This window comes from Camellia sinensis, chromosome 3 (assembly GCF_055761805.1).
Source record: "Camellia sinensis isolate YWXY chromosome 3, ASM5576180v1, whole genome shotgun sequence".
In the NCBI taxonomy this organism is placed as follows: Eukaryota; Viridiplantae; Streptophyta; class Magnoliopsida; order Ericales; family Theaceae; genus Camellia; species Camellia sinensis.
This window is the reverse complement of record NC_138963.1, coordinates 8814334-8886099: the sequence shown is the minus strand read 5'-3', so window position 1 is coordinate 8886099 and position 71766 is coordinate 8814334. Positions and strand designations below refer to the sequence as shown.

Below are 71766 nucleotides of genomic sequence, written 5' to 3'. Positions count from 1 at the left end.
ACAAAATCATGAAATATTTAATACCACATGAAGGTAGATATTAATAATTTCATGCATATTTATCCTAATTGAATTGGATACTGAATGATTAATTCCATAAATTATTAATCCTATCACCGTTACTCTAACCAATCATGTAGACCTTAACATCTTGGGTCAACATACTTGCAGTTCCAAAAAAAAAAAAAAAAAAAAAGGGAAAATGAAACAGACCTTCAAGGTAGCTTATGAATTGCAACATTGTGGTCAATGGTCAAAATTTTACATGATAGAACCCCCTCCTAAATTATAGCAGCCAGTCACAACACACCCACATAGCCTCCACCTCTTGCTATCAAGAGGCTGGCCCTAGCTTTTTCAGACTTTAGCTAATTGAATCCACATGTCACAACACTAGGGCCATTAGCTAGCATTGTTATGGATTAGGCAGTGACCCAAAAGTAATTGCACATCATTCAACTCCATTTATATTTATGGGTGAAAGCGAAATTTATTATAAATTGTGAATTATAAATATACCATATCTGAATTCCAAGAGTTTTGAAACAAACTCTCTCCACTATAAATTGAGTCACACTCAGGTCTCATTTAATAATTCACTATTTTAATTTAAAAGTCAAAAAGTTATTAAAAAAATTTAAAAACTAATAATTTATATTTAAAAATTTTTTTAAAAAAAATCTCTCTATTTTTGTTCGTCCTTTTGTAAAAAATAAAAAATTATTCTAAATATATACATTTTTTACTTTATATTTTAATTAAAAATTTAAAAAATTATTAAAAAAATCTATTCATAAACGAGGCTAGTCGTAATATTTTTCCGTCACTTCTGTATGTCTACAAAACTGGATACGATGATCTGACATATGTCGTGTGTGAGAAAATCATATTATGATTTGGGGTCCAAAACCAGAAACCTAGACCAGTGTGGTGCTTGAATCTCATTTTTGATAAAATCACGTGAATGCTTGCCCACTCAGGGTCCCACCCGCACCCATACCATGCTAAACTCTCCATCTTTAAAATGGTCAGTTGGTATGATCGTGACCCTACAATGGTTCAAGTGGATGTGATGCTACCTATCATTAAATGCTATTATATTGTGTCACTACTAGGACTGGGACATAATAAAAAAACAGAAAAACAAAAGCCCAATAACATTGTTCACCAATTAATATAGGCTATAAAAATAGTCTTTTGATTTAGATAGTTGGTTGAACAGTAAAAAAATAAGAATAAAATTTAAAATTTTAAGGCCAAGTGATTGTAAGAGGTTATTGAAAAATTATTCAGTTATTAATTTTAAGGTCTTGACTATAAAAATTCGTACAAATTAATTTGAATATTTAATTTTTTTTTAAAAAAATATGAGAAATTTTTAATTAAATAAGATCTCTAAAAATCTTAATATATGTAGATATTTTTTTCCCCGCAAAGGGCATTGAATAATTTTTCATAACGAGACCAGCATGCGCTTGAATGCTTAGAGAAATTCTTAATTGATGGCTAGCTCTGTGTTGAAGTTTGAAACATGAGATTTCTACCGGTTAGCTTTCAAGACTCTTTGTTTAAGTCATATGTCTAAGATTAGATAGATAGAATAATTTATTTCGAAGAGAGAAAATTTGTAATTTTAACAAATGTTATTATGGGATAAATTATTTTATTCTCTACTTATGAAACAAAAGAATTTTGCATATGCAAAGATAAAAGGTCCATCAATATTAGCTGAGTCAAAAAATTTGAACTAAATGTATGATTATTTTATCTTCAATTTATTTAATCCTTACAAGATGAAAATTAGGTTTCTAACAACAAAGTATTTGTCAATTTGTCTAGTGATAATTTGTGCCCCTTTCACGTAAGTTGTGCAAATTCGATATTTGGAAGCGTATAAGTCTTTGAACAATGCACTATACTCTTGTCGTGAAATTCTACAATATTTATTGGGGACTAAGTCTGGAACCCACAGTTACCTCAATTGAGAGGTCTCTTTTTTTTAAGTTAAGTTAAATCTGACTATCAATTAATTATTTCAAGAGCACAGCCTGCGAAAGTTATGATACTCTCACAGGCACGAGCACTAAATACGAACTTTTTCTCTCAATTGTTATGATAGCCTACCAAATGGGAGTTAACTTTTCTTTTTTGTCTACAAGCTATCAACTTCGAACAAAAATGGAACTCCATTTAACGACTGTTGTTGTGATCAGTGGCGGAGCTAAGAAAATAAATTAGATGGGGCACTTCTTAATTACAATATTGAAAATATTTACAAAAATATTTCACATAAATTTTTATGATTGACTTCGAGAAAGATAAATAATAATAATAATAATCAGTGTGTTTAGTTTGAATTTTTTGAATTAAGTTTTTTGAAAATTAAGTTTTTATTTTATTTTATTTGTTTTTAGTGAATATTTTTAAAATTTTAAACATTTTTTTTAAAAAAAAATTAGATGCATGATGTATCTAAAAAAAATAAAATATTTGTGAAAAAATATTTTAAAAAATTAATAAATACATAAAAATACGAAAAATGTTACAACCCACATTTATGTCTTATTCATGTTCATAAGCATTTGTATGATTATGACTCGTCAAGCTTGCATTTGTATGTTTATGACATGTTTTGCCTAAGTAAGGTCCATGTCTCGTTTTATGCTTATGTGATTTGTCTAAGTGTTGTGTGCATGCTTTGTTTCTTCCTTGATGTTAAGCCTAAGTTATATTAAGCCTAGGTCATGCCGAGCGTAGGTTATGTTAAGCCTAGATCATTCCAAGCCGAGGTCATCATCGATCTAAAAGTATCTTGGAACCCCTTTGTTTGACCTCCACCTTCGCCCTGACATATTGGCCGAGATGTCATTATCTAGGCTGAGGTGTGAATCACCAAGGCCGAGATGTGTATCATCTAGGCCGAGATGTTACCTTTGCACCTGAGTGACCTTGTCCTGGAGTGGTATGACCTAGACCGAGGTGTGACACATCTAGGCCAAGGTGTGGCACAACTTAGTCAAGTGTCGTCCTTCCTAGCCGAAGTCATTGTCACCTTAGTTCCTGAAGTCTTGTTGTTAGCCGATGTCACCACTTGCCGGAGTGCCATACCGAGTAGCTTGTTAGATACACTTTGTCATAGTCTTGTCTTGTCAATCTATCACCTTTTTGAAGAGAACCAACCAGCCGTTGCCACGTGTCCGAGCTGAGAGTTAAGTCAGCCAGCAGAGAGAGAAACCTATCATTTGTTATATCCTTGTTTTGAAGAGGAGAGAGAAGCTCTAGAAGAGGGAGAGAAGTTCTTGAGGGAGAGTAGATTTCCAAGCTTGATTCCTAGAGATCGAACCGTTAGATCCGTGTTCGAAGGTTAGATTCTAAATCTACTCTTGTTGTTCTTTATGTTTATGTTGTTACATTGCATGATTGAATATGATTTGTAAGCTATGCATTGCTTTGAGGTTCGATTTTAGAAAGAGAAAATAGCATTCATGTGTTCTTCAAGAAAAGTCATGTTTTGATCCGAAAGCTTATGCCAAGATTCATGTTTTTGTGTTTGTTTTCACATGATTTTCAAGTATGGGTACCCAGGTCCATGTTTTCGAACTCATAGCATGAAATCCTAGATTTTGTAAATAAAGAAGTTATGATTTTAGCATCCATGTTCTTCATGATCTTAATGTTCATGTTCTGCCTGTTCTTCACGGATGGAAACCCAGATCTCCAGACCTCACTTTCCGAAGTGTAGTCGCCGAGATCACTCTCACCTAGACCTCACACTTAGGCCAAGCATCGTATCTCACCTTGGCCTACCTCGCATGATTACTTAAACCTTTAGTTGTCTTGTGCGCACCTCGGCATGCAGCCGCACGCCGAAGCCTAGGTAGCCACACCTCGGCTAGGAGGTGTGGGACCTCGACGAAGACCTGGTTAGTACCCAACATGTCTCCCTAACATGTAAAACAGTGTTTTGACTTCCAGCATGTTTTCCGAGATCATTTGTATGCATGTGAGACTTGTTTTGAGAAGTGCATTCAGTATGCTTTGCCATGTGTTTGTAGGACATGGACTTTTGCCTTGATCCCGACGTCCCAAGGACTAAAGTGAGTGGTATTTTTAATAAAGTTATATTCTTAAGGTTTTGATGAAGCTTTGCCTTGTTTTGATAAAAGTATTTGTTAAGCATGAATGATATCCCTATTTTATGTATCAAGTATAAGCTTTGTTTTGAATGGCAATGTATCAAGTAAGCTTTGTTTTGACGACATTTTCGGAAAGTCCCTTGTGCTGGAGGACTCTAAACTTGCGCAGCACCCAAGTGTTAAAGGGTTACGGGCTCTTGTAACATAAGTCCCTTGTGCTGGAGGACTTTAAACTTGAGCAGCACCCAAGTGTTAAAGGGCTACGAACTCTTGTAACATAGGTTCCTTGTGTTGGAGGACTCTAAACTTGAGCAGCACCCAAGTGTTAAAGGGCTACGGGCTCTTGTAACATAGGTCCCTTGTGCTGGAGGACTCTAAACTTGCGCAGCACCCAAGTGTTAAAGGGCTACGGGCTCTTGTAACATAAGTCCCTTGTGCTGGAGGACTCTAAACTTGAGCAGCACCCAAGTGTTAAAGGGCTATGGGCTCTTGTAACATAGGTTCCATGTGCTGGAGGACTCTAAACTTGAGCAGCACCCAAGTGTTAAAGGGCTACGGGCTCTTGTAACATAGGTCCCTTGTGCTGGAGGACTCTAAACTTGCGCAGCACCCAAGTGTTAAAGGGCTACGGGCTCTTGTAACATAGGTCCCTTGTGCTGGAGGACTCTAAACTTGCGCAGCACCCAAGTGTTAAAGGGCTACGGGCTCTTGTAACATAGGTTCCTTGTGCTGGAGGACTCTAAACTTGAGCAACACCCAAGTGTTAAAGGGCTACGGGCCTTCTTACTTGGTCTTGTTTTGCCACTGGCGGTTTACCGCGTGGGTCTTGTAAGTAAGTAAATAAGTTTTAAAGGACCAAGGTTATGCCGAGGTTATGTTATAAGATTTGACGCATGTTAAGTATGTAAGTTTTGAAAGACCAAGTTTCGAATGATGTTTTGTTTTAAGCCAAGCCAAGCTAAGCTAGGATATGTATGGTTTTGACAAAGATATACTATGTATTGTTTTGAAAAGACATCGGGAATCATTCATTTAACCTCTTTATTACTTATACCATTCACTGAGTATTCAAGCTCACCCTCCCTATGTATATATGTAGGTAACAAGTAAGAAGTCGGCTACGCCAAGATGTATGTTTTGTATGGATGTTATGTCGGCAGTGAGGATGTCGGCGATCCTGAAGATTATGCTTTTAGTTGTATTACATGTATTTTGTTTATGTCGGCTTGAGAAGCCCTTTCGTTAAGATGTAATATATGTATTTTTGTACTTCATTTCCATTTGTATTCAAGTTGTAAAGCTATGTAAAGATGTATGCCATTTTATTTGACTTATACATTGCTCTTATGAACTACTTGTATTTTAGATTATTGCTTCCGCACTTGTGAGCCCCTATATCTATACTCTGATTGTGTGTGAATTTTGAAAGTTGGCCTTCGGTAATCTCGGATTACTGGCCATCACGGCACCAAACTACTAGGGGCGGTTTGGGGTCGTGACAAAAAATATACTGATTTTTTGTATATTTTTTATATTTTTGGTATTTACTGAATTTTTTAAAGATTTTTTCGCAAAAATTATACTTTTTAAATATATTTATGTTAAGTGTGTCTAAAAATTTTAAAAATTATTTAAAATATTAAAAAAATTCAATAAAAACAAAAAAATACAAAAAACAAAAACATAGAATTTTTTGAAAAGTGTTTTTAGAAAACTCAAACCAAACAAAGTAATTATGTTATTTGTAATTAGTGTATCATGGACAACATTAAAAAAAGTCCTGGATATAAAATTTTAAAATAAATTATATAATGATAAAGTAATTTTTTATACAAAATATGCGTAAAAATTCAATATAATAGTCATATCATGCACTCATTGACATGTGATATTACCAACCAATAATAAAAAAACACATGGAGGATGAACCATGCATATTAAATGTAATTAACAATTCAATAAATTTTATATTTTCATTGAGATTAATTATATTTGCATATCAATAATGATAGAGATCACCATTATATTGAAATTTTCATAGATAATAATATCGTAATCTCTTTATTTTCAATCAAAACAATTATTATTGTTCTTATAATTTTAAAAATATCATTGACATTTCACTCTAAATAATATTTTTATAAATTTCTTTATTTAAAATATTTTCTTTATGTTTGAAAAAAAAAAAATTCCCAAACTCAGGAGGGCACGTGACCCCCCTAGGCCCTCCTTTCCTCCGCCCCCGGTTACAACTATTAAAAACTTGTGACATTTACGCAAATTTTAATTTATGAACTTATATTTTATTAAGTTTCGACCAAGATCTTTTAGACATTCAAGTCTCATTAAAATTTTAATAGTCGAAATTACCCTTTAAACAATAATTGTTCATCATTTATGATTATTCATAAAGGAACATGATAATTTGACATTTATTTTGATTTTCAAAACTTTAAAATATCAACTTTTAAATTGAAAAAACTTTTTAAAAAAAAATTTTATGTGCAAAAAAGAAAAAACTATAACTAAAAATTTTGTTTTTCTTAAAAAAATTATGTGCAAAAAAAAAATTATGTGTTTTTTTGAAAATTTTATGTGCAAAAACAAAATATATATATATATATATATATATTTTGAAAACATTAAAAAAATCAAATTATTTTTTCTGGAAGACTGAAAATTTTGTATCTATAAAGGAGTATGATGATGGAACATTGATGTGCAAAACTAGACAAAAAAAAATTAAAAATTAAAAAAATAAAAAAACTGATTATGTTCTTAATTTTAAAATTGGAAAAAATTGATAATATTCTCAATTTTATTGGATAAATAAATTAAACCAATAAATAGAAAGACAAAAACGTTTAATCTCATACTCTACTTTTTTATCAGTTAGCGAAGCAATTATATGGAACATTACTATGCAAAATTGATAATATTCTTAATTTTAAAAATTGAAAAAAACTGATAATATTTTCAATTTTAATAAATATGACTTATTGGTTTAAAAATTTTTAAATAAGACCTGAGTTACCATTATATTTATAAATAAAACTTTTAAATAATTAACTCTCAAAAGTTTACTATTTGACACTTTTTTCGTCAACAATATATATGTCGTGCCATCTACTTCTCTATTTAGATATTTTGCTTACAATTTAAATATGGAAACAATTTTTATAAATATACAATAAAGAGCGAATGGTTACCAATTCATTCGAAACTCAATATTTATTCAAAAATTTTAAGTTTATTATGTGGCTCTTAAATTTACCACCCAGCCATTTGTGAAATTTTTAGTCAAATTTGTACTTAAATATGAGTTTATCAATTGAAATGGATCATATCAAATAATTTTTTTTTTATTTAAATTTGAGTAGGGTTAGAGATGACTAATACACATAAACCATTTCTTTATTCATTTTCTACATGCATAATATAACTTTTATGCCTTACAAAAATAGAGAGGGCCTTTTTATATTTGGGCGACAAATGTAAAGAAAGTCAAATTTTGTGAGTCAAAACTTGTAATTAGGGTTGTCATTTGCACACATAGATTGAATGTCATCCCTCTAGAATTATTTTATTTTATTTTTTGTCAATAATCAAAATTTATCAGATCAAATTAATTGTCACAAGGTCTACAATAAGAAGAAACCTCCCTCAGTAGCCAAGAGAGGAAGAAGTCCCTCGAATAACTATAATCTGTTGGAACAAATTGTCTTGAACTCTTCAATTGGTGGTCTTTAGGTCTTCAACTTGTTTATGTAGGACAGAAATTTGGTGCTTCAAGTCGCGTTACTAAGCCGCTTTCTTAAAGACAATATTTGTACCCAACAAAAGGTGTGTAGGAGGTTAGAGTAGATTTGTCCGCAGGATACAATGAAGCCTGATCTAAAGATCAAATCTACCAGCGTCTGCACTGACAACAGTAGATCAGAATACTCTTGATATAATTAAGAAAACCAAGACACTGATAATCAAATCAACAAGGGGGGAGAGAGAGAGAGAGAATTGCAGGAATGAATTCTGAATTTTTAGATGGAATGAAATGGCTAATTTCGCAGCCTATTTATAAGCCTTGATGCACCTGATCAAATAGTCATATCCCTTGGTCGCATCCAATTAGATCTGACCGTTGGATCGACGATCTATGGTACAGATAATTCTTACACCGAATAGACGCCTTGACTAATCACACTTGATCACAATCGGATGCCATCTCATCCGTATGATCACGTACATCTCCAATCAACGACTATGATTAATCTGCTCCAGATTGGATACACAACCGTTTGATCGGTTGGTTGACTCATCGCCAACGGATGACACATCACTGCTACGTGGAGCTGACTGTATTCCACGTCACCCATGCCACGTTGGATCCACATCATCGCTCTAACCTGTCCGATGCAAATAAGAAAGCATCAACATCTATGATCAATCCGTTCCATAAGTCCGTGCTAAGTACAAAGTGCACCATCAAACGCCACATAGCCTACAACCCACATCGTGCGCGCGTATGCATGTGCGGATGGTGCAAAGCACCATCCTTGCGTTGTGAATGTATGCACACTAACTTTCACCTCACAATCCCATATTCAAAGAAATATTCTATGTAGCACTTTATTAAGTACTTCATGTTTTCTACTCTTTCCGATGTGGCTTATTTCATGTTTTTCAAAAAAAAAAAAAAAAAAATGAAAGATTTTGAAAACACTCAAAAATAAATTATAAATTTAAAAATTCATTTTGAAAATTCTCCAACATAATCTAAATTGGGTCTGCCTTCTAGTTTCAATATTAGAACACAAGGATATGCTGGTAACTTAACAATAAGCTCTTTTTTATCAAAAAGGCTACTCCCCTATACATAAGAGCCCAGATTTTCTTGGGTAAAGTGTTTGTGTGGCCGAAACTGAATTGGTATAATGTGAGTCTAAATATTAAATAAATTTAAAACACAGATGGATGTTTCCGAATAAATTCGAATAAAGTATTATTGTTGTTTTATAACTCCCACATGAACTTCTATTGACTTCTTCCTTTAACATCATCAAGTGATTTTTTTTAAGAAAAAAAAAAAGAAAGACCCGAGCATAAGTTTAATTTCATTTTTTTTTTTTTGGAGTAATAGTCTTAAATTCTTTTTTTTGTCCTGAAGTTAAAAAGATAAAATACTTTGGAAGATGAATTACCTCCGACAATTTATTTATCTATTCACTTATCTATCCACTTGTCATTTATGTATCTACTTATTTGTTCATGTGTTATTCATTTATCTCTTCATCTAATTTATTTATTTGTTTATATCATCACCACCATTAGTTGCCGTTGACAAATTTTTCCATGCCGGTGGTGATTTGGGTGCAATCTAACGCCCATCTATCGATAGCGGGATAAAAAAATATAAAAAAATTCAAAACAATAATCTATTATTCCTATCATATAATTTCATTAATTATGTCCTTATATCCAAAAAAAATAAAAAATAAAAAGAAGTAAATCTTTGAAACTAATATCATATCTCCATAAAAAATAATTTATCACCAATAAACCCATAAACAAAATATTCACACTCCACTTTTGAAAACGAAGAATTTTAATTAAGTAGGGTTTAATATTAGAATCAGGTACAAGATTTTTATATGGAAATGGGGTCATTGCTGTATCTTTAGTATATACAAGATTTTTATATAGAAATGGGGTCATTGTTGTATCTTTAGTATAGCAGTGACTGTTGTGTCTTAATTTGAGATACATTATGGGCTTATTTTTATGATCTGCACCGTCATGTTGTAGGGTTTGTTGAATACTTCATGCCTACCAAATATGATATTAATCGGATATCAAAAATTATATGATCGAATTGTATATTTTTTATACTATTTCTCAAAAGAAAAACTTATTGTTTATTTTTTTGGTTATCAATCATATAGTCATTGATATCCGATTAATATGATTTTTGATAAGCATGAAGTACTCAACAAACCCTATAAAATAACGGTTCAAATCATAAAAATAAGATCATAATGCATCTCAAATTGAAGCACAACAATCACTGCTCCGCTTTTAACATAGATGTGACTTATAAATTTTGTAAGAGAGCTTACATTTAAGTCTTAACATAATCTATTTATTATGTAATAGGTCCTATGATAATTAATGATATTTTTCATTAAATATTATTAAAAATTATCACTAATTGTTAATTTTCAGTAACAGTTTACAAAAATTGTCATAAAGAAGTCACTATTTTAACTTTTAGTGACTGTTTGAAAATTCGTCATAAGAAAAGTCTTTAATTCTAAGTTTTAATGATAATTTATAAAAAATCATAACAAAAAAAATCAATAATTATCAATTTTTAATGACATCTAAAAAAATCATCATAAAAACATATTCTTAACAATAATTTTAATAAAACTTATTTTTAACAAAACTTAATAAAAATTAAATCTAATTATTAAAACCGACTAGTAGTTAAAGAATAAGGATTCTCTAGAGTTTTTTCTTTTTAAAGTTTTCTAGAGTGATGCATTATATGATTGAGACTTAATGATTAGTCACATCAATTTTTAATATTAAATCTCAATCACACAATACACTCCTTTTAAAAAATTTAAAAAAAAAAAAAAAACTCTAAAAATCCTTGGCGGTAGTTAAATTGTCTCCAATACTGCAACTCAAATAACTCGTAAAGTTTGAAAGGAACTAACCCAACCTTCTCTCTCTTCCATGTATAAATACATCTCTAAAGTGACCAAACTCCATAAACACCACCTCCATCTTAATATCTCTCTCTCTAAAAATAGAATCAAAACTCATCAAAAATGCTTTCGAATCCGCCAAAGTCCTCTCTCCTCCTTCACAGAATAAACACCACCACACCAACCCCTGCTACCACCACCACCACCACCACCACTTGCCACAAACAATCCCAACCCACCATCCTCCCACCACGGCAGTGCCCTCTAACCTCCGCCGCAGCAGCCGCCGCTCCAGACTCCGTAACCCGCTTCCACACCCACTCCGTAGGACCCAACCAGTGCTGCTCCGCTGTGATCCAACAAATCTCCGCCCCAATCTCCACCGTCTGGTCCGTCCTCCGCCGCTTCGACAACCCCCAAGCCTACAAACACTTCGTCAAGAGCTGCCACGTCATCAACGGCGACGGCAGGGTCGGAACTCTCCGGGAAGTGAACGTCGTCTCCGGCCTCCCCGCCGCCAACAGCACCGAGCGCCTCGAGATCCTCGACGACGAGCGCCATGTCATCAGCTTCAGCGTCGTCGGTGGGGACCACCGACTCGCGAATTACAGGTCGGTCACGACCCTCCACCAATCCACCGACGGTCAGGGGACAGTTGTCGTGGAGTCATACGTCGTTGACACACCGCCTGGTAATACTAAGGAAGAGACCTGCGTGTTTGTTGATACGATCGTTGGATGTAATCTCCAATCGCTTGCTCAGATCGCCGAGAATTCGATCAGACCATGATGCTGAATTGAGATTAATCAATCGGATTAATGTCGGATTTGTGGCCATTTTTCGAATCGAAAACATGATTGTTTGTCACGATCCTTATCATCACAGCACAGCCCGTTAATGTTTTTGTTTTTATTTTTCATTTTTTCGTCTCTATATTTGTCAAATAAATAATTTCCTGGATTTGAATTCGATCTGTGTTTTTTTATTTTATTTTTTGTGTGTTGATTAGTTTGATCTTTCTACTTGGTTTTTCACGTACAATCATGGATTGGATTACAATTTTATTTATTTATTTATTTATTTATAAATAAATGACATGAGTGAAATAAGAGAAGAATTGTATGTCACAATAATAAGACACTAGGATTTAATTAAGGTTTGTGTTAGAAAAAAGGCTTTATTTACTATGCAAACTCACTCATATCAAAGTGCTCTTTATCGTGATATTAAAGTATGAGTAGTATTTTTTTTATGAATTCTCAATTCCCTTATGATACGGATTATTTAAGAGAGTAACGCTGGGATTTCAAATAATTTATTAAATATTTTAGTAAATTTTTTATATGGGTGTGAGATTCACATACATGTAGGGGTCCACACTTATGTGAGAGATTTAGTAAAATATTTGATAAATTATTTGCGATTCATAGTATTTTTCTATTTAAAAATAAAATTTAATTGTGTGGAACCAATGATTTAATTAGAATTAAAGTTATTTATATAAAATTTTATAAACTAAATTACATTTTCTCATATTGGGTTTAGGCTGCACATTATGTGATGGTGTGACTCGACATCTCATGAATGTAATTTAATTTCTAAAATTTTATGTATTCGTAACATTATTGATTTAATTACGATACTATTCCATCATTAAGCAATTTGTGCACCAAAATAATTTATGCAAAAAAAAAAAATTTACGTCAGTAATTTCAGTATGCGAATTTTTCGGTAATGGTGTACTTTTCCATGAACATGATCAGGTTGTTTCTTGAGAATAGTAAGTATGCATATTAATGTCGTTTAGAGAGGGAGGGCTGGTGCTGCCCTGCCCAGACTCAATTATAATTATTCATTAATTAACGATCACAACTTTTCCAGTTTTCACGGTAAATGTCTTACTAATAACTGCCATTTCTTGTAACTTAATTATTGTTTTGAGTACTAAGTATCTCAATGAACCACATATTATAGAATAAATAAACTTGTCAAAGTTGATTGATTAGGGACTCATAAACTGATAAACAACATGGAATCTCTGCACCCTCTATAGCAAGCCACTTTGCGATTGCCAAGGTTAATTGTTGTTCTATTTGATTACTTAGTGGATTAATTGATTACAATATTAGCATACAAAATGACCATTTTATGCTTTGTTAACATGGGTATGTTGATTAAAATAATAATTTTTTTTTTGTTATTATATTGTTGAAAAACAACATAGAATTCATCAAATTCGATTAACCTCAAATTAACGATTAGTTTAGTCCGAGGTTTATGGATAAATATAACATAATTATAATGATCACGGCAAGCAACTGTTTAGGGTTGCGATCAAATGCTTTACACACATCTTATGAGCTTTAAAATTGTTCTTGATTCTTTTCTTTTCTCTTCTTTTTTTTCTTTTTTAATGGACCACAGACATTTCTTTTTGTTTTGTTTATTTTCTAGGTTGTTGAGAAGGATATATTTTGTTTAGGGAGAGTTAAAACTCGATTCACTTCCTGCGAAGCCGCCAAACAGATGACACAATTTTGGTTACAAGAGAGTAACATGGGCAACACAAAACTCTCAATACTAAAATAATAAGATATAAAAGAAAATGTAGATTCCAGAACTCAGGTAAATAATCATTAACGCTTCTTATTGAAAATTCGATTTGCATCTACTTACTTAAGTATCAGAATGCCCTGATTGATCACCTCAGCCACAAGTAATTACAAGGTTCGTGCTCATTCACTTCTCTCATTATGTTCAGATTTTCTCTTACACGGTTTTCATAAATTAAACTTGAACCATAATGTTAGAAGCAGACAATACTTATCATTTTTTTAAGCAGTTTGAATGTTACTATTTTGTAATTTTGAATTTTTTTTCTGTATTAACAATTTGTAAAAATTTAATATTTTTAATTATTAAATTATGTAAAAAATTTAAGAATCACATACCGTACAGATTAAATTTTCAAAAGAGGAATAGAAGGGGAGAGGGAGGTTATAAGGCATGTTGCAGTATTAAAAATACGAATAACGTGGTGGGAATCAACAACAGCTGCCTCCCCAAGTTGACGTTTCAAGCTGTTTTATATGTTCAAAAAAGAAAAAGAAAAAAAAAGAGTACTAATTGCAACTTGCAACTTGCAACTTTCTTGTCTTTTTCTTGATTGCCTCTCTCTCTCTCTCTCTCTCTCTCTCTCTCTCTCTCTCTCTCTCTATCTATCTAGTTGTTTAAAAAGAATATACATATATGCAAGTTGCACACTTGGGGTGTTTTGAATACTGGTCTTATTTTATGCAAGTTGGACATGCAAGTGGGCTAAAACAGGACCATAGCTGCTTTTAATGTTCCCCCTAACCCGCTGTTTACTTTTTTTTTTTTTTTTTCTCTCTCTCATATATATGAAATTGATATAAAAAAACACATTCTAAATTTAGTGATGTTTAAAAAAATGATATTGGTTGATGATTTATGAGAAATAATTACTTTAAATATTTTAATAGATCGTTACATTATTGAGTTTCAAACACTCGTGTAGTTTTTGAATTTGAATAATACTATTTATATTTATATTTTTTAGAGATTTTTTCAATTTGCCTTTTGCTTGAATTGATTATATCAGGATTTTCTATTATACTTTGCTTTACAATAATTTTGTTATGATAATTTAACAATTCACGTCTAAAGTTGAAATAAAAAGAATCATTTTAAGATTGGAATGTGTAATTTAAAATAAAATTATTATTTTATTTTCATTTTATACTTTGGACCTTTAAATTATGTACTTGGTTTCTGATATATTTTGCTGTAATTTTTCATAATAAGAATGATCAAAATTCAAATTCCAATTCCACCATCAATGATTTTGCGGGATAATTTTTCTATGGAAGAAAATAATAAGGTTTTAGTTAATTGTTGGTCATATGTATGGTTTTAATGATACCATATCATTTCACATTTGATGGTTACTGTATTTATATTTCAAGTCAAAATAATATTATATATCTAGGAAAATATATTTATGTACCATAATATTATTCAAAGTGAGAGCCACCTTGGAAATCCATTTGTGCCATCAATAAAGATTGAGGTCTCGTTTGGCAAGAGGCTATTTTAGCCAATTAACCAAAAAGTTACTAAATTAGCCAAAAAGCCAACAACCCATACTAAAAAGTCAAAGATTCTCTTTTCTCTCTACTTTTTGCACATCTTTTTGTAATTAGCCAAAAAGTCATCCCAAACATACAAGTTTTTTTTACTTACCTTTTTAGCCAAATAGCCAAAAAGTTACTAAATTAGCCTGTTCCCAAACGAGGCCGAGACTCTAAAAAGAGCTTTAGTAATGTGACAAGAAGTGAGATCCAAATGTAATGTGATGTGTATATCTATATTTTTTTTTCTCTTACTACATTATTAAAACTCTCTTTAAAACTCTAAAATTAGAACTCTCTTCATTTTTGCCAATGGAATGTGCTCCCGTCCTAGGGGCACTTGTAATGGGGCTCAAGCAATAAAAATTGACAACCCTGACCAATATAGCTAAGGGTCTGTTTTGTATAATTTTTAACAAGTTAAAAGTTAAAAATGTATTTCCACCTGCTTTCTAATAATCAAAATTTTATTCTGTGTGTTTGGTTTTAATTTTTCTGAATTCAATTTTTTAAAAATTAAGTTTTTTTATTTTTCATTTTTTTTTATTTTAGTAAATATTTTTTAAATTTTAAGTAATTTTTTTTTCTAGATGCACCTTACATAGATATATCTAAATAGTAAAATATTTGTGAAAAAATATTTTTAAAAATTAATAAATAAACAAAAATACAAAAAATGTACTGAATTTTCATATTTTTTTATATATATTTTTGGTATTTAGTGTATTTTTTAAAGATTTTTTCACAAATATTATACTTTTTAAGTGTATATATGTTAGGTGTGTTTAAAATTTTAAAAAAATTGCTTAAAATATTTAAAAATTTATTGAAAACATTAAAATATAAAAAATAAAAAAATTAAATTTTTTGAAAACTAAAACCAAAACCAAACAAGTTGATTCTAGCTTATTTAAGTTAATTCTATTTCAGAAGCAATACCAAAAGTTTGACTAAACACTTTGACACATTTTTAAAATAAAAAAGTTATAAATAATTTCGTAAATTGCACTAAGCAATCTCAAGAAACTATGGTGTGTTTGATTGAACAGACTGGATAAGGGGGGATTAAAATCCATCGGACTTGAGTCCTGGGATTGTGAATTCCCCGGACTATTTGGTTGAATTGGATATGTATCCTGTGTTTGTTTTTTCATGGGATTAGATGTCTGGAAATGACTATTTTTAGTGAATCCAACGTTTGGTTAGACGGGCTGGATAGGATAAATGAACAAAAAACTATTTTACCCTTTTTCAATTATTTACCAAGTAATAGTAATATTAAACATATCTTTAATATTTTAATTATTTTTAGCTAGATTAAATAAAAATTTATTTTATTTTATTTTTTACACAATTAAATAAATTTATTTTTTTAAAATTAAATAAATAAATAAAAATATCAATAAAAATTTATATTATTTTTTAATTAAAATTTTAAATAAATTTGTTTTTAAAAATAATAATAATTAAACAATGAAATTAAATAAAACATCTATTAACATTTAAATAATGAAATTAAATAAAATATAAACAAAATTTTAAAATAAAACATCAATAAAATATCTATAAAAAATTATTTAAAAATAAATAAATAAAATATCAATAAAAAGTTAAATAAAATTATTTTATTTTTAAATTGAGACATTTAAATTTTATTGAATTTTACTACATATAATATATAATTAAATAGTAGAGGGTCAAAATGATCATTTCACTACTTAATCTGAACAATAAATAATCCCTCCAAAATTGTCCCACACCCCTCCCCCAGGATAGTATAATCCCCCATATGGGAGATAAGGAGTCCGACCAGACTCCATATCCGGCAGACTAAAAAAAAAAACAAACATCGGATTGGATTTACTGTGCAGATTACAATCTGCACAGTAAATAATCCCCCCTTATCCCCCAATCAAACACACGACATGAAAGCTTTCCTCACTATTGGAGTGAGACTTCCTCAAAAATGTTTTTCTTGATCTAAACAAATAAAATAATTTAAACACATTATGTGGTAGTGAGAAAGGACTTGAAGTAGGCACGGCCATTTTTGGGGCCATCCATGTAGGGATAGCGATGGATAACCTACCCTGTGGGTATTCATGGAGATTCAACTCAAATGGTTTGTTTGGTTTGAATTTGGGAGATGAATTTTAAAAAAAAAAATTCCAAAATTTGTTTGGTTTGAGATTTTTCTCAAACAATTTTCAAAATCACTTCTCTCTCTCTTACACATCAATCACTTTTTCTCTCTCATCTCTCCTTCTCAATCACTTTTTCTCTCACACATATCTACTCAATTCTTCCAAAATATTAAATCATCCCAAACACCCACAAAAAAATTTTCTCTCAAAATATACAACCAAACAAATCAAAAAACTTTCTAAAACAACTCTCCCAAATTTTTTTCAAAAATAACTCTCCCAAAACAAACCAAACAATTTTTTCCTTTTTTCTTGTCCGTAAAGTAGGATGAGTGATGTTCTTTAAATCTCCACTAGGGATAGGGTGGGGATGGATACCCACTAATTTTCCTATATATATATATATTTTAGATACATCGAAAAATAATTTCTCCATATATTTTAACTAAGAATGGCAATGAGGGTTAATAAGGTGGATATTAATTCCCGTCCCCATTTTTATATAATTATTTTTTCCCATTTCCCATAGTTACTACCCTCCCCATAATGGGTTTGGGTTTTTCCCAAACTCACTTACCCCTTTTTTTTTTTTTTTAAGATTAACAACCGAAGCTAAATATATATTCAATCTTATTTTATTTTATTTGGCTCAACAACAAAATCAAATACACATTAATTAACATTGTCACATTATTTTTGTCAAATTTTATGTATGCTTAGAATTTTTAAAATTTATTTAGAAAAATTTTATTCCTACAAAAATATTCCATCTTCTTTTTTAATTTTTTTAAATTTTATGTATCTCCTTCTCCTCTCTATTAATTGATCTTCGATAATCTGAAAGTGAGTTGTTGCTCTCGTTTCCATCTTTTTTTAACAAAAAAACAAAATTTATTTGCATTTATAGAATGAATTTTTTTGTTTCAATATCTCCTGCAATTGTTTTATTGGATTTCTCTCTGATTTGATGGTAACCTTAGATTGAATTTCTCAATTTTCATCTTATCTAGTGATCACCTTAATTAAAATTTTATACATTTTTGTCTTCAATTTCCATGTTTTGTTTATGATTAATTGCGCATTTTTTGTCAATAGTCACAATCTTGTCACCGCTAGATTGTCACCATCGGAAATCATCGTTGCTGTAGTTAGAGGATGAGAGAGAGTGAAAATTAGAACTCTAGAGTAGTGAAAACATATGGAGAAATTATTTTCCAATGCACCTAAAAATAAAAATAAAAATAAAAATATGGGAAAATTAGTGGGTACCCATCCCCGGTGGAGATTTAAAGAGCATCACTTACCCTACTCGATAGACAAGAAAAAAGGGAAAAACCCATGTATTTGGGTTGGGTCTCCATAAATACCCATAAGGTAGGTTATCCATTACCATCCCTAGTTTTCACTACTCTGTTTACAATTAGAGTTCTAATTCTCACTCTCTCTCATTCTCTCACTACAACAACGGCGATTTGCGATGGCGACAATGTAGCAGTGACAAGATTGTGACTATCGATCAAAAACACGCAATTAATCATAACCAAAACATAAAAATTGAAGACAAAAATGTACAAAATTTCAATTAAGGTGATCACTAGTTAAGATAAAAATTAGGAATTCAATCTAAGGTTACCATCAAATCAGAGAGAAATCCAATAAAACAATTGTAGGAGATATTGAAATAAGAAAATTCATTCTATAAATGCAAATAAAAATTAAAAAGAAAAAAAGAAGAAGAAGATGGAAACGAGAGTAGCAACTCACTTTCAGATTATTGAAGATCAATTAATAGATAGGAGAAGGAGATACATAAAATTTAAAAAAATTAAAAAAGAAGCTGAAATTTTTTTGTAGGAATAGAATTTTTCTAAATAAATTTAAAAAATTCTAAATATACATAAAACTTGACAAGAATAATGTGACAATGTTAATTAATGTGTATTTGATTTTGTTGTTGAGCCAAATAAAATAAAATAAGATTGAATGTATATTTAGCTTTAGTTGCGAATCTTAAAAAAAAAAAATGGTTGTGAACCTTACACAAAATAAGCGTCAAGTTGGGTTGGGGAAAATCCAAACCCATTAAGAAATGGAGAGGGTAGTACCCATAGGGAATGCGGAATGAGGAAAAATAATTATAGAAGAATGGGGATGGAGGATTAATATCGACCCCATTAACCCCCATTGCCCTCCCTACATCCATGACTATATTTCCTTCTATCTTTTGTGTCTTCTTTCTTTTTCTTTTTCTTTTTTCTTTTTTTTTTGTGGATAAAAAAAGGTGACAAATAATAAATTTTGTGGTCACTTCTATCCACAATTCTCATGTTTAAAACATGTTTTATTTTGGGGGTATTATAGGAATGATTCGGTGAATCTAAAATCAAAATAGAAATTGGATTTTGTGTGCCTCATATGTGGGGCATAGTTATATATTGGTGTCATTTTCTCATCTTATGATTTATCATATTTTTCTTTACCATTCAGTACAATAATTGGATTTCCAAAAGAGAATTAGTATAAAATTGAAAATTCGAAGTCTGATAGCTGTCAAAATTAAATTACGAAGATAAAGATCCAGAGAATGAAGATAGAACAATGTATTTAATTGTCAATTTGTGAATTAAATTTAATCCACAATTAAAAGTGAAATGTGCTCATTCCAAATGGTCAAGGTAGCCCGGTGATTTAGGTGAGGCTTATGATCAACCTTAAACTTCACGAGTAATGTTACAATGAGTATTTTTTTTAAGTTTCATTTATCCTCATCAACTCCTGTCTTATTCAATACACACATTTGCTTATAGAGTGTCTAGCATCTAATGATATATTTGTATATTATTTTTGTGATTTGTTTTTGAAGGCTTCAATTATTGTTAGAAGTGGCTAGTAAGATTCAAATATATACCAAACTCAACTAGTTTCTATGGTTTGTTCTACTTTGGTTATATAGACTCAACAAATTGGTTATAGTTTCAATTTGCTAGAACTATAGAGAGTATCTTGGTTCCTAATTTATTATACAGTCAGACCAATTCAATTATTGAACATCTTTAATACAGACTCTGACCAAGAGGAGTTTCCAATAAATAAATAAATAATTAACTCATTTATTTCTCTTTTGTCTTTAGACGATATTTATATGTGTATCTACTGAAGATTGAAAGGCTGACTAGTGGCACCTCTCGATAAGAGTAAGCAGTAGCAAGAGGGCATAGTGCCCTTTCAAGAGAATAAGCAAGTATCTGATGCATACTTTCATTTTCAAAAAAATAAAAATAAAATAATAATAATAATAATAAATAAATAAATAAATAAACATTAATACAGAGTGATATGATATTTTTTAATATACAAATGCATTTATATAGATAGGCAAAGCATCTGTCATCACAACCTCCATTGTCAAGTGGGTTATCAATATTCACATGCATGATGCTAACTTCTTATATGCAGAATCGTATCACCAAGCTGATAAAGCTATACAGCTACTATGAAGCAGAAAAAACGAACTTCTATATATGCACAAAGCAAGAAAAAGCATGATCTAATATTGACTACTCTATATCTATCTATATATTATATACTTTGAAAAGCACATCATTAAATCATCAAGTATACCCATATTGTCTTTGTTAAGTTCACATGGTTGAACTAAACCATGTGATACTTACAAGTTGAAGATCATATACGGATAAATCTCATAATGTGAGTGTCATTAGTCATGTGAAAAAGTGAGTGTCTGTCAAGCTAATTAACAGCTCATGAGACCATTTGTCAAAGGTTCATCCAGTGTGGACAAGTATTACAATTGCAACGGAATTACAATAATAGTACGTGAGAGTTAATTATATATAGTCATATTGCTCAATCAAATTAAGAATTACGCAAAATATTTAGTCAGATGTCTGATCAAATATTCCGTCAAACATAATATTCGGATTGAAAAAATCCAAGCAAATGGTAGACTAGTAAAGAATAAGTCCACAATAAGAGATAATACTTATCACTTTCAAAAAAGTCGTTAGAAAAGGATATGATTCTGTCTAAGACGAAACAATATTGAAAGAAAGTTACAAAACTCCTAACAATTAAGTGAAAAAGTGTAAAAGGATCACTCAAATTCATTCCAAATATAGACTCCACCACACCACAGTTGAATATCAACTATATATTATTTTTCTAGATATTTTTAATTTTGAATTATACATTTATGTTATAAAAATTCATTGTTGGGCCAAGTTTAAGAAAGGTGAGAATGAAGTAGGCTACATGATCGGATCAACTACGGTTAAGCTTAGAGTTTTGGGTCAAGTCTAAGCCATGTCTGCAAAGCCCAACCTCAGCCCAGGTCCACATGAATGCGGGCCAACATCCTATTAATAGCAACAATGTAAGTGAGAATTCAATGCATTGGTAATGTCGATTAAAAAAAATTAATTGTAATGAAATATGTGAAAAAGATATTAAAAAGTATAAAAATATAAGAAAATATGCAAAATATATATTGAAATTGTATTTTTTTTTTTGGGCATTATATAATTTATAACGAACACCCATTAAATGATTGATAACAAGATATTATTTTATAATAATCACTATTGTATTTAAATCATGAATTTGAATAGAAATTTAAAAATGAAAAAAAAAAGTAGATGAAATGTAATTATATTTTATTCATATTCTACTCAACTTTTTTATTTTTCAGTTTAAATTTTTATTTAAATTCATGATTCAAAAACAATCTAAAATAATTTTTAACGCACTTATAATAGGAACCAATTGTGTATTTTCCTTGGTCTTTCTCTTATCTGTTACATCATTTCCTACTATGTTGGGCCAGGTCAACTGTCTTTAGGCTCAATCTATTTTCTTTTTCCTTTTTTTCTTTTTATTAATTATTTGGGTTAGAAGGCTCAGCCTAATCTAGCTCTGCTTGGAGTCGGATTTTCAACAATTTAAAATAGTGTTGTTCATAATTTTTGATAGGATCAACTCAATATACTTTTTAAATATAAAAAGCTCACTATTCCAATCATAATCTGTGTTTTATTCACATTTAAAATTATGTGAAAAAATTATTTTCCTCCACTTAGTTTGCTCTTTTCTGCTAAATTCAGCCACTCATAAAGTAGTCAAAGTTGAGAGTTTTAATAAGGTAAAAATATCTTAATCAATACCAATTAATCTGTGTTAAGGGTGTGGATAAAATTGAGATCTATATATATCGGAGAAGGGGAACTGCAGCTATTCCTGTTGCGTTCTTTGTGGGAGATTGTCCCGAGTGATTTTTGATGATGTGAACCATTCATATTATAGGATTCGTCAAGAATATTATTTGTGTAAAAAATCAAGTTAATTGGATATTCATAATCCCATGATTATGTCCTAATTGTTTTTAAAAATTTATAAAAGTTATGTTAACTGTTAATTTTTATAAAAACAAATGTACTTTGGTTATAGGATTACAGATATCCAATCAACTTTATTTTTTGTATGGATGATCTACTCAATGAATCCTACAATACAAACGGTTCAAATTATCGAAAAACACTCAAGACAACCTTCCACAATGGGCGCTACAATAACTACTGTGCCTTAGGCACAGCAATACCCCTTCTCCATATGTATCCTAATCTTGATTCTTGACGACAATAATGAAGATTGATTTGGAGATGTGAACCACCCACTATTACCTAATCGGTAATAATAATAATAATGTTGGACCAGAACAGCTTTATTATTCTTACCAAACAAACAAGTCAGTGTGTAATAAAAAGAGTATCACTTTTAAAGTTAGCGGTTACATGAAGAGAGATCAAAATTGTACTTCACTCAATGGTTGCCTTAGTCATCTACAGATAGCTATGTAGCAACAGCCAAACCAATGTGTTGGTGAAAATTATATGTTTACTCTCAATCCACAAGAATTAAATAATAATTTCAACAAAACAATCAAATAAGAATAATCTAACAATTGTGGAATTGGTTTAAATTCCTCAAAAGAATGAAGATTTTTTTTTTGAACAACTGAAAGCAACAAAGTAAACAAAGCAAACACAAAATAATTTCATAATGAAACTACTAAAGTTCATCCGGTTACAAACTGTAAGTCACAGAAGAAACTACTTCTAAGTTACAATAAACTACTCTTAAGTCTAAAAACTATGTGTTGTTAAGTTGTTGAGGCCCCTTCTCTCTGCAAATCTCTGCCTTTAATAGTTGTTCTTACTTCTCTAGCCCATGACCCCATGACTCTGCAAGTTTGAAACTGTTGTTGCATAACTGCTGTAACTGCCTCTCTTATTTCCAAATACTCAAGCTCCATTAAATCTTCAATTTTGCCTGTAGAATGGCTCCCCCTACATCGTGCCATCCATCATCACTTTTAGCCCTCCTTCGACAGAGAGAAACACCCACTTCGTGCATAACTCATCTTGCAAGTTGCCCATTAACCCCATGACCTTCTGCCAATAACTGCTCCACCATCTGGGTCACTCCACACATAGGATTCAACTTTCATTGGTGACACTTGTCCTCTGATTGCTGCAAGATCCCCATTTTGACCCTACCACATGTCATTACGTGACTGGTCCACTTGTTAACAGAATCCAACAAAAATGGGTGCAAACACAATGCTATGAATTCAAAATCATAATAATAATAATAAATTGATGAAAAGTAAAATATTTGACTCATTCATTTTAGATATAGTTTATATCCCATCAAATTTGAATTTTAATCATATACTTTATTTTTTATAAACTTCTATGCTTATAAGTAAACTACACTAATTATCATTGTGTTTTATTCATTAGAATGAAATGAAATGGAATGAATTGCAAATACTGAATATTTCATTCATTATTGTAAGAGAATGATCATCCACATGGAGACCGGAGACTTATCATTCCATTCCGATTTACCTTCATTTTAGTGAATGGAAAATTATCTTTCTAATCCCAATTGTCTTCTTGCCTTTCAATTGTAGCAATCAAACTCCTATATTTTTAGTCAAACTAGTGGGTGGCACACACGATGTGTGTGCAATTTAAATAAGTAGGAATAAAAAAAAATAATAATGAAATTAATATTATAATGTGTACTTAGCTTAAGTGGTATGAGTCCTCGTACTTAAACCCATGGTCATGGGTTCAAGCCTTGCCCATCTCTTTGTTTAACTTTTTTTTTAAAAATAAAAAATACTGCCACATGGCATGAGGAGAGTAAAGCTTCAGGACATCATAAGAGGTGTTTACTTTATAATAGTATAGATAGATAGATAGATATAGATATTAATTGTCATGTAGAAAAAGGATTTGTGTCATGCACATTATAATGTTTCATCAATTTTTATAATGAATTTGAACGGAGGGTTAACATTAATACTTGACTAGAAGGGTAAGAATTTAATTGTTACAATTGAAAAATAAAATTGTAGAGTAGGATTGAGGGTAAAATATAGTGATACAAAATATAATTTATCTTATTTTTTGTATCAACTATGTAAGAACACATAAGATTTTAATTAAATGAGACAATAACACAAGAGAAAAATGTAAAGTCCACATAAATAGAGTTGGCATGTAAATTTATTTCTTATCTCATATTTATGTTCCATTATGTATATATATATATATATACTAGCGGGTGGCACACACGATGTGTGTGCAATTTAAATAAATAGGAATAAAAAAAATAATAATGAAATTAATATTATAATGTGTACTTAGCTTAAGTGGTATGAGTCCTCGTACTTAAACCCATGGTCATGGGTTCAAGTCTTGCCCATCTCTTTGTTTAATTTTTTTTTAAAAATTAAAAAATATTGCCACATGACATCAGGAGAGTAAAGTTTCAGGACACCAAATTTCCTGTTCACTTTATAATAGTACTAGCGGGTGGCACACACGATGTGTGTGCAATTTAAATAAGTAGGAATAAAAAAAAATAATAATGAAATTAATAATATAATGTGTACTTAGCTCAAGTGGTATGAGTCCTCGTACTTTAACCCATGGTCATGGGTTTCAAGCCTTGCCAATCTCTTTGTTTAACTTTTTTTTTAAAAATAAAAAATACTGCCACATGGCATGAGGAGAGTAAAACTTCAAGACATCATAAGAGTTTGTGTTCACTTTATAATAGTATAGATAGATGACATTTGGACTTTGGACTCTCTCTTTCGGTATTGGTAACTGTACAAAGCAACCCATTATGTAGCTTAGAAACCTAATTTGCCACGTTGGTGCAAATACACGTCAAGTGGTTAAGTAGGAGACCCCACCCTTAGTCTTTTCTGCAATTGATTTACCAAACGAACAAAAAAAACAAACACCAAAAATTTCTCCATCTATTGCTTTCACTAAACAACTCTTCAATATTTTAAACCACCTACTACTGGAAAAACTTAAAAGAGGATACACACAAACATGGATACCCCAACATAGAGGCCAAAAGACTTTGGTTTAATGGCTAAGAAACTCCAAGTTGTTTCCAACACTTGGGCCATTAGGTTCAGCTTTCAGTCCCTGGTGGCTCTCCTGGTGGCTGTCTTAGTCATCGGAGCGATTTATTTGACTGGAGAAGGTGAGCAGTTACTAGAAGAAGAAGATGATCATGAAGTAACAAAACAAGAAAGTGGTAAAAATGAATCATCTTCGTCACGCTGCGAATTTTTTTCAGGAAAATGGGTTTTTGATAACAATTCATACCCACTTTACAAAGAGCAGGATTGCACTTTCATGTCTGACCAATTGGCTTGCCACAAGTTTGGAAGAAAGGACTTGAGCTATCAGAATTGGAGGTGGCAGCCTCACCACTGCGACCTCCCAAGGTCTCTCTCTCTCTCTCTCTGTCTCTCTCTCTCTTATGCATTTGATAGTGCAGTTTTCCTGTGATCGATTTCTGTGTTCTTAGACTATTTTTTTGGTTAATAGTAGGCTTTGTGTTTGGCTATGTTTTTGAGTAAAGGTTCAATGCCACAGCACTGCTAGAGAGGCTGAGGAATAAGAGGCTTGTGTTTGTTGGTGACTCTTTGAATAGAGGCCAATGGGTCTCAATGGTCTGCCTACTGGAGACATCAATTCCTAATAAGGAGCTCAAATCTATGCACACCAATGGCTCTTTGATCACCTTCAGGGCTATTGTAAGGCTCTCATAATTACATGATTTAATTTTTAATTAATTCCTTCTAACTCTAGTTTTTGGTTAATGCAATGAAGGAATACAATGCCACAGTTGAGTTCTATTGGGCTCCATTGCTAGTGGACTCTAACTCTGATGATCCAGTGAAGCATCGATTACCAGATCGTATCGTTCGAGCTCAAGCCATTGAAAAGCATGCTAAGTATTGGACTGATGCAAACATACTTGTCTTTAATTCCTACCTTTGGTGGAGAAGACCCAAAATGAAGGTCTTGTAAGTAAATGTTTACCTAACTGGCAACCTCATGGTTAAACAAAAACTTGTTTTTTAGATCAATCCTATCGAAATTTTATTTAAAAGTTTCAAATTTTTACATGACTTGATCATTAGGTGGGGATCATTTGAGAGTCCAGATGGAATTTACAAAGAAATAGAGATGTTACGTAGTTACGAGATGGCTATAAAGACATGGTCAGATTGGTTGGAATTTCATGTCAACCATAACAAAACCCAGTTGTTTTTTGTTAGTATGTCACCAACTCATGAAAGGTATGGTACCGATCAAATTGCACTCATAGTTTAGGTTCTGTGGTCAATCCACATACCGTTTGATGCACATTACAAACCTATGAAACTCAAAATTTTGTGAACACAAGAAACATAAGGCCTAGGGGTGGGCAACTACTTATATTGGAAATGCAAGGGTGTTTGTATATTTTTGCAAATATTAGTGCGTGTTCGTGATTTTTGCCCCTTTATTTATTTATTTATATAATACACGGATTTGTTAGATAGGCTTAGGATTGTAATATCAATTTAGGGTTGGGCTGGGGTGACTTAGGCCTAATCTCGAGCCAGGCTTGACTTGGGCACAAGATTTTCTTGTCTTTTCTAGCCTAGCTTAACTCAAACTCAGCCCAATCCAACCCAACTGATGCCAACCCCAAAGGTATTGATTTGCCCATAGCATGCCTAGCACAAGCTAGTATATATTGAGATATTACAAACTCTAAGTTTACATCCATTCCAAAATCCATATTTATCAACCTAAAAGGCATTAAGGGTTAAGTAACCTAGGTTTGTTATTGACTAGAATTGTTGGCTTGTCATCATGGTGATAACATTGCAGGGGTGAAGAATGGGGCACGAGTGTAGATCAAAATTGTTACAATGAAACGGATCCAATTTTAAAAGAAGGATATTGGGGAAGTGGATCAGATCCCGACATGATGCATATAGTAGAGGATGCGATTGATGGGTTAAAAATGAGAGGTTTGAATGTTCAAATGATCAACATAACACAATTATCAGAGTACCGCAAAGAAGGTCACCCATCAATCTATAGGAAGCAATGGGAGCCTCTAACTGAAGAGCAACAATCAAACCCTAGCAGTTATGCAGATTGCATACATTGGTGCCTTCCTGGAGTGCCCGATGTTTGGAATGAGCTTCTCTACGCATACATTTTCGGTTATGATAGGCTCAAAGCAACAGTTGAACTTTAGGACTTGTCAAGCTTGCAAAAGTTGCATAGTAATGAGTTTGAAAGCCACGCAAAAAATTTCCTAAGGGAAAAGATGTAGCTAAAAATGGTTTTACAACCAAAAAGATTTCGCCATGACTAATGCACATATTGGATGGTTTTTGAACTTTCAACTTGAATTGAACTTAAAGATTCTAAATATGCAATTAATTACCTTAAATATGTAATTGGAGATCAGTAAGAAATAATCAAATTTTAGTGAGAGAGAGGATGAGGAAGCCCATTTAATTTAGGGTAAGCTATCAATAGGTTCTAATAACTTAACTTAATTTTCATCAAATCGTATTGAAAATAAATTTTAGTACAATCATCGCTAAAAATAATTTTTTGTAACGATTTTTTACATGTCACTAAAAATTGACAATTAGTAACTTTTTCTATCACGATCTTTATAAATTGTCACTAAAACTTAAATTAGTGACATTTTTTTGTGACGAATTTTTCAAATTGTTGCTGAAAGTTGAAAATTAGTAACGCATTTTTCTGACGATTTTTTTAAATTATCGCTAAAACTTATAACTAGTGACATTTTTTGTGACAAAATTTCCAAACTGTCGCTAAAAATTAATAATTAATGACGTTTTTTAATAGTATATGATGAAAAGTGTCATTAATTATCATAAGATCTATTAAATAATAAGTCCACTTAGTAAAACGTACATATAATTCCTCCTTTAATTTGAAGAGAAGGTAGGCCTAATTCTTTTTTAAGGAATAGATGGAGTGAAATATATATGCAAATCTTGTTGTGGAAAAATTAATTACAAAAAAAAAAAAAATACATAGATGCCACATTAAGGTTCAATTAGTTCATTATTTCTAGTAGTATAAACACGGTTTTCACTTGCCAACAATTAATTAATTGTTACACATACTATTAACGCTAGTTCCACTTGAAGAGGAAAACAAAAATGGAGAAATAAACAAAATCCAAGGGTTACCTTTACAGCAACAAAACTTGGATCAGAGTCCCAAAAACTAATGAAAATTACTTGTATTTGACTTGTAAATAGTTCATATGGGTAATGCGTATCTTAAATCAGTTCCTTTCAAACTAAAAAGGGTATCTTTGTCAATTCACAGAACAAATCAAACCGAAGTGTCTCAAATGGCAAGAACTTTTTACAAGTCAAATACAAGTAAGTTTAAATGCTAATTACTACTTCTTGTTGTTCTTTGCTGGCAGGAATTGAATGACAATTAAAATACAAGTAATTTTAAATGCTAATTACTACTTCTTGTTGTTCTTTGCTGGCAGGGATTGAATAACAGTTATAAATGGGTGTTGGTTTAGGGTTTCAATGTTAAATAGAGGGATATTTTTGGCAAAAAAATGTTGTGCATTGAGTAAATTCACAAAATTCAAAATTAATTGGTAGGTGTATTGAGAGAGGATGTAGAATGAGATGTTTTGGTGTGTGGAAATAGAATTACCCATGTTTTTCTAGACAATTTCTCTGTTTTGTAACTGGGTTTTCTTTTAGTTGTGTAAAGCTCCTTCTCTCTCTCTCTCTCTCAGTTCACTCTTAATCTTAAATGCTAATTACTATTTCTTCTTGTTCTCTGCTAGCAGGGATTGAATAGCAGGGATTGAATGACAGTTACAAATGGGTGTTGGTTTAGGGTTTCAATGCTAAAGAGAAGGATATTTTTGGCAAAAAAAGTTGTGCATTGAGTAAATTCACAAAATTCAAATTTAGTTGGTATGTTTATTGAGAGAAGATGTGGAATGAGATGTTTTGGTGTGTAGAAATAGAATTACCCATCATCTACATATCAAAACAACAAATCAAACCAAAGTGTCTTAAATGGCAAGAACACAGCAAAAAGTTGCCAAAACAAGAGGAATCAAATGCAGCATTCACTCTATGATCTGTGTCTTTATAGCAGTTTTGGTCCTTGGCATCGTTTACATGATTGGAGAAAGCAAAAAGTTGTTAGATGATCGGAGGGAGAATAGAAACCGTGGTAGATCACTGTCACAGTGCAACTTGTTTTCGGGCAAATGGGTTTATGACAACAAGTCCTACCCTCTCTACAGAGAGCAACATTGCTTGTACCAGTTTGATGGCGTAGCTTGTGAGAAGGACGGGCGAAAAGATTTGAACTACCAACATTGGAGGTGGCAGCCTCATGATTGTGACCTTCCAAGGTCCCCTCTCTCTCTCTCTCTCTCTCTCTCTCTTGTCCGCGCAAACAAACACACACTTGGCACATGGTACTAATAAGGTTTATGTTTGGCTATGTCTTTTGAGTATTGTGAAATTTTACATGTTAACAAGGTTTAATGCCATAGCGATGCTGGAGAGGCTAAGGGGAATGAGGCTTGTGTTCGTTGGGGATTCGATAACTAGAAATCAATGGGCTTCAATGGTCTGTTTGCTCGAGTCATTCATTCCTCCGGCCCTCAAATCTGTGAACTCTAGTGGCTCCTTAGCAATCTTCAAGGTCACGGTGAGTCCGAATTTCCTTCACAAACGATGTTTTCTTTTGTCAAAACAAACTATAAGTGTTGGTTGAATGCAATGAAGGAATACAATGCATCAATTGAGCATTACTGGTCACCATTTCTAGTGGAATCGAACTCTGATCATCCAATGAACCATCATTTTTCATCAAAACAAATTGTGAGAGTCCAGGAGATTGAAAATCACGCCAGGCATTGGACCGATGCAGATATACTTGTCTTCAATTCCTACATCTGGTGGAGAAAACCAAAACTTAAGGCTTTGTAAGTACATGTTTGGAACCCTTTTGATCTAACAAAGTAAACTCTTCATTTAGAATAACTATACTGCAATTTAATTGCTCGGAATTGATAGGTGGGGATCATTTGATGGAGTCTACAAAGAAGTCGACATGCCACGTGGGTATGAGATGGCTTTAAAGACATGGATAGACGGTTTGGACATCCATGTAAATCGTACCAGAACCAAATTATATTTTGTTGGTAATTCGCCCACTCACGAAAGGTATAGTTCAACCAAAATTTGAATACAAAATAACTAAAATGATAGCATACAATAATAAATGACAATTATGTTTTGCATATTGCCAAGTTCACAAGCTCCTGATAAGAATCATAACATATTGAAATTTTTAGATAATTTTGGCAGTAACATGTTAGGCTAAGAGTTTGTTCATTAATGTGAATGCAGGGGTGAAAAGTGGGGCAGAAGTAGTGGTGAAAATTGTTACAACGAAAAAGAGCCGATTTTGGAAGAGGGATATGAAGGAAGTGAATCAGATCCCGAGATGATGCAAAAAGTGGAGGCTGCAATCAATGAATTAAGCAGAAGAGGCTTGAAAGTTCAGTTGCTCAACATAACACGACTTTCAGAGTACCGGAAAGATGGGCACACGTCCATTTACAGGAAGCAATGGAGGCGTGTAACTAGACAGCAGTTAGCAAACCCCAGTAGCTATGCTGATTGTGTAAATTGGTGCAATCCTGGAGTGCCTGATGTTTGGAATGAACTCCTCTATGCTTACATGTTTTATTTTTGATAGTCAAAATCGAAACAAAAAAACAAATGAGGATTAAAATGTTGTGACTTTTGGCTTTCCAACTTGTAAAATGGAGAAAAAACTGTAACTACGACAAACAAGAAGAGAATTTAGATTTGTCTCAATTCTTGGGACAATTAAAAAACTGATCTGAAGTGTATTTTGAATGTTTAGAATTTATCTTTATCCCAAAAAATGAGATGCATATGCAATGATTTGCTATACTATGACTCCTTGCCCAAATGGCATCATGTACCTCTGCTTTGAAGTAAACCATTCACCGTCATCTCCTCACAGAATCAATGTAAATCACATTCATTAAACAGACTTAATATGGGTCTTTTCCACTTTGTTTGGATTGAGGGGTTTTGTGAGAAGATTTCTCATCACGTGTTTGGATGATTGAAGAGAATATCACCCCTCTCTCACATAAGGTGAAGTATTGGATGGCTGCGAATTTAAAAAAAAAAAAACTATATGTCATCCGACAACCCTTTCAAGAAATAAAAGGACCTTCCCTTTTATATTCCAATTTTGATGGGAAAAAAAAAAAAAAAAACAGTACTCAAACAAAGAAGACTTCGCTGACAAACAAAGATTATCATGATTCATGAAGTCTACAATTCATCTAGATGTGATTGGTAACAAGCAAACAATCGCTGCAAGTTCATTACTGCAACCTTGTCACAAAGAATGTTTGTGATGAGTCATACAGAAAGTTAGTGACAAAATGATATCACAAAAGGACCAAAGTGAAGATATTTGCCACTGCATTTTACCAATCAACCACCATGTCATTCTAATCTACTAATGCAGAACTATTAAATTTTCTGAACTTAATAATATTGTGAGTAGGAATTAACAGCTACTTCAAATCCAAGATAAATTAGATCTCTCTAAGGTTATACATATGTATTGAGGGTGAAAAATAAGAGAGAATCGATTCATGAGAGTTGTGAGTGATGAATTGAAAGTCGGATCATTATTTCTGCATTTATTGCATGTTTTCTTTATTATTTTTGTTTATTATATTTGCAAAACAAGCGATATCAGAGCACTTAGTACAAGCAAGGGATGTGAGAGATCATGCGGCACAATGTTTTACTTGTAGAACAAATTTTGGAGCATGAGGGAAATTTTCACCATGTCTACAAATTCGAACTAAGCCCCAAATTAGTTCTCAATTAAGTCGTCTTAAAAGTTTAAGTTGTAAGCTGTCTTAAAAGCCTCATTAAGGTTCAATTAAGTCTTTTTAGTAATTTAATTAACAGCATATGCAACCTACAAACAATTAATTCTTCGTACGCGTTACACACTTGTAATACTAACATTCTCTTCTGAGGAAACAAAAAAAAAAATTGATTCAAATGCACAAGGGTTTTGAGTAATATTACAAGGGCTTTAAGCACCAAAAAGATAAAAATTACTTGAGATTGTCCGATGAAAATTTTGACGAATAGGATCTAGCTTAAGGGTATTTTAGTCATCTGATAATTTGTGTTTAATGGAATGCTACACAAAATATCAAACTTCAAGGCAGAGCTATGTTAAATGGCAAGCACAAGCCAAGTAGTGGTTCCCAAAACATGGAATATCAGATGCAGCATTAGTTCTCTAATTGTTCTTCTCGCCGTGGTGTTTGTCCTTGGCATTTTTGCTACGACCAAAGAAAGTAGAAGGTGGTTGTTTGATCAAAAGACTCAGAGAAACACTGACAAGTACTTGTTATCGCGCTGCGATTTGTTTTCGGGAAAATGGATATATGATGAGAAGAACTACCCTTTATACAAGGAGCAGCATTGCTCATTCATGTCCTTGTTCAATGGGGTGGCTTGCGAGAGGTCTGGCCGAATGGACTTAAAGTACCAGCATTGGAGGTGGCAGCCTCATGAATGTGACCTTCCAAGGTCTCTCCCTCTTTCCCTCTCTCTCTCTCTCTCTCTCGCACACACACACACACACTGACAATGTTATGATTGTGTTTTGAGTTCTGTGAAATTTTACATGGTAACAAGGTTTAATGCCATAGCAATGCTGGAGAGACTAAGGAATAAGAGGCTTGTGTTTGTTGGGGACTCATTAACTAGAAACCAATGGACTTCAATGGTCTGCTTGTTGGAATCATCAATCGCTCCGACTCTAAAATCCGTGACCCCAAAGGGGTCCTTAACCACCTTTAAGATCAATGTGAGTCAAAAAACAATAATAAATGTTAAACTTCAATACAATATCAATTCTCACCTATCATTAATTTCTAAAAATCAAGGAATTGCTGTTTGATTTCAAAAGTGTCCTAAATTGTTGGTTTAATACAATATTGAAGGAATACAATGCATCAATTGACCATTATTGGGCTCCATATCTAGTGGAATCAACCTCAGATCATCCAGTGCACCATCATTTTTCATCGGAGCAAATTTTAAGAGTGCAGGCAATCGAAAAGCATGCTAGGCACTGGACCGATGCAGATATCCTTGTCTTTGATTCTTACGTGTGGTGGAGAAGGCCAAAATTTAAGGTTTTGTAAGTACATTTTTGTAAACAAACCAATAGCATTTTGATCAAACAAGTCAAGTTTTTTGTTTGAAACAATCATATTGATAATAATTATTTGAATATGCTTAGATGGGGATCATTTGAAAGCCCAAACAAAACCTACAAAGAAGTCGAAATGGTACATACTTTGGAGATGGTTCTAAAGACATGGTCAAATTGGTTAGAGATCAATGTCAATCGTTCCAAGACGAAAATTTATTTTGTTAGCATGTCGGCTATTCACGGAAGGTATGGTATAATGAGTTTAATTTAAAAGTAGGATCATGGTATGATTTTTTTTTTTTAAATAAAATTTGGTTAATGAATTGAACATTGTAGGGGTGAAGAATGGGGCAAGAATAAGGGTGAAAATTGTTACAATGAAACTGTGCCAATCTTGAAAGAGGGATATCATGGAAGTGAATCAGACCCGAGAATAATGCAAAAGGTGGAAGCTGCAATCGACAAACTGAAAAGAAGAGGTTTGAAAGTTCAAATGCTTAACATAACACAACTTTCAGAGTACAGGAAAGATGCCCACACAACCATTTACCGGAGGCAATGGGGACATTTAACTAAAGAAGAATCAGCGAATCCCAAAACCCGTGCAGATTTGAAAGACAAATTGAGAGAGTAATATTGAAAGAGAATTCTGTAATGTAAACTCTATATTCAGAATCAAGATAGAGGCTTGTCACGACCCAAACCCGGCCCTATGGGTTTAGCACCATAACCGGCCAGTAATCCGAGATTACCGAAGGCCTGCTGAACAGTAATACAGTAAAACAGAGTACAGGGCCTGGCGGAAGCCAATACAGTAAGTAAATAGTGTCCATTGAGCTGTGACAGTCTGTATGCCAAAAGATTTTTCATGCATTCACATACAACAGTACAGTCTATACAAAATTTACAGTCACACAGTACGGGGACCTAATCCCCTGATAACAGTACGGTAAGCAGTCAGTCTATACAAACCATTCAGTTATTACAGAACAGTAAGACAGTGCAGAAGGGGGAATTGTAAAACACCCCTAAGCCTTAACAGATAGGCTCGGAACCTCGCAGTGAGGCACAAAGGCTGGCTTGACAAAACTGGAGTAACCCTGACGCTCCTAGCCGCGGTCTGGTGCCTGTACACCTACATATATATATGAGCCGTGAGCTAAAGCCCAGTGAATAACATAATGCGTAAAGAGGTTTAGAATGAATGTCCTTACGGTAATGAAAACAGTTCAATTCAATCAGTATTTCAGTTGTTCAGTACAGTAAACAGTCATATGTGGTACATCCATTAGCATAACAGTAAACAGTAGGTCTAGAAGACCGAACAGTAATGATGGCCATCAGTCAGTAAACAGTAGTGGTTCCACGAGGGAACCGACAGAGATCTCTGTAACAGTAACAGTAACAGTAACAGTAAACAGTAGGTACTAAGGATGCCACAGTACAGTTCAGAAATAAAGGACATACATTCATTCAGTAATACCAGTTCAGTAAACAGTTCAGTTCAGTATTCAAAAGATATTAGTTGAACATATCTTTACACAATTGTTACTCACAGAGTTCTGGGCTACAGTATGCTAGAGCGTGTCTCCCCAGTTGCCAACCCTACACAGTTCACAGGTTGAACACACACTAAGCTACACAGTTGGGAAATATCATAACTTAATCCCTAATTTGCCTTGGTGTGTTCTACAACGATATCCTCATCTAAATGTCTTAAACTAGGCCTAAAAATGCCTAGAATGGGATGAGGATGCAAAAATGCACATTTAAAAGCATTTTCAGGATTTTCAGAAAAACAGAGTCCTGCTCGAGCGCAGGTTTCCCCCGCTCGAGCGTACAGGCAAACAAAGGTACACGCTCGAGCGTACTGTAAAAGTACTGGATGGGTGAAATCCCCGCTCGACGCCCGCTCGAGCTTGAGACATGACTCCGCTCGAGCGCCCAATCCTCCGCTCGAGCGGACTGTAAAACAGTGCAAGATGCTGGAAGCTCGATTTTCCCGCTCGAGCGGCATTTCCCCCGCTCGAGCGGGCGACTGAAATCTGGAAATCCCAGATTCGAGCTCCAGGTTCAAAACCAAGCTCAAAAGCATCAAAACCAATCCTCTTGGGCCCATTTTCTGGAAAACTCTTATAAACACATGGAATAACACGATTCAAAACTCAATTTGAGAAATCAAAGCCCAAGGGTGTTTAATTCAAACCCAATTTCAAGCCATTTTCCAAAAACAATATGAACATGCAAACATGCATGAATTTGAAACACTTAGAAGCTCCAATTTGCTGCTCTAATGAGCCAATTCTTTTTATAACAAGATGACTTCATGAACTACTCTCAAAACATGGACATGCATGTGAGGAAACATGGACTACAACCTCTAAACTTCAATATATGTACATGCATGCAACAATTAAGCCACGATTCAGCATCTAAACCATGTTTTGGCTCTACACTCCATCAATATGACATGAACCATGCAAGAATCAACTCAAAACATGAATAAGAAGACAATGGAGCTACCTTTAGTCTTGTAGTTCGAGAAGGGAGCTCAAATATGCAATCAACCTTCAATTCTTCAAACAATTCTAGCCAATTCACAATGAAACAAGTTGAACTCAACTCTTCTAGCTCCTCTCTCTCTCTAAGGTCGGTTGTGTGCAGGAAGTGGAAGAAGAAATGTTTTGTTGAGTGTATTAGGAGGTCAAAAAGGCTCAAGTAGTGGGCCACTCAGGTGGCAATTTGGTAATAAGTCCAATTCATGAAATTTGGTACCATTAATCTAATTTAATCATACCTAATCAGTTTTCAGATAACTTCACCATAAAATCACATAAATTATGTTGATCAAGACACACTAATCAATTTTGGATTCGGCCGCCGATAAGGCCTTCAATTTGCAATTTAAACATACAAACAGGAACAGATAATCAAACAGTCAAACAGATAGAATACAATTTAACATACACATACTCAGTCAATTCGATTCCAGTTTTCAGTCAGTCAGTTCAGTACCTTAGGCAGTTCAATTATCAGTCAAAATCAGTCTCGGTTAACAGTAATTAGCGGTTAATCAGTCATTAATCGGTAAACAGTATGAGGCTTGTTACAGTCTCCCCTCCTTAAAAAGAGTTTAGTCCTCTAAACTCGAGTTACCTTCATTCTGGAAGAAAACAGGATTCAGTGGAAACAGTTCGGGATATCTTTTAGCCATGTCCTCTTCCCTTTCCTACGTGGCATACGTGCCACCGTGGTTCTGCCAGTCAACTTTCACTAGTGGGATCTCTTTGTTCCTCAGTTTCTTGATCCGTCTGTTTACAATCTGTATAGGCCGTTCCTCGTAAGTGTAGTCATCACTCAACACTACGTGGGTAGGCTCTATTACATGGAAGGGATCTTGGAGATAATCTCTTAACATAGAAATGTGGAAAACATTATGCATGTGTTCCATTTCAGGAGGAAGCGCAACTTGATACGCCACCGGATTGATTTTCTCAATAATCTCATACGGTCCGAAATATCTCGGCGCTAACTTGCCTTTGACTCCAAAACGAGTCTGGCCTTTCATTGGTGTCACTTTCACAAAAACGTGATCACCCACTTCATACTCTCTGTCCTGTCTTCTGACATCTGCATAACTTTTCTGTCTACTCTGTGCAGTTTTCAGTCTCTGCTGTATCAGTTTCACTTTTTCAGTTGTTTCATACACAATCTCGGGCCCAAGCAAAGGCCCATCTCCAACTTCTGCCCAGCAAATCGGAGATCTACATTTTCTGCCATACAATGCCTCGAAGGGCGCCATACCAATACTCGAATGGTAGCTGTTGTTGTAGGCGAATTCAGCCAATGGTAAATGACTTTCCCAGTTTCCCTGAAAATCAAGGACACACATTCTCAGTAAATCCTCCAGAGTTTGGATGGTCCTTTCTGATTGGCCATCTGTCTGAGGATGATAGGCACTACTCAGTCTCAGTTCAGTACCCAGTGCAATTTGTAGGCTTTGCCAAAACCTCGATGTAAACTTCGAATCCCTGTCAGAAACAATAGACACAGGCACTCCATGCAGTCTTACAATCTCATCAATATAGATAACAGCCAATTTGTCCGCATTATAGATTGTCTTGACAGGTAAGAAGTGAGCAGATTTGGTTAATCTATCAACAATAACCCAAATTGAATCCATACCTTTTCTGGAGTGAGGCAATCCAACGATAAAATCCATCGTGATATGCTCCCATTTCCACTCTGGTATGGGTAGGGGTTGCAATAGTCCGGCAAGTCGTTGATGTTCAGCTTTGACCTGTTGGCAATGAAGACATTTGGATACAAAATCAGCAATTTCTTTCTTCATTCCCGGCCACCAGAAATTCTGTTTCAGATCTTGGTACATTTTCGTATTCCCCGGATGGATAGACAATTTCGAATTGTGGCCTTCTTGCAGAACTCTTCTTTTCAGTTCAGTATCATTTGGTACACACAGTCTTTCTTAAAATTTCAGTACATTATTCTCAAATTTGAATCCCGGTCTCGGTTTAGATTCTCTTTCTTCGATGATCTTTTTCAAGAAGTCATCCAGTTGCTGTTTCTCTTTAATCTCCTCAATCAGCGCCGGTTGAGCAGAAATAGCAGCTAAGATTCCACCTTGTTCTCGTAAAACAATTTCGATTTCAGATTTTTCAAGGTCACAAAGCAACTCTTTCTGTTCTGTAAGCAAACAGGCTAAGTTTCCAATCGATTTCCGGCTCAATGCATCGGCAACGGTATTGGCTTTTCCCGGATGGTACAATATCTGTAGGTCATAGTCTTTAATCAGTTCCAGCCATCTCCGCTGTCTCATGTTTAGTTCTTTCTGTGTGAAGAAATACTTTAAACTCTTGTGGTCGGTGTATACTTCACTTGTCACCCCGTACAGATAGTGACGCCATATTTTCAGTGCAAATACTACTGCAGCAAGTTCCAGATCATGGGTCGGGTAGTTCTTTTCATGCGGTCTCAGTTGTCGGGAAGCATAGGCAATTACTTTCCCATTCTGCATTAAAACACATCCCAAACCCTTATGAGAAGCATCACTATATACAGTATAACCATCCGTACCTGATGGTAAAGTTAAAACCGGTGCGGTCACAAGTCGAGTTTTCAACTCTTGGAATGCTGATTCCCTTTGGTCGGTCCAGTCAAATGATGTCCCCTTTTGTGTTAACTGTGTCAGTGGTAGGGCAATTTTGGAGAAATCTTTGACAAATCTTCTGTAATATCCAGCCAAACCCAAAAAGCTTCGGACTTCAGTCACATTTGTTGGTCTAGGCCAGTTCACTACAGCTTCAATTTTCTGCGGATCAACAGAAATTCCATTTTTGCTAACAACATGCCCCAAAAACATAACATGGTCAAGCCAAAATTCACATTTAGACAGTTTAGCATACAGTTTCTGTTCTCTTAGGGTCTGCAGGGCAAGTCTCAGATGATGTTCATGTTGTTCTATACTTTTGGAGTAAATCAATATGTCATCGATAAATACTACAATAAAATCATCAAGGTATGGTTTAAAAATTCTGTTCATGAGGTCCATAAAAGCAGCAGGGGCATTCGTGACTCCGAATGGCATAACTAAAATTCATAATGGCCATACCTTGTTCTAAAAGCAGTTTTATCAATGTCTTCTGGTTTAACCTTCAGTTGATGATACCCCGATCTGAGATCGATTTTGGAAAACACTTGTGCACCCTGTAACTGATCAAATAAATCATCAATACGCGGTAATGGGTATTTATTCTTTACAGTTACCTTATTCAGTTCACGGTAGTCAATGCACAGTCTCAATGAGCCATCTTTCTTCTTGACAAACAAAACAGGAGCACCCCATGGCGAAGTGCTAGGTCTGATGAACTTTTTGTCTAACAGTTCTTGCAATTGCACTTTCATTTCTTTCAGTTCAGTGGGAGCCATTCGTTAAGGAGCTTTAGAAACTGGTTGTGTTCCGGGAATCACATCAACGGTAAATTCAATCTCCCTGTCAGTCAAATCTCCTGGAAGATTATCTGGAAAAACATCTGGAAATTCTCTGACTATAGGAATGCAATTCACATCAGTTTTAACACTATCATCAGTAGACACAGTCAGTACAGAACACAGATATCCTTTACATCCCTTTCTAATCAGTTTACCAGCTTTCACAGATGAAATCAGATACGGGGGAGGTACTACTCCAACCCCATTAAACACGAATTCAGGTAAACCAGGTGGACGGAAAACTACTTGTTTCGTTACACAGTCTATGGTGGCATGATATTTCGTTAACCAGTCCATCCCCAATATAACATCAAAATGATCAATGTTCAATGGCAGTAAATCAATAAACAGATGCATATCCCCAACAATAATTTCACATGCGGGATACATATATGCACAGGTCATAGATCGTCCTACGGGTGATGATACGGCTAGCAGATAGTTCATGGGTTCTAAGGGTTTATTCCATTTCCGTGAGAAAGCATGCGATACATAAGAATGTGTAGACCCCGAATCAATCAGTACATATGCATTTTGAGTACAGATAGAGAGAATACCTGACACAACGGTCTCGGTATTCTGCACATCTCCCGGTACTAGTGCGAACACTCGGCCTTGCCTCACAGGCTCTTTCCCGGTAGCTTTAGGGTTCGGTTTTGGTGGAGCGTTTGATGCTGCGCCGCTGGCTGCAGCTTTGCTAGTGCCCTGAGGAGCAGAAGGACAATCTTTAACCATGTGGCCCACCTTGCCACACCTGTAACAGGCTCCTGATAATTTGTGACAAATCCCTTTATGCTTGTTACCACATACAGAGCAGGGTGGAATGAACCCACTCCCTTGGTTGGGACTAGTCATTGATCCCGTGTTCTGTTTCTTATTGGCTGGGTTGTGCTTGCCTTTCTTGAATTTGAAACCCTGCCTTTTTCCATGCCATTCAGTTGTTGGTGTTTCAGATTGTTTCACTGCTGCAATGTTCGACTCGGCCATCAATGCCCGGTCGAGAACACCCACAAAAGTCGGTAGTTTCAAAACATTTATCCGGTCAAATATTGCCACATTAAGGCCACCTTCAAATTTTCTGGCCTTCTTATATTCAGTATCCACCATGTGCGGTGCATAACGGGCAAGTTCAGTAAATTTGGTTTCATACTCTGCAACGGACATTGTGCCCTGCTTCAGCTGTTCAAATTCAGTCACTTTTCTATCCTTGACACACTGAGGGAAGTACTTTTCAAAGAAGGACTCCTTGAACTGAGCCCAAGTCAAAACAGTGCTTGTATCGCGGATCAACATCCACCACCTTCTAGCTTCTTCTTGTAGGGTGAAGGTAGCTAGCAATACCTTATTCGCTTCCGAGCACGGAAACACTTCAAATAATTTTTCTGTTTCAAGCACCCAAGCTTCAGCCTTTAACGGTTCGAGGCCTCCCTGAAAGGATGGCGGTTTCATCTTGCTGAATTTATGGGTGAGAGCAATAATATCCCCATCATCCACATTCGCATTAGGTTCCGGCTGTACCGGAGGAGGAGGAGGTGGGGGCTGTTGGTTCTGTTGTTGTTCAAGTCTAGCAGTTATCAGTTCTATCATTCTTTCCATTCTTTCCATTCTTGCCTCAGTAGATGAGGATTCAGGTTCATTTGCATTGGTTGCATTATCCATTTCACTATAAGCAGTTAGAACAGTTTTAAACATAAGCAATCATTTGTTTAACAGTTTACCACATTAGCAGATATTCAGTTATAACATAACCACACACTTTTCATGCTCATGAGATGCCCTAATCACTTTTCTAGGACACCCTATAGCTCATTTGGACACGTGTGTGCGGTATAACTCGTGGTAAGTATCGCTCTGATACCACTCTGTCACGACCCAAACCCGGCCCTATGGGTTTAGCACCGTAACCGGCCAGTAATCCGAGATTACCGAAGGCCTGCTGAACAGTAATACAGTAAAACAGAGTACAGGGCCTGGCGGAAGCCAATACAGTAAGTAAATAGTGTCCATTGAGCTGTGACAGTCTGTATGCCAAAAGATTTTTCATGCATTCACATACAACAGTACAGTCTATACAAAATTTACAGTCACACAGTACGGGGACCTAATCCCCTGATAACAGTACGGTAAGCAGTCAGTCTATACAAACCATTCAGTTATTACAGAACAGTAAGACAGTGCAGAAGGGGGAATTGTAAAACACCCCTAAGCCTTAACAGATAGGCTCGGAACCTCGCAGTGAGGCACAAAGGCTGGCTTGACAAAACTGGAGTAACCCTGACGCTCCTAGCCGCGGTCTGGTGCCTGTACACCTACATATATATATGAGCCGTGAGCTAAAGCCCAGTGAATAACATAATGCGTAAAGAGGTTTAGAATGAATGTCCTTACGGTAATGAAAACAGTTCAATTCAATCAGTATTTCAGTTGTTCAGTACAGTAAACAGTCATATGTGGTACATCCATTAGCATAACAGTAAACAGTAGGTCTAGAAGACCGAACAGTAATGATGGCCATCAGTCAGTAAACAGTAGTGGTTCCACGAGGGAACCAACAGAGATCTCTGTAACAGTAACAGTAACAGTAAACAGTAGGTACTAAGGATGCCACAGTACAGTTCAGAAATAAAGGACATACATTCATTCAGTAATACCAGTTCAGTAAACAGTTCAGTTCAGTATTCAAAAGATATCAGTTGAACATATCTTTACACAATTGTTACTCACAGAGTTCTGGGCTACAGTATGCTAGAGCGTGTCTCCCCAGTTGCCAACCCTACACAGTTCACAGGTTGAACACACACTAAGCTACACAGTTGGGAAATATCATAACTTAATCCCTAATTTGCCTTGGTGTGTTCTACAACGATATCCTCATCTAAATGTCTTAAACTAGGCCTAAAAATGCCTAGAATGGGATGAGGATGCAAAAATGCACATTTAAAAGCATTTTCAGGATTTTCAGAAAAACAGAGTCCTGCTCGAGCGCAGGTTTCCCCCACTCGAGCGTACAGGCAAACAAAGGTACACGCTCGAGCGTAAACTTTCCCGCTCGAGCGTACTGTAAAAGTACTGGATGGGTGAAATCCCCGCTCGACGCCCGCTCGAGCTTGAGACATGACTCCGCTCGAGCGCCCAATCCTCCGCTCGAGCGGACTGTAAAACAGTGCAAGATGCTGGAAGCTCGATTTTCCCGCTCGAGCGGCACTTCCCCCGCTCGAGCGGGCGACTGAAATCTGGAAATCCCAGATTCGAGCTCCAGGTTCAAAACCAAGCTCAAAAGCATCAAAACCAATCCTCTTGGGCCCATTTTCTGGAAAACTCTTATAAACACATGGAATAACACGATTCAAAACTCAATTTGAGAAATCAAAGCCCAAGGGTGTTTAATTCAAACCCAATTTCAAGCCATTTTCCAAAAACAATATGAACATGCAAACATGCATGAATTTGAAACACTTAGAAGCTCCAATTTGCTGCTCTAATGAGCCAATTCTTTTTATAACAAGATGACTTCATGAACTACTCTCAAAACATGGACATGCATGTGAGGAAACATGGACTACAACCTCTAAACTTCAATATATGTACATGCATGCAACAATTAAGCCACGATTCAGCATCTAAACCATGTTTTGGCTCTACACTCCATCAATATGACATGAACCATGCAAGAATCAACTCAAAACATGAATAAGAAGACAATGGAGCTACCTTTAGTCTTGTAGTTCGAGAAGGGAGCTCAAATATGCAATCAACCTTCAATTCTTCAAACAATTCTAGCCAATTCACAATGAAACAAGTTGAACTCAACTCTTCTAGCTCCTCTCTCTCTCTAAGGTCGGTTGTGTGCAGGAAGTGGAAGAAGAAATGTTTTGTTGAGTGTATTAGGAGGTCAAAAAGGCTCAAGTAGTGGGCCACTCAGGTGGCAATTTGGTAATAAGTCCAATTCATGAAATTTGGTACCATTAATCTAATTTAATCATACCTAATCAGTTTTCAGATAACTTCACCATAAAATCACATAAATTATGTTGATCAAGACACACTAATCAATTTTGGATTCGGCCGCCGATAAGGCCTTCAATTTACAATTTAAACATACAAACAGGAACAGATAATCAAACAGTCAAACAGATAGAATACAATTTAACACACACATACTCAGTCAATTCGATTCCAGTTTTCAGTCAGTCAGTTCAGTACCTTAGGCAGTTCAATTATCAGTCAAAATCAGTCTCGGTTAACAGTAATTAGCGGTTAATCAGTCATTAATCGGTAAACAGTATGAGAGTTGTTACAAGGCTCCATACTATAGGAGCTGGATACAAAAACATCATGATGATACAATTTAATATAATAAGAAAAAGGGGCCGAAAGATGGCGGACGACCGAAAGCGGTGACAAAGGGAATCCTATCTTTTGATATTATATACATGCTATAATTGGTTTCTATACTATAATATATTAACAGATATAGTATTATATTATATTCATATACAATTATATTCATATATTAACAGCCCCCCTCAAACTCAAGGAGGACAAACATCAGCCAACTGGAGTTTGGAGACAAGTTCAACGAAGCGGCCAGGAGAATGGGCTTTGGTGAAGATATCAGCAGGTTGATCAGCAGAAGAGATTGGATGGAGATGGACAGTACCATGAGTGACGTGTTGACGAATAAAATGACAGTCAATCTCAATGTGCTTGGTGCGATCATGAAAAACATCATTGTGAGCAATTTGAAGAGCACTTTGATTGTCACAAAAGAGGGCAGTAGCGCCAGAAGGGGAAACACCCATGTCAGCAAGAAGCCAACGATGCCAGAGAAGTTCCTGAGTAGTATCAGCAAGAGCACGATATTCGGCCTCGGTACTGGAGCGAGCAGTAAGAGATTGTTTCTTGCTGCGCCAAGAAATAAGAGAATCACCCAAGAAAAAACAGAACCCAGTAGTAGAGCGCCGGTCAGTAGGATCCCCAGCCCAATCGGCATCAGAAAAAGCACGAAGCTGGAGAGAGGAGCGGGCGGAATAATGAAGTCCATGAAACAAAGTACCTTTGAGATAACGAAGGATACGAACTAATGCAGCATAATGAGGGGTACGAGGAGCGGACATAAACTGGCTGACAATATGAACGGCATAGGCAATATCAGGACGAGTAACAGTGAGATAGACAAGGATGCCAACCAGCTGACGATATAGGGTAGCATCAGAGAGAAGAGTGCCATCAAGAGGTGTAAGACGACTCTGAGGCTCCAGGGGAGTGGAGGCAGTCTTGCAATCCGTAAGACCAGCGCGGGTGAGAAGATCAGAGGTATACTTAGCCTGAGAGAGAAAAGACCCCGTGGAATCATGGAAGATTTCAAGACCCAAGAAATAGCTGAGAGGACCAAGGTCTTTCATCTCGAAATGATGGCTAAGAAACTGTTAAGGCATACAATACCATCAAGATCGTCACCGGTGATAATCATATCATCCACATAAAGGAGAAGTAAGGTGGTCCCTTGAGCAGTTTTCCGGATAAAAAGAGCAGTATCATAAGAACTGGAGGTGAAACCACAGTCATGAATAGTAGAGATGAACTTGGCAAATCAAGCGCGCGGAGCTTGTTTGAGACCATATAGAGCACACTGAAGTTTGCAGACTTTATGAGGTGGATAAGTAGACCCAGGGGGAGGTTGCATGTAGACCTCCTCAAGAAGAACACCATTAAGGAAAGCATTTTTCACATCCATTTGATAAAGATCCCAGTGTCGGGTGGTAGCAACCGCAATCAAGCTGCGAACAGAGGTGAGACGAGCAACAAGAGCAAATGTCTCCTCATAGTCAATACCATATTCTTGGTTGAAGCCTTTTGCAACAAGGCGGGCTTTGTAGCGCTCAATAGATCCACCAGAACAAGTTTTGATTTTGTAGACCCATTTGCAACCAATGGCAGTCTTGCCAGGAGGAAGATCAACAATGTCCCAAGTGTAAGTTTTGTCTAAAGCCTGCAATTCATCAGTCATAGCTTGCTGCCAAAGAGGATTAGAGCGAGCCTCACGATAGGAGGTCGGTTCATAAGTAGAAAAAGCAGTAGAACCAACAATAAAGTCACGAAGACGAGTGGAAGGTTGGATTACCCGGTGTGGTCGAGTAGAGGCAGGAGGAGCCAGATGGAGAGACTCACCAGGAGGGGAGGATCCCGAGGGAGCAAGAGCAGGACCATCAGAGGTAGCAGGGGCATGAGACAGACCAGAAGGCAAGGCAGTCTCGAGAGAGGCCGGTAGGGGCGGTGGAGTAAGCTCATCAGAGGACTCGAGAGAGGCCGGCAAGGGCGGTGAAGTAAGCTCATCAGAGAACAGATCCGTGGAAGGGTCAGTAAAAAACAGAGAGGGTGAGGGAACGGACAAACGGAAGAGAGAGAGAGAGGAAAACATTTTGTGTTCCCAAAAGATGACATGACGAGAGATACGGAGTCGCTGGGAGAGAGGATCCCAACAACGATACCCCTTGTGTTCAATACCATACCCTAAAAAGCAACAAAGGCGAGAACGTGGTTCAAGTTTGGTACGTTCATGAGGTTGAAGAAGAACAAAACAGGCAGATCCAAAGACCCTAAGGTTGGTGTAAGGGGGACGGGTGCCATGCAGACGTTCATAAGGAGTGTGATTATGAATGACAGGTGTAGGGATACAATTGATAGTGTAAGCAGCAGTGAGAGCTGCCTCTCCCCAAAAATGTTCCGGACAAGAGGAAGACAAAAGGAGAGCTCGAGTAGTGTCAAGAATATGTCGATGTTTCAGTTCAGCACGTCCATTTTGTTGAGACGTACTGGGACAGGAACGATGAGGTTGAGTACCATGACTCTGAAGAAAGGAAAGAAAGTCAAAATCTTTATATTCCATGGCATTGTCGGAGTGAAAAAGCTTAATATTTTTAGAAAATTGTGTTTTAACCATTGTAGCAAAATTGTAATAAAGTTGTTTGAGCTCAGAGCGATTTTTCATAAGAAACAACCAGGTAAAATGGGAAAAATCATCTATAAAAACAACAAAATAGCGTGCGCCTCCCATAGTAGGAGTAGGAGAAGGTCCCCAAATATCAGAATGAATGAGATCAAATGGTGCAAGAGAAACAGAGTCACTTTTATTAAACGACAAAGCAGGTTGTTTGGCAAGTTGACAGGACACACAATCTAAAACATCAGAACTTACATGACCTAAATGACCACTGGAAATTAGAGATTTTAAACGACCAACAGAAAGATGGCCTAAACGACAATGCCAAAGCTGAAAAGGAGATAAAGGAGGAGCAGTGGTAGCAGTGGTAGCAGTGGTAGTAGTGGTAGGAGCTGTGATCTGAGAGGAATCTGGAACATGAAGATGGATGAGTTCGTAGAGACGTCCATGCTTACGGCCTATCCCAAGAGTTTGCCCCGTCCGAGGGTCCTGCACCAAACAACCAGTACGGGAAAAGGTAACAGTTAGACCATGCTCACATAATTGACTAATGGAGATAAGATTTAAAGTAAGAGCAGACATAAGATAGACATGGGATAAAGATAAGTGAGAGGTTGAAACAAAACCAACATGATTTACAGACAAAAGAGACCCATCAGCAATATGGATAGAAGGAACATGAGGAGTAGAAGAGAGAGGAGTAAAAATAGTAGGGTCAAAGGTCATGTGATTACAACAAGCGGAGTCAAAGTACCAAGAAGTGTTACCTGCGGTGACAGATAAAGTAGTAGATGGAGGAGTACCGGAATTCTGCCAAAAATGTTAAAACATGGCTGCGACGTCAGTTTGAGAGAAGACTGGAGTGGAAGGGTCTATAGGGACAGAGGAAGGTAAATCCTCTGAGGCAGCAGCAGCAGTTCGTTGAGCAGGCATTGGTTTAAATGGAGTCCCAGAACGATAAGAGTGGCTGCGAGAAAAATTCCCGGTGAAAGGACCATTGCGAGAGGCACGGGCTGGATTGCGGAAGCAATCTTGCTGGAGATGACCAGGGCCAGTCTTGTTGCAAAACCGACAAAGACGAACTGGACAATTAACCAGAAGATGAGTCGACGGAAGATGGCGGTTGTGGCAGTAATTGCAGGCATTGGACCTCTGTGGTGAAGGTGAGGAAGGAGAACTTCGAATCTGGGGAGTGGCAAGAACAGAGTCCACAGGGTGTGGATGGAGAGTACCAAATCTGGTTTCCTCGGACAAGAGTTCAGAAATTGCTTGCTCAAGAGTGGGTAAAGGAGTGCGATGAATGAGAGATGCGCGGACTGGCTCAAATCGGGGAGTGAGAGCCATGAGAAACTGAACTAAGTGATGTTGGTCACGGTAGGCAATAAACAAGGTAGCATCCTTAGTACAATCCCACGGAGGTTCAGAAAGAGCGAGCTGATCCCAAGCATAATACATTTGGGAGAGAAAATCATTAATGGTTTGAGTTGTTTCTTGGCGCATACCGTGAAGATGACTCAGAAGCTGATATTGGTGAGCAAGGCCAGTAGTCTGATAGCGTTCTTGTAAAAAATCCCAGATTGCTTTGGCAGGAGAGGAAGTAGAGTCAAGTTGGAACCGACCAAACTGAAGGCTGATAGATGTAATAGAAGTATTGCGAAACCAAGTGATGATTTGATAGTTTTTACTATCCCAATCTTCTAGTCGGTCGACATATTTGGCAGCGGAGTCCGTGGTAGTGGAATCTGTGGTCCCTTGAACGGGTTTGCACACATCCCCAGTGATAATGCGCCAAAGTTTCTTTCCTTTGAGGAAGCCAGACATAGCTTGTGCCCATAAGACATAATTAGTCCCGTCAAGAATAACAAAAATAGGTTGGGTAGAGGAGTTCAGGCGATCCATGAGCGAAAAATAGCACAAATGAGGGAGAATCGGAAAAAACCGAGAGCACCAGTGAATTCAGAAGGTCAAAATTAGTCAGAAAAGGAGTGAACGGACCAAAAATATGACCAGAAAGGCTGAAAATGGAGTAGTCAACGATGCTGGTCAAACAAGGATGATGCAGTGCTGATGTCACAGGAGTGGCGCACGTTAGCAGAGAGTGGTGCGGCGCACGTTAGCAGGCGAAGATACACGGCGCACGGAAGCAGTCAGGGCTGACGTCAGCTGACGTCAGAAACACGCGGCTCACGTTAGCAGATGAGGCCGTAGCGCACAATAGCACAGGACAGTGTAGGAAGCGCGTAGAGCGCGTCTGGAACGATCAAGCGAGTGGCCGAATGTTCTGGCGGCGCGTGGAGGCGCGTGAGACGTCAGATGAGGATGAATCTAGTGGCGTTGGCTTCGTCGTGGAGAGACGAAGGTGATGGTATTGTCCAATCTGTGTATTAGGTAAGGACGAGGTACGCAGCAATCTGCCAAGAAAAATGTGATGCAGAGACTTAGGAAAAATACCTGCGCTCTGATACCATGAAAGACAAATTGAGAGAGTAATATTGAAAGAGAATTCTGTAATGTAAACTCTATATTCAGAATCAAGATAGAGGCTCCATAATATAGGAGCTAGATACAAAAACATCATGATGATACAATTTAATATAATAAGAAAAAGGGGCCGAAAGATGGCGGACGACCGAAAGCGGGGACAAAGGGAATCCTATCTTTTGATATTATATACATGCTATAATTGGTTTCTATACTATAATATATTAACAGATATAGCATTATATTATATTCATATACAATTATATTCATATATTAACAGCATACATTGGTGCATTCCTGGAGTGCCTGACGTTTGGAACGAGCTCCTTTATGCTTACATTTTTCATTCTTATAGTCCGAGTTCAAAACAAAGCCAAATGTCTAAGATTTATGAATCTTCCAATTCTGAAGTACACACCCGTTAAAAGTTTGAGATCAATAAAGTTTTTGTCCTACTTATGTAAGATTAACAAAGCTGTAAATGGATCTGCCAACAATAGAATTACTTGCTATAATTCTTTTCTTTTTTTTTTGTGAATATTTGGATCTTGATGAGATCAACTAGTAAATGGTTGTGTCCTTGTTTGTCACAATAGTGAAAGTTTAAAGGAAAGCCACATACCTCATTAAAGAATTCTCTTGATGTCGTTTTCTGTAACTAAATCGTATAGACTTTAGAGGTATGAGTACTCAAATGTATCATATTCAATTATTCATGCAAAAAATTTAAAATCTGAAGTGTTGGATCTCACAATATTAACTCATATTGACATTTAAGGCTAAAAGGATAAAGTTTGAATCAGAAAATGCAAGTATTGGTTCTTCAACAATGGCTTTCAATGAAGTGTTCATTAAATTTTGATTCATATGTGGAACAAAACAATCTTTTGAATGATATATATAATGCCTGTATTTTTTTATTTTTTCAAAGTTATTTGGATCATATGATTGTTAAAGATCTTTCGGTCACCCTCTATTTCCCCAAATTGTGGTTGCCAAATGAGTTGCTTTAAATAGATGCATGAAAAAATAGAGAATATACGACATCACCTTGACTATTAAACTATTAATTATGAAACCAAGTTTGGGATTTACTTAACTACTACAAAAATTGTTAAATTGTAGTAGTAGATCATGTAACTATTAGAAATTGTTAAATCATATGGTAGTTGTTAGAGAGTTGAACTGCCGTTGTCAATTGGACCACTGAAACTTAATTCCCACTATTAAGCTTTGCTAGTGGCCTCTGTTGGCCCAGTGTTTTCTTGTATGTAAAATCATAATCACAACCTCAAGGGGCCAAACCAAACGAACTTTTTAGTCCCCAGCTAAAAAAGCCTCAACTCAAAAAAGCCAACTAAAACGTATTTTGGGAAGATGGTTAAAAGTTGCTTTTTGACTTTTTTGTGAGAGAGAGAAGTGGGTTAAAAGCTGAGAAGTGACTTTTAACCCACTTCCCAAAATAGCCCTAAAAAAGCCAAATGCCAAATGGTGACTTAGCAAGTCATAGTTGGGACTTCAATCACCCCTTTGTGATTATCATGAAAATCTTGTGGTACTTGGAGATCAACATCATCCAAAACATTAAAAAAATAAAAATAAAAAGATAACTCATCCGAGGAACACAATGAATAAAGAAAATGGCATGGCAAGCACAATTGTTCTAGTGAAAAACATGAGATAATTTAGCTTGTGAAGCATTTCATCACCTCTGATCTCTCTCCAAGTAGTGAAACTAAAAACCATTAATTTTAATTTTCAACAAACTTGATGCTACTCGCTAAATTTCATCTCAACCATGAATAGTCATGACAGCAAAGACTTGATCTACAATCCCTCTTGCCACTTGGGGGGTGTCTTTGTGACAACAAATTTGGATTTGGAAATTTCAACCAACCAAACCCAATGTGGGAAATTGTTTGGCAACTACCTTAGATTCTAAAAAAGCCAAACAGAAAAGTACTATTTATTTAAAAGAGTAATACCTTTGCTTAAGCTATCAAAATAACCTTCCATTATACAACAAAGTTACTCTACATAGCTTTATATTAGTAGACCATCATACCCACAAATTAATTTACAACTTTTTTTTTTTTTTTTTTTCCTGTTTTTGTTGTTTTTCCTTTTTGGTGGGCTCCAACCCGTACATACGCTCACCAATAAGACTCATTATTATTATACTTGATTTTAATTAATTAACATGAGCCTCATATTGTTGGTTCATATAATAACTTCACAAAACAAAAGCAAAAAAAAAAGTCAGTGCATATGAACTAAATAGTTGTTGAAGTAAACTACCTGCCCATGTATATAATCAAGCTAACTACTCCATAGCTTACTCATCAAATGATTGGAGAACAGGTCAAGGAAGGCGGAGGAGAGTGAAACATGGTAAAGAAGACACTGATAATAGTTTGGGGAACGAAATGCCAATTTCATTCGCTCGTAGCACTCCTTTTCACGTTTGTTGTTATTGCGATTTATCTAACAGGAGAGACCAAATGGAGGGTGGAAGATCAGGCAGCTATCAAAACGAATCCATTTTCACAGTGCAATCTGTTTTCTGGAAAGTGGGTATATGATAACAATTCATACCCTTTGTACAAAGAGCATGAATGCACCTTTATGTGGGATGAGTTTGCTTGTCAGAAGTTTGGGAGAAAGGACTTGAACTATCAGAATTGGAGGTGGCAGCCTCATGACTGTGATCTTCCAAGGTCTCTCTCTCTCTCTCTCTCTCTCTCCCTCTCTCTCTCTCTCATGCATGTTATGTTAGTTTTGTATTTGACTGTGTTTTATGAATTTGTTTTTGTTTATTGTTGTGAATTAAAGGTTCAATGCCAGAGAATTGTTGGAGAGGATAAGGGGGAAGAGGGTTGTGTATGTGGGGGATTCACTGAATAGGGACCAATGGGTTTCAATGGTCTGCCTGGTTGAATCTGCAATCCCACCAACACTCAAATCCAAGCACATCAATGGCAACTTGTTAATCTTCACAGCCACTGTGAGTTTTTTTTGTTTTTTTTTTTAATTTTATTTTATAATCTTGTATTCAGTTGGTTAACCACAGCCAAGTCCAACCTAACCACTACCACCTTGATGATTTTCGATTTTTTAGTTCCACAATTTGACTAATTGACTGAGGCATTATTGGAGTTTGTTGTCAAACCTCACTCTATCATAATTCAGCTATCTGTCTCTTGCAGGGGCCAAGAAATGTTGAAAATGTTGTTATGTATGAATTTATGCAAAACTTTAAAATTAAATGGTTTATTATAGACAAAAGATTTATTATCTTAAAAGAAATATTAGCTGGAATAAAAGTGTTTTTCAGTTATGAACTGGTTTAATAAGTTTAGATGTTCAATAATTATTTAATATGAACTGTTACACAAATATAGAAAATTAAACCATAAGCTGTAAGCACCGTTCACCGAATTTTCAAATAATCAATTTTTTCCAACTTATTTAAGCCATTTTTCTAGTTTAACACCAAAAAAAAAAAAAAAAAAAAAAAAAAAAAAAAAAAAAAACACAACAACAACAACAACAACATCCAAAAGCTACACCAAACACTTTGAGATAGATTTCAAAAATAAAAAAGCTATAAGAAGATTCAATAAAAATTGCACCAATCAAGGACTATAGCTAGTCAATTATCCATCATTTATAAAAGGCCGCAATAATGTTACACATATATGAATATACTAATACAATACTATTGGCATCACTGTATTCTGTGTACTTTTCTATTACTCGATTTAAATGTTAGTTAATGCAATGAAGGAATATAATGCCACGATCGAATTTTACTGGGCACCATTGCTTGTGGAATCCAACTCTGACAATCCAGTGAGCCATCGGTTACCAGACAGAATAGTCAGAATCAAATCAATTGAAAAGCATGCTAGGCATTGGACCAACGCAGACATACTTGTCTTCAACTCCTACCTTTGGTGGAGGAGGCCCAAAATGAAGCTGTTGTGAGTACATTTCTTTGAATTCAAGCAAAAACCATTTTTGAACAATCAAGCAACTTCTTCTAACTTTTTGTAGCAATGATTAGGTGGGGATCATTTGAAAGCCCAGATCAAATCATCAAAGAGGTTGAGATGTTAAGAAGCTATGAGATGGCCCTAAAGACATGGTCAGAATGGTTGGACTGTCATATCAATAGGGCTAAGACCCGGTTGTTCTTCATGAGCATGTCACCAACTCATCTTTGGTACGAAAATCCTAGGTTTATGTACTTTTTATTGTTGAAGCATAGTATCAAAACATGCATTTAGTGAGTAAGATATTGACCCAAAGATAGACCCAACCCAAAGAATGTGCATGCCCAAGACTTGGTTTGGCCCAGTTGTTTCTCCAAATGACATCATATGGTGGCCCAACAGTGGTAATAAAAGCTGAAGATTATTCAAGAGTCCCGAAGTACTGTCATCACTTATGCATGCAATATTACTGACCAATGAGGTCACGTAAAAGGGAATGGATGGGTCAACCTTGTTTCCACATTTAGTCTACTGAGGTGGGTCAGATCTGTTGAAGAATGTCATGGCCCAATATATGTTGAGACTCATTCTTTTTATTCACACGCTCCAACAAAGTCAGCTCCACCCATCTCATGACTATAGCCCTTATTCATTATTCAATAAAAAAAATCAGTGACATAATATTTTTTGTATAATATTTGATAGTGTTGTGTAAATTGCAGGGGTGCAGAATGGGGAAGACCACAGACTGAGAATTGTTACAATGAAACAATGCCAATTTTTCAAGAAGGGTACTGGGGAAGTGGATCGGATATGAGAATGATGCGAATAGCAGCAGAAACTATCCAACAACTGAGAACAAGAGGTTTGAAGATACAAATGCTCAATATAACACAATTATCAGAGTATCGAAAAGAAGCTCACCCAGCCATTCACAGAAGACAGTGGGTGCCTCTAACTGAAGAACAAAAAGCGAACCCAACAAGTTACGCTGATTGCGTCCATTGGTGCCTTCCGGGTGTGCCTGATGTTTGGAACGAGCTCCTCTATGTCTACATTTTGTATTATTTTTCATAAAACCAATTGTACGACACAATTTTCAGATTTTCAAAGCTTGTAAAATCTTTTGAATTTAAGAAATTTTGAAGGCTGCAAGTTTGCCGAAGGAAAATCAAAGTGAGTTAAAATGGCACAAAAAATCTTTACTATTCTTCTCAAATTGACAAGTTCCACAAATTTATACATAAAAATCATCATGCTATTTATTTACACCAAGAAAAAAATCTACAAATCCTTGATCCTGCATTTCTGTGCAATTGTTGTGATTAGCTTTGAGGTGGGTTAGAAAGCAAAAATTGAAATAAAAAATAAAAAATAAAAACAAAACCAACCTCAGGGACAAACTTGCAGTGTCCGCGGACACTGCCCAATAGTAACCTGCAATTTGGCAATTGAAATATGTGCCTTCCAGGCTCAGGTTGATGTCCCAATAGACTATTAGTGATAAGCATGACACTCGAATGTTCTACCAAATGTCATCTGCTATGCTTCAAAAAAGATTGAAGAGCAAGACGTGCAAAGAGTGCCTCGACTATATTGCAGTTCAAGTGCAAAATGAAGCAGAAACAGTCAACAAGGAGCTGATTTTATACCAGGGTCAAGTCATGATGCTCCTATGACATTTTGGACAATTAAGTCCTCTATTGGAGATCTGTACAATAAAAACGAGTTTTAGCAATTAAAGTTGGCCTTTAGGAAACTACTATGCAGGGAGATTGATAATCAAAAAAGCAACCAAAAAGAAGAGAGAGAGAGAGAGAGAGACTTACATGTCAGTTTAATAACCTCCTTTGGCATTTTAGCCTTCATCATTACCAACAACAGTCAAAACCTTCCGTCTAAGCTTCTCAATTGTCTGCATGAAAAGGAATGAGAATGTCAGCCCATTCAATTGAAAGTATCACAAGCCTTTAGTATTAATACACTATAGGATTTAACAATTCTTACCGAACTAGAGATCTTTGCCCATCTTTCAGCAGAAACGGCAGCTTCTTTCAAGTGAGAACAATGCACATTATCATAACTTAAAGAATAGGTTGAATTTTCTGTTGCTTCTGCCACCCAGAGAAAATTAATTTGGTCCTTCGCTCTTTTAATGAGATTACAGAAACCAACCTGAAAAGAAGGTTAATATTAGTAGTCTTTTAATAAGAAATTTTCAGTTCTTAATTTGTTTGAAAGAAGCTAGTGCCAGATGGGAACTTATCAAACAAATATTGGAATTATTTAAAGAGTCATTCTCATGACAACTATGAATCAATATCTTTCTGAATAAAGTTTAACCAACTCTGGAAGTTATGCATACAAAAAATGCCTGATTTAACTAACATAAGTGAAATTCTACCTTGTGCCACTTGCATCAATAATAGAAGTTTTTTTTTTTAACATTGGAGGCCGTAGCATAGAGGAGGGGGAGTCTTGCCAACGGATAAGCAAGACATGAACCCTTGACCTCCTAGTGTGGTGCAAGAGTTCTGTCCAACTGGGCTAGCCCGTTGGTTATCAACAATAAAAGCTTTATGCATTATAGACTCCTAAAATTAATGATGTTTTGACTTGTAGAAACATTTATCTGCTGAGTAGACAAAGAGTGGATTATTAGACAAGCCAAATCACTTTTAAACTATCAAGAAGTGCATCATTGAATAGAAGAGGAAGAATGAGAAGTGTAACATATATACTAATAGTACACTACCAAAGTAAAGTGCTCACCACTGATCCAACAAGGTTCTGGTTGATCGGTGAAAATGAATCACAATCAATGTATGATGAACTGAAACTGATGGCGAGCAAGGAATTTGATGGCTCTGCTGAATGTGACTCTGATATTGAGCTGTCTGTCACAAATACCCACTGCTTCTTTTGATGAGAATCTGTATATACCTCTCCCACGTATACAACCAATGCAGCGATGTCAAATTCGCTGAATAAACCCACGCAGAACAAACTTGTTAAAGATGAGTATTCACAATACAGAAACAGACACAATAAGATGGAGAGGATGGAGATGAAAGGCTCACCTAGAGAGAGGAACCTCACCCAAATGTGACAACATGACTGATTTGCGAGGACTGAAGAACAACCTGCAAAAAACAGTTGTGAACTGGATTAGGTTCAGACCAAACTTACTCGAGTTTTTAACGCCGCCCGCCCACCCCCCCCCCCCCCCCCCCCCCCCGCGAAAAATAAATAAATAGATAATTACTCGTGTACAGGCTTACTCGAAATGTTCAGTTGCTGAGGAAGGCAGCCATTTGGTTGTAGATCCTCTTGCTTGCAAGTAAAGGGTATCTGAATCGGAGCTTAATGGTATAAGCCCCTCAACAGAATATGCCTTCCCCTCAACCAGCTCTAATTGCTGTGACAGCAATAAGTAAATCAACACTAGAACTTGTTAGGAAAGCCAAAGAATAATTTATGCGAGGAGATAAGAAATTTTAGGCTAACACAGTTTTCTTAAACAATTAGGATTCACCTGTTTCTCTGTTGGGTTCCAGATTGTTATTAAACCTTTCCCTGGGCAGCACTTTGTTAGGTAATTTTTACTAGTTAACCCAACCACTCTCACCCTCATAAATGGGGTGACCTCTCTTGCACTTAGACCAGCATCTTCCAGAGCTTTCTCAATTGATTTATGCATGTCTGATTGCCTAATTGCCTGAAACCAGGCATGCTGTGGTTAACAACCTCATCAGAGATACAGACTAATCCGCAATGAAAGCATCTGAATCCCACCTCTAGTTTTTCTTGATAAGTAGCAAATGTAGTCAGTTGCTCTGAAGTCATCTCTGCCATTAGTACTTCAGGTTCAGCAGCTGTCTCTAATATTTTTAGGATTTTTGCCCCTTCTTCACTATCATTGTCATTATTAGTATGAAATTCTTTGATTCCCCTTCGAAACTCATACATAATACCCTCTGCAATGACAGAGCGCCTACAAGAAAGAAAGAAGCCAGCCATCAAATGAACTAAGATTCCATTCAGGCATTGAATGACATAGATGTACGAGGATTTGGACAAGTAACAATTGGCATAATTGAAGCATAGCTTTAGTGATTAATTTATCATGACAAACAACGGAAAAAAATATTCAAGCTGGTAATGATGAACATAGTAAAGGCCAGAAATGAATATTCAAAAGGCAAACAACTTAGCATTTGCAGTTTGCTTCCTAAGGTAAGACAGAATCACCTCTGGTTGTATAATTGTATCATTTTAGCTTCCATTCTCTCTGATCTCACAATAAATCCCCCATTACTTAACCTGGATGGGAGAAACAAACACAGTTTTTATCACGTTAAAAGCATTGAACAAGCTTCAAGTAAAAGCAAAATCAATTTCAGATTACCTTTCCCTGTAGAGAACAGGGTATATCCGTGTGACTCCAATTATTGTGCTAGGAACTGGACCTCCCATACCCTTGATACATCTAAATGCTAATGGAGCACCACCACCCTTACCTAGAGATAAAGAGTAGAACATGTTCAAGCAAGATGAAACTGAAATGTGCTGCTGCAAGATAATAAGGGCAAGTAAACAAGAATGCACATAACAACTTAAACACTTACATAACCCCAAACGATCAGCCCAATGAGCTCTATATGTCCCATTCATGTGCATTAGAAGACCAACTGTGCTAGATGCCTGACACTAAAGCAAAAACTTGATCAAACCCTATAGTTACAATTGAAGTTTTAGCCAAACGACTCATATAGTAACTTGAACTGGGTAATAACCTCAAGAGGTGAAACAGGCCCAGCCCAGCCACTTAATCCAGCTCCCCAGATCTTCAGATGACAACATAAACTGTAAGCAATAGGAAGTTCTAACCAAGGATATCTAGTCAAAAGAAGAAATGGCAAATAGTGAAACCAAAGAAGTACCCTAAGTTTCTGTCCCACAAACAATTGCCCAGTAGCCAGCTTCTTCATTAGCAGTGCATCTAATATAGCATTGATTGAGTACCTATAAAAACAAATGACATTCACATACCCCAAAAAAACACACCAAGTTATAGCCTACATATCAAAACTATTATTTCCTCACCACCCATCAGTTAATTCTACTTTTGTAGCTGTAGTGTTTTCAGCACCATTTGATGCCACTGGCAGAGTATCAACAGTTGAGTCACAATTTGAATGAATGGATGAAATGCACAGTACCAACATTGAAGAAGGTGGTTGATCTCCTTCTAGAATTCTCTTAATTGCAGATCGATGACCATGGTTTACTTCTCTCTCATATCTATGAAAAGGCATCGAAAACTGTTACCATAGATGTATAGAAACTCAAGGGCATATATACAATCTGCTAAAATTTATATACCTATATTTTAATTCTTCAAGCACGTTAGTAACTGTCAATAGTTTCCCAGAAGATTTAGTGGGATAGCATCTCTCATAACATGCAAGTTTCCAAACAATCCACTTGCAGTGATTTGCAACCCACCTAAAGATATCAATATAAAAATTGGATCAAGCTGCTGTATACACTGCATGATCAAGAAGTCTCACAGCACCAAACAAACAATGAGTACACTATAGAACATGGCCACAAGCAATTTGTAACACTCAGTGCACATTGCATAACTACTATAGTTGCTCCATGACCAATCTATTTTACCAAACCAACTCACACAGGCATCAGTGCTGCCAAGAGTTGGGATTAACACCATTCAGTTGCACAATACTGATTAGAATATACTTCGTCAACCCTGCATTCCAACTAATGTACATGTCAAAACAACACATCTAAGACCTCAGAGTTAAAGGTGAAGTAACTCCATGAATCACTTTCCTGGGATTAATATAATCAATAAACGTCTTCTTATATATAAAAGGTCATTTCCTCAGTGCTGTGAGGTGATCCTTATACAATAATGGACATTATAATATGTATGTCATTGTTGTGAGTCCAAAGTAAGAGGGTACAAAATAGTACTCTATAGAAGCATATTGCATAACAGCTCCAGACTGAGCCAACATGTGGTAGAAAGCTTCAGCTCCAATGCACTCTACACCAGATCCATCACAGAACATGTACTTTTCTGCATTTTCTGGATTCATCTTTCTTATGTGGTCTGGCAATTGCTTCAACTGGAATTATAAAGGTATACCATAAAAACATTTGATTAGCCCAAAGGAAACGTAATTATCAAATGATAAATAAACAGCACATACAGTTTATATACCGTGTTCATGTGTGATGGGGGCACTCCGAAAAATTCCTTCATATATATTCGTGGAACCTGAAAAGGATATTGAGTGTAAACCTTTCTTCTGCGACAGGATTCTTCAGGTGCTAAAGTGGACAGCCCTAGTTTAACCAAATGTCTTAGATATTTAGAAGAGCAGAAAGATGGGGGGGGGGGGGGGGGGGGGGGGGGGGGGGAGATGTAGTAGCAAAAAAATGGTTATCCAAAAACCTTCATAAAGTTACCAGTAGGAGCAGCAGACAAGATGTTCAGAGGGGTGATGAATCTGGAACTGCGGGGCCTCTTGAATGGAGAGATGGAACTCCTTCCAAGTCTCCTCTTTTCACCAGTAATGATTTTGCTATCTGTATGAGTTATTCCAATTTTATTCGTAATATCAACTAGTGGCCCACCTAATGAACTTCCTTGTGGACTAATTCTTGAATTAACACCATTTGGCAAAGAATTTCCCATTACTGCATGTGAAGAAGGCCTATTAACACTGTTTGCCAAAGAATTTCCCATTACTGCATGTGAAGAAGACCTGCCACTTGGAGGCTGTTGCTGACCCAGTGTATTATCAAACATCTTACAAGTGGTGGCACGGTCCTCTGCATCAAACTTCTTAATCAAGTTAATCCCTAAATTTGCATTCTCTGGAGGGACTGATGATTGTATTCGGTTAGAATCTGATCGCAAAGGGGATACAAAACTCTTTGATACATGTTTGCTCTTCGCAATTTCTGGATGGGAAAAAGTAGAAAATGGGTTATTTTCTTTGTTAGAATGGTTGTCACCAAGTCTTCCTTGTTTGCAAACTGAGAAAGCTGGATTATTCAGATCCCTTTCGTCAAAGAAAGTTCCCAGATCCACATCACCGAGAAGGCTCTTTGCACGCTGCAATGCATCACTTGAAACTGATATGGATCTTCCACCAGCAGTATTAAACTTGATTGGAGGGCCCTTAGTAGAAGAATGTGTAAGATCTGTAGTAACCTTTCTTTTTAAATCACTTCCTAGTGAGCTAGTCTCAAAATTGAACATTGTGATTGGAGCTGTGGCATCCTTAAAGTATGTAGTAGTGACTCCCTCTCTTGTCTCAAAATGAGATGGATTTTGCCAACAAAGGGGTTCATCAGATGTTGACTGATCCTTTGAATCCTCGAGGCCTGGAAAAGTATCATGATCATAATTTTCATCCAGTCCCAACAATGTCTTGGCTCTGACCAGACCATTGGAAGATATCTTAACCTTTTTCCCCAAGCCTGTCTGGAACATTGAATTAGATAAACTGCATCGGCTATCATTTCCATTAAACAATTGCCCTGCATAATTTTCTTCTGTTCCCAACAATGTCTTGGCTCTGACAAGACCATTGGAAGATATATTAACCTTTTTCCCCGAGCCTGTCTGGAACATCGTATCATTTTCATCACACAATTTCCCTGCATAATTTTCTTCCAATCCCAACAATGTCGTGGCTCTGGCAAGACCATTGGAAGATATATTAACCTTTTTCCCCAAGCCTGTCTGGAACATTGTATCATTTCCATCACACAATTGCCCGGCATAATTTTCTTCCAATCTCAATAATGTCTTAGCTCTGACGAGACCAGTGGAAGATACATTAACCTTTTTCCCCGAGCCTGACTGGAACATTGAATTGGATAAACTGCATCTGGTATCGGTTCCATTACTCAATTTCCCTGCAAAGTCTTCATGTTCAAAATTCTCTCTGTATAATACCTCAACACCACCCCCCCCCCCCAAAAAAAAGGAGGGGGGGGGGGGGTGTTTGTGGTAAATTACAAAAGGAATATACAATGCAGAACTAATAGTTCCCTGAAAGGCTGAAATTATGAAGTCATTTACTTTGCTTCTTGATTGACTTATTTTATTAAGGCAACATTCATCAGGAAAATTGAAATTACAGAAGGACTAACACATCAGAACATTAAGCTTATCAAAGTCTGTTCGATAAAAACCCCCAATTTCCCCAATTAGTTTGCATTGCATCACATATGTGTTCAAATTCATGTATGATTTTTGCAATAATAGTACAGTATCGACTACCTGTATCAGCAAAGGCATCACCTTCATCGCCATCGCCGATAATAGACAGTGCTTTCGTCATGGAAGATTGCTTCACTGTAACTGATTTCCCAAATCCGCTTCGGAACATCGAAGGGCTCTGGAAATTACCTTCACAGGTCTCCATTAGCTTCGAATATCCTGAATTCACCAAAAATAAATATAAATAAAAATTAAAAAAAATAAAACTTGGCATATATATATAGAGAGTGAATTTGGAGGAATACCTGGAAGCAAGAGATCGGCCATGGAAGGGAGAGGAGTGGAGGAAGGGGACGGAATCGGAGGGGAGTCAGGTTGGTGTTGATCAGAAATCTCCCACCGGAAGTTGGTACCGGAGTCGGAGAATATCTGCCACGTCGACATTCTCCGGCGAAGTCTCGATTTTCAGCTTAGATTAGGGTTCGTTTTTGTTTGTTTTTTTTCCCTGGTTGCTCTTCTTCGATGTAGCTGAGAAAAAATCGACATACGGGCGGGAAAGTTTAAAAGTGATGGAGGGGATTAAAAGCCTAATGGACAACATGTATATGGGCTGGGCTGGGTTGGGGTAGGTATTCGACAATCAACCCACTCAAAAAAATTGGGCAAATTATTCAGAAATCCTATTTAAAAGAGTGGAAGTCTATTTTAGTCTTACAATCTTTTAAATACTTTCGAAAGTTCACTACAACTGTGTTTGGTTTAATTCTCAAACCATAATTTCACATTAATAATTAACCCTCTGTTTGGATACAGTTTTCAAATTATGATTTCAAATTAATTTTAAATCACATTTTAAAAACATGTTTGGTAAACCAGAGAGTTTTTGGTCTATTCGGTCGTCTGTCCGAACATTCTCCTAGATAGTTTTTGAATTTTTGGATCTGCCCAGTCATCCCCTCGGACATCCTCCAAGACTTCCGGCTGATTGACCGGAACAGTGTTTTTTTTTTAAGCAATTGGCACCTGTTATCTGAAAAAATATATATATATATATATATATTTGTTTTTTATATTTTTTAAATATAAAAAATATTTTTTTGAGACCAAAATGACAAATTATTTGGACATTTATTTAAAATTGACAAAAAAAAATTTAATCAAAATTAATTTGTCACAGTAATTTTTAAAAAATAAAAACCTTTTTAAGCAAAACAATTAAAAAAAATTCCAACCAAATATACCATCAAAAGTAATTTTAAAACACTAGCTAAATATTTTTGTCAACAAATAACAATATTTTTTAATATTTTAAATAAATAAAAAAATCGGACTTTTTAAAATTTTTTAAACACAGTAATTATTTTTTTCAATAATTATTTTTTTGAATTGAATTTTAAAAAGAGTTTGGTTATGAATTTTAAATAGACTTTTGAATTGTATGTTTAGTTATGAGTTATGAGTTTTGAGTTTTGAAAATAACTTTTCACAAACTCAATGCTCATTTCAAAAATTTAACACTCATTTCAAAAATTCAACACTCAATTCAAAATTTAATTCAAAACTCTTTTCAAAACTCATAACCAAACAAATTTTCTCTTTTCAAATCATAATTCCAAAACTCACAAACTTAAAATACAACTCCACACTCAAATCATAATTCTAAACACAAACCAAACGATACCTACGTATTTTTCTTCTTTCTTTCCTCTCTGTGTATTAATTCTTCTCTACCTCTTTTTCTTGCTAATTTTCGGTGACCAGCGACCATGCCTTACTTTTTTTCGTTCTCTTTATAGTCACCGGTGACCGATAACCACCATTGTTCGGGGTTCACCAGCTACCACCGACCATTAACTCCTTACTTCACTCTTATTGACAACAAAAGAGACGAGTTTCCAACGCAGAAGATGAGTAGATCTACTCAGATCTGAGGTAGATTTACTCAGATCTACATGAGATCTAATTAGATCTAAATCAAAAATAATTGTCGGAGTACAATATTCTCTCTATATCTTCTCTTCTTCGATTTCTTAATTTTTTTTACCTTTTTTCTACTACACACTTCTATTTTCCTGTTTTAATGGAGAAAATTTTCAAATTCTGAATAAGTTGTTTTTAAGTTTTAGTTATAGGCAATGAAAACTGTAAAATTTTACAGTTTCAATTTTTTTGGGGCTAAAATGAATAAAGCTTTAAAACTGTAAAATTTTACAATTTCATAACATTTTTTAGAATTAGAAAATTTTGCAGTTTCATAACATGTTTTCCAATTTGATTAATCATGATAAATGCTTAATAGAATCATACTTTGAAACTGTTACATTTTACAGTTTTAAAGCTTGTTTTCAGTTTAATCAATATTGGAGATTATTTGCTTAAACCCTACAAAATTGAAAATTAATATATATTTTTTTCCATTGTTGTTTGTTATTTGTTTGTTTTTTTTTTTTTTTCCCTTTTAGTTTATCAATATTTAGCACATCTTACTATGTTTATTCACTATAATTTCTTTATTTATTTATTTATTTTGGCAATATTCTGGACATTCTAGTGAGTCTCCAACAATATTCTTGACATTCAGCGAATATTCTAGACATTCCGGCGACTTCCAATGACGTTCAGAACACTCCAGCAAACTTCCTGCGATACTCCAGGAACTTCCTGGTAATGTTACATATTCCGACACGTCTCCTGTGACGTTTGACAAAAGTTTGGCGGTGGTGGAATGTAGTAGCATTTTTAAAATTATATATACATATAATTTAGAACTAAATGGATTTTGAACTAATCGGTACAAGTATTTTGTTTTTGGACTAAATGAATTTTGAACTTTGTCTTTGAGACTTATTGATAAATGCACCAAGAAAATTTGGTGGCCTTTTTATTTTTATTTAGAGCAATGTTATATTTATTGAATTTTTGTCTCGTCTGAATCGTTTAAATTTATGCATATCAGCCATTCGTCTTGTCATTAGGAAACAAAGGTGATAGCCGTAGTTAACAAAGGTAATAATTACGGTTGACAAGGGTTGCACCAATCGTTCAAACGGTCATCTGACTTGTCAAATTTGGGTGATTCGGGCGAGTTCAAATTCAATGTAAATGTATCAATCATTTTTCTTTTATTTATGCTCTGTTCGGAACTACAATTTGAGAAAGTTTGGGAGGGATAGGAAAATATAAATTAAAAAAAAGTGATAAAATTTTTGTTAATTTTACCTTTTATTTTATTTTTTCTTCTACAAATTCCTCGACAATATCTAAATGCACGAATACCATAAAATTTCATTGTCCATATATATGCAAATAAGTGAATCACATCTCGAATTAGGTCGATCACATCTCATATTAGGTGGATCACATTCACTTCAACCGTACCTTTGAAGATTGCAGTATTTATAAATAAAACAAATTAGATTAATTTAATTATCGTAAAACAAATTAGATTAATTTAATTATCGTAATTTTTTTATTATATTATTATTTTTTAAAATAGACAATAAATATATATTTAAAATAAAATAAGTAAAATTAAATTAAATAATATATAATTATTAAATCAATATAATTTTTTTATAAATAGTATATATAAATAATCATACAAAATAAATAATTAGAACCAGTATCCGAGTCTGGGTTGCATTAGCCGTATCATGACATGATCCAACACAAGAATATCAACACATAAATCTCGGGTTTGGGCCCACCCATCATATTTATAGCTAAAAAACGTACTCTCAATTTTGTACAAAGCTACCCATGTTATTTATTTATTTAAAGTTTACAATATTTTCTGTTAATATAAACTTTAACATTTCCAAGGCATTGGCAACACTAACGTTCTATTTGGTTAGAAGATTTAAAAAAAAAAATTTAAATAAATAAATAAATAAATAAAATATGAATAAAATATATATAATTTTTTTTCTTTTTTAAAATTCTTCCCAAATCTTCCAATTAAATACAGCATAACTAAATTTAGAAATCTTAACACATAAAATTACTCTTTATTTTTATTTCTTTGATTTTTTATTTCTTTGCATGAATCAACGTACACAACACAATTATCACAAAATATATGGATTTTGAAATTAATACTTTAATTAAGCAATCATTCTTCCGAATATTTGTTTTCAATTTTCAATCAACAACGGTAGATCTATAAAACATACACAAGGACATATTTCACAAAGAATACATTTATCAAATTCAAAGTAAATTTTCTCCCAGAAATCACTTTTAGTTTGTTAAAAAGGCCTTAGGTCACGTGGGCATATTCATTTTTGGCCAAAAAGTTAATTTTAATTTCTATAAAAAAAAATTAAAAGAAAAAAAAAGTTATGATAACGTTTGGTAAAGTTTTAGAATTATGATTTGAGAATAGAGTTGTATTTTGAGTTTGTGAATTTTGGAATTATGATTTGAAAAGAAAAAATTTATTTGGTTATGAGTTTTGAAAATAGTTTTGAATTTTTGATGTGACATATAAAATGAGAAAAATTGTTTGTCTATGATTTTTTAAAAAAATTTCAAAACTTAATTGAGAAACTTATATCTCATAACCAAACATACAACTCAAAACTCTATTGAAAATTTTATTCAAAATTCATAACCAAACTCTTTTTAAAATTCAACTCAAAAAAATAATTTGTCATTTTGTTCTAAAAAAATAATTTCTATATTTAAAAAATATCAAAAACAAATATTTTTTTTCTTCTTCTAAATAACAGGTGCCAATTGGCAATTGCAAAAAAATAAAAAAAAAATTTAAAATAAAAAAAAATACTGTTCTGATCAAACAGGCCGGACATTCGGAAGGATGTCCGGATGGACAACCAGGTATATACGAAAAGGTGAGAGCTTTGGCTTGGAAAAAGCTCTACCAAACATGAAACAAAACTGTGTTTTGAAATGTGTGGTGGAATCAATATTTGAAAACTCCATCCAAACAGAAGCTTCACGTAAAGGGGTAGAATTATGATTAGAGAGACCAACCAAACACAGCAAGATTTTGAACTAGATTTATTTTTAGTATTTTTTCTTTTACTTATTTTTAAAAAATAATCTCTGTTTTTTTTTTTTTTTTTTGGGTTAACTAAAAAAAAAGGTATGATAAAAGTAATATTATTGACAATAATAAATTGGTTAAAAGTCAAGATGAACTATGTTAAACAACTGTAAATGATGCATTCGACTATATTCTACACTGATGTACAGTAAGTATGTATTACAAGCAAAATTAGTCATAATTGGCCCATTTGCAATAGATATGACAGCAATTGAGAATGAACATTGTTGTTATCTAAGGGATAACACTAGTGAAAATGATAATTGAAATTAGGTAACTGGTGGTTAGGACGACAAAAAAAAGTGGTAGTTAGGCTTATATATATATATATATATATAAAAGATGATAAGGTTTGCTAATATATTTACAGTTTATGTTTTTATTTTTTTTTATAGAAAATATGAAATATATTTATGAATGAAAACTATAATTTTAAAATATAAATAGTAAATATAAACGTTATTAACTTAACTTCTTTTTTTTTTTAAATAAAAATAAATAAAGTTGAAGGTTAGAATTAGGAGTGAGTCGTAGGAGCTGTTTGTTGTAGTTATGGAAGTTGATTATAATTTATTTTAATTTGGAAATATTTGTCGGACTGTTTGTTATAATTTCTACTTATAGTTTAGTATGGAGAAATAACTTAAATAAGTTAAAAAAATTCAAAGCTTTTTTATTGATAAATCCCATTTAGAGATGTTCTAACCCAATAAGGCCACTAAGAAAAATTATACCCTAGTTAGTCTCATATATTTATTCTTTTATTCCACGAGATCCTCTTTTCCTGATTTATATTGTTTGTTGGACTATTATATTCTTATGTCCATTGTTGATATGTATTATATAAAAAAATGATATACAAATTTCATTTTTATTGCTACCTCTATTTTGGTAGTTACCATTATTCACGTTTTTCTTTTTTGTTAGTTTTATTCACATTTGTAGTATTGTTTCATTGTGCTAGGGCTTCAAAACTCTCTATTTTGTAGCATTTAGAAACTCTAGTTGACACATGGTGGTGAAAAAATATTATATTCCTGCATTGGTGCGGTAAAATTTTGTATTCCTCTATTGTCACTTTGTGTTTGAAGTTCTGTATCGTCCATTGTTGCTTTGTGTTCGAAACTTTATATTTCTCCATTGTTGTAAGTCGAAACTTTGTTTATGGCCAATCAATTTTGTTAAAAACATATTCTTCAAATGTGGGTTTGGTTTGATTTGAATTAGTGGAATGATGAAATTACATAGATTATTAATGATAGTAATGATAATGAAGACGAGGATGTGGGTGATATTTTTTTTAATTTTTTTTTAGAGTCATTGAGTTTTTTTTATAAAAAAAATTTATTTTATTGTTGCCATTATTTTTATTTTTTTGTCAATTAGTGTGAATGTTCACATTTCACATTATTTGAAAATTTGAGAAATAAGTATTGGAATATAGTTATGGACATAATTATATATTTTGCAAGATGTGAATGTTCACATATCATTGGTTATTTGTTACTATACTTGTTGTTTGACAATCATTTTTTTGTTACTATTAAACAATTGAAATAATCTTCTTTTTTCTTTTTTTTTTTCTTTCAATTTTGTTTCATATTGCAGTGTGAATGTTCACATTGGTATAAATTTAATTTTTCTAAAATTAGTTGTATGTTAATTACAAATTGTCAACATTTACATTGTATTTTGGTATATATATATTTTTTGAAATTTTTTCGAAAGTTAGTTGTATTTTGTTATTCTTTTTTACTATACTTATTGGTTGAACAATTATTTTGGTTACCATTAAACAATCGAAATAGTCGATTTTCACTTTTTAAATCTTTTTTTTTTAAGTTTAAGTTTTCATGTTGCTGTGTGAATGTTCACATTGGTATGAGTTTATTTTTTAAAAAACTAGTTCTATATTAAGTGTAAATTGTGAATATTCACATTGTATTTTGGAATAAGTTTTATTTTTTCGAAAGTTAATTGTATGTTTATTGTTTTGTTACTATACTTGTTAGTTGAACAATCATTTTTGTAATCATTGAATAATTGAAATAGTCGATTTTCACTTTTTTCAATTTTGTTTTGTATTTTTACATTGCAACGTAAATGTTTACATTGGTATGAATTGTTTTTTTAAGGCTAATTGTATGTTAATTATAAATTTTGAACATTCACATTATATTTTGGTATGAATTTTATATTTTCGAAGGTTAGTTGTGTGTTTATTATTTATTGTGAACATTCACATTGTACTTTATTATGTGTATTGTTTTTTCAAAAGTTAGCTGTATGTTTGTCTACTGTGAACATTCACATCATATTTTAATTTTTATTCAGATTTTTTGTTGCGTTATTTTTAAAATTTTCAAATTTTAAAGAGGTTCAAAATTTATTATTTGATATTTTCTCCATAGAATGCAAGACAGATTTTCTCGTTAGAATAAGAGAGATATTTTCTTCATGAAATAAAGGAAAGATTTTTCCTTTAGAATGAGGGAGATATATATATAATTTTTTTGGATAAAATGAGGAACTATTATTATGTATTAGTTTTAAAATAGAAACATGTACAAAAAATTAGAAAGGATAATTTGGTCGTATTACAATAAATAGGACTTAATAAAATACTAAAAAATGATTTGATCATATTACATTAAACAAGACTTAATAAAATACTAAAAAAGAATATGAGTTAGACAAAATAAAATACCTAAAAATAAAATTTATCAAAAAATAACCCATTTAAAAGTTGTGAGAAAAATACTTTTAACTTATATTTTTTAATTGTTAGATTTTAACTTAAATCTCTACCAAACCTACTGAAAACTAGGGGTGAGCAGCGGATATACCGATCCGCCAAAACCGATCGAACCGAACCGATCCGCCGCATTTTGGACGGATGCGTGATGATGAACGGAAGGTTGCGGATTGATTTTCTCCAATCCGCCAATTTGGCGGACGGATGGCGGATTTGAGGTTCCTTTGGCCGCAACCGAACCGCCAAACCACAAGCATCCTTAGTAATTTATAAGATTTTGTATTTTCAATTTGTTTAAATGTTTTGTTTGTATTTTCAATTGAAAAAGAGTTCAAATATTCTGTTGAAAAGAAGTTTTCAACTTGAATATATTTTTTGAATTGAAAAAAATAAAGGTATTATTTATCTATATTTTTTTGTTTTTAAATCAAATTCTAAAAGTAATAAATAAAAAATATGATATATACTGGTTAGTTTTTGTTTTCAAAAACATATATAAATATAACAATACTGAGACATACACAATCTCTACTATTGCTCTGTTCATGGTTTTGGTGGTTTGAATTGTTTTTATATTTTAAGAACCACAGATTGTAATAATTTATGTGGATGAGGCATACTGTGATTGTAATATGTGGATGAGACATGCAGTGATTGTGATATTCTAAAGTTTCAAACTTTCTTTCTTTGGATGATGCATGTAATAATTGTAATATTTTTTTAAGTCATTGACTGTGATACTTTTTTTTCTTTTTTTTTCAAGAAATGCACAAGTTGAATTATGTTGAAAATTTATAAAATTTCAAACCGCCAAACCGATTCGCATCCATCCGCCAAACCGCCAATCCGCTCAATCCACATCTGCCGGATTAACGGACGGATGCGGATTGATTTTCTCCAATCCATCAATTTGGAGGACGGATGACGGATTGGAGGTTTCATGGCCGCAACCGACCCGCGCCCACCCTTACTGAAAACAGGCAAGACCACATGTTTCGGAATGGGTCATTCGTGAATGGCCAACTATCCCAATCTCAAGTACCAGATTCCCAAAAGCCTGTTTAGTCAATCACCAACGCTTGTTGGTCACCAAGAAAATAATAGGCTCCGGCTGCCCTCCAGCTGCAAATCAAAATGGAGGATATGTTGATCTTGGGGATGAGTTTCGTTTCGATAATTCGAACTATTTGATATGTAAAATTTTTTGAGTATTATATACCTGTAAAAAATCACATTGATTGGATATCGATAGTTACGTGATCAAATAAGTTTTGCATAAAAAAAATGAACAGTAAAAAAAATAAACGGTTGATAGAAATCTGATCCAATGAAGTAACTATCGATATTCAATCAATGTGATTTTTTACAAGCATCTAATACTCGACGAGTTTTACACATTGAATAATTCAGATTATCAAAATGGGACCTGTGATAGGCCTCCGCGAGCCTAACAATACCCTCCAGTCTGATCTGAGATTGGAGAGAAGCCAATCCCAAAATAATAATAGTGAATAATCCATTTTTTTTTCAAGTATAGGTTTCACAATAAGAAATCAGAGCTTTAGATACTAATATTTAAGGACTATGTAAATATAGTTTCTAAAACTAATTTGTTAGAGGCAAATTTAAACTTATTTACCTTTTCACTTGTCTGTTTTTTGAAACAAATTAATTTAGTTGTAAGTACATAATTAACGCCTTTAGAGACCAAATATTTTTCTCATTACCAATTAAAAACATTTTGCGACCAAATATTTTTATCATTTTAACAATTAAAAAGTCAGAGACCCAAACTTCAGCCCTAATTTGCTCACTTTCTTCAACGGATTTGCTCTCTCTCTAGATTTCCAAGGCAGATTGGAAGCATCCATAGTAGATTTGCTCAATCTTTTTCAAATTTTTGTCCCTTTAAATCATAACTGAACTTTGTTGAATTTCTTTAAATTCCAATGAGATTTTTTTTAGACTAATATAATAATTAAAAAAAATTTGAAACTTTTTTTTTAATTAATTTTCTGAGATCCAAAGGCCCAGTTTGGTGTAGCTGTTAAAACAGCTTATAGATTATAACTTAATAGATTATAGATTATGACTTTAATCAGAAGTTGTTAATCTGTTTGGTCTAGCTGTTGGATTATAGATTTAAGTTGCTGAGTAGTGTTTATTAAATAAGCTGTGAAATAACTTTTTCAATTAATTTTTATTTTTTGTTTGTCTACATTTCTCATAAAAAATAATATTAATAATCTATAGTCCATTTGGGTCTTTTTCTATTTTTAAAAAAATAAAAAATAAAAAAATTTAAGAGTATAGCCATAAATTAACATGTCCACAGCAGAAGCTGATAATCAGAAGTAAGGGGTGAGCAGCTT

General features: G+C 34.6%; 6 protein-coding genes across 7 annotated transcripts; 5 read left to right on the top strand and 1 right to left on the bottom strand.

Annotated features, from left to right (window-relative positions):
- The first annotated feature begins 10833 nt into the window (after positions 1–10833).
- Positions 10834–11836, top strand: LOC114314594 (abscisic acid receptor PYL4). The gene has a single exon (XM_028261069.2). The coding sequence runs from the start codon at positions 10970–10972 to the stop codon at positions 11633–11635; it is 666 nt and encodes a 221-aa protein (XP_028116870.2). The 5' UTR covers positions 10834–10969; the 3' UTR covers positions 11636–11836.
- Positions 11837–25497: 13661 nt separating this feature from the next.
- Positions 25498–27938, top strand: LOC114314625 (protein trichome birefringence-like 34). 2 transcript variants are annotated; one of them, XM_028261095.2, is made up of 5 exons: positions 25498–25977; positions 26115–26289; positions 26366–26562; positions 26680–26838; positions 27419–27938. In XM_028261095.2, the coding sequence occupies exons 1-5, from the start codon at positions 25613–25615 to the stop codon at positions 27792–27794; spliced, it is 1272 nt and encodes a 423-aa protein (XP_028116896.2). In that variant the 5' UTR covers positions 25498–25612; the 3' UTR covers positions 27795–27938. The 2 variants fall into 2 exon arrangements, with proteins under 2 accessions (XP_028116896.2, XP_028116897.2); XM_028261096.2 differs by lacking the exon at positions 26680–26838 and having other exon boundaries at positions 25531–25977.
- Positions 27939–29419: 1481 nt separating this feature from the next.
- LOC114314626 (protein trichome birefringence-like 34) lies at positions 29420–31561 on the top strand. The gene is made up of 5 exons (XM_082919012.1): positions 29420–29984; positions 30115–30286; positions 30364–30563; positions 30655–30804; positions 30991–31561. Exons 1-5 carry the CDS (start codon positions 29641–29643, stop codon positions 31337–31339), a joined length of 1215 nt encoding a protein of 404 aa, XP_082775138.1. The 5' UTR covers positions 29420–29640; the 3' UTR covers positions 31340–31561.
- Positions 31562–32890: 1329 nt separating this feature from the next.
- LOC114314604 (protein trichome birefringence-like 34) lies at positions 32891–34511 on the top strand. Its single transcript, XM_082917803.1, has 5 exons — positions 32891–33246; positions 33355–33526; positions 33663–33862; positions 33965–34123; positions 34214–34511. Exons 1-5 carry the CDS (start codon positions 32891–32893, stop codon positions 34509–34511), a joined length of 1185 nt encoding a protein of 394 aa, XP_082773929.1.
- A 16992-nt stretch (positions 34512–51503) lies between these two features.
- On the top strand, positions 51504–54481 carry LOC114314624 (protein trichome birefringence-like 34). Its single transcript, XM_028261094.2, has 5 exons — positions 51504–52027; positions 52143–52314; positions 53097–53293; positions 53377–53535; positions 54028–54481. Exons 1-5 carry the CDS (start codon positions 51699–51701, stop codon positions 54380–54382), a joined length of 1212 nt encoding a protein of 403 aa, XP_028116895.2. The 5' UTR covers positions 51504–51698; the 3' UTR covers positions 54383–54481.
- LOC114314623 (protein BREAST CANCER SUSCEPTIBILITY 2 homolog B-like) lies at positions 54462–62130 on the bottom strand. Its single transcript, XM_082919011.1, has 20 exons — positions 61877–62130; positions 61632–61790; positions 59804–61264; positions 59556–59680; positions 59306–59460; positions 58691–58813; positions 58412–58609; positions 58249–58330; positions 58102–58152; positions 57934–58015; positions 57714–57825; positions 57557–57628; positions 57101–57299; positions 56841–57023; positions 56587–56723; positions 56386–56448; positions 56078–56288; positions 55313–55480; positions 55135–55220; positions 54462–55016 (listed from the first exon to the last, which is right to left on the bottom strand). Exons 1-19 carry the CDS (start codon positions 62013–62015, stop codon positions 55164–55166), a joined length of 3777 nt encoding a protein of 1258 aa, XP_082775137.1. The 5' UTR covers positions 62016–62130; the 3' UTR covers positions 54462–55016; positions 55135–55163.
- Positions 62131–71766: the final 9636 nt, after the last annotated feature.

Excerpts from the sequence above, each read along its gene's own strand:
- LOC114314594 (XM_028261069.2), top strand. The coding sequence starts at position 10,970 with ATGCTTTCGAATCCGCCAAAGTCCTCTCTCCTCCTTCACAGAATAAAC.
- LOC114314625 (XM_028261095.2), top strand. The coding sequence starts at position 25,613 with ATGGCTAAGAAACTCCAAGTTGTTTCCAACACTTGGGCCATTAGGTTC. Across the intron at positions 26,290-26,365 it reads TGATCACCTTCAGGGCTATT|GAATACAATGCCACAGTTGA; the intron begins GTAAGGCTCTCA and ends AATGCAATGAAG. Across the intron at positions 26,563-26,679 it reads AGACCCAAAATGAAGGTCTT|GTGGGGATCATTTGAGAGTC; the intron begins GTAAGTAAATGT and ends CTTGATCATTAG.
- LOC114314626 (XM_082919012.1), top strand. The coding sequence starts at position 29,641 with ATGGCAAGAACACAGCAAAAAGTTGCCAAAACAAGAGGAATCAAATGC. Across the intron at positions 29,985-30,114 it reads CATGATTGTGACCTTCCAAG|GTTTAATGCCATAGCGATGC; the intron begins GTCCCCTCTCTC and ends CATGTTAACAAG. Across the intron at positions 30,805-30,990 it reads AATTCGCCCACTCACGAAAG|GGGTGAAAAGTGGGGCAGAA; the intron begins GTATAGTTCAAC and ends ATGTGAATGCAG.
- LOC114314604 (XM_082917803.1), top strand. The coding sequence starts at position 32,891 with ATGGCAAGCACAAGCCAAGTAGTGGTTCCCAAAACATGGAATATCAGA. Across the intron at positions 33,863-33,964 it reads AGGCCAAAATTTAAGGTTTT|ATGGGGATCATTTGAAAGCC; the intron begins GTAAGTACATTT and ends GAATATGCTTAG. Across the intron at positions 34,124-34,213 it reads ATGTCGGCTATTCACGGAAG|GGGTGAAGAATGGGGCAAGA; the intron begins GTATGGTATAAT and ends TGAACATTGTAG.
- LOC114314624 (XM_028261094.2), top strand. The coding sequence starts at position 51,699 with ATGGTAAAGAAGACACTGATAATAGTTTGGGGAACGAAATGCCAATTT. Across the intron at positions 52,315-53,096 it reads TGTTAATCTTCACAGCCACT|GAATATAATGCCACGATCGA; the intron begins GTGAGTTTTTTT and ends AATGCAATGAAG. Across the intron at positions 53,536-54,027 it reads ATGTCACCAACTCATCTTTG|GGGTGCAGAATGGGGAAGAC; the intron begins GTACGAAAATCC and ends TGTAAATTGCAG.
- LOC114314623 (XM_082919011.1), bottom strand. The coding sequence starts at position 62,015 with ATGTCGACGTGGCAGATATTCTCCGACTCCGGTACCAACTTCCGGTGG. Across the intron at positions 61,791-61,876 it reads GGCCGATCTCTTGCTTCCAG|GATATTCGAAGCTAATGGAG; the intron begins GTATTCCTCCAA and ends TGGTGAATTCAG. Across the intron at positions 56,289-56,385 it reads GGTGAGGTTCCTCTCTCTAG|CGAATTTGACATCGCTGCAT; the intron begins GTGAGCCTTTCA and ends GGGTTTATTCAG.